This window comes from Gasterosteus aculeatus, chromosome 14 (genome assembly GCF_964276395.1).
Source record: "Gasterosteus aculeatus chromosome 14, fGasAcu3.hap1.1, whole genome shotgun sequence".
In the NCBI taxonomy this organism is placed as follows: Eukaryota; Metazoa; Chordata; class Actinopteri; order Perciformes; family Gasterosteidae; genus Gasterosteus; species Gasterosteus aculeatus.
The window spans coordinates 15690475-15751422 of NC_135702.1; the positions used below are offsets into that span (position 1 = coordinate 15690475).

General features: G+C 43.8%; 5 protein-coding genes and 1 long non-coding RNA gene across 13 annotated transcripts; 2 read left to right on the plus strand and 4 right to left on the minus strand.

The window, feature by feature from the left end:
* Positions 1 to 3710: 3710 nt before the first annotated feature.
* On the minus strand, positions 3711 to 10219 carry LOC120832035 (uncharacterized). Of its 4 annotated transcripts, none has more exons than XR_013452566.1 (5): positions 9428 to 10219; positions 9266 to 9323; positions 7407 to 9153; positions 5378 to 5451; positions 3711 to 4957 (listed from the first exon to the last, which is right to left on the minus strand). It is a non-coding gene; the product is annotated as an uncharacterized LOC120832035 (long non-coding RNA). The 4 variants fall into 4 exon arrangements; XR_013452567.1 differs by having other exon boundaries at positions 9262 to 9323; XR_013452564.1 differs by having other exon boundaries at positions 9266 to 10219.
* On the plus strand, positions 7440 to 11009 carry ntmt1 (N-terminal Xaa-Pro-Lys N-methyltransferase 1). The gene is made up of 4 exons (XM_040198048.2): positions 7440 to 7601; positions 8266 to 8430; positions 8883 to 9135; positions 10219 to 11009. Exons 2-4 carry the CDS (start codon positions 8272 to 8274, stop codon positions 10473 to 10475), a joined length of 669 nt encoding a protein of 222 aa, XP_040053982.1. The 5' UTR covers positions 7440 to 7601; positions 8266 to 8271; the 3' UTR covers positions 10476 to 11009.
* A 3530-nt stretch (positions 11010 to 14539) lies between these two features.
* ndor1 (NADPH dependent diflavin oxidoreductase 1) lies at positions 14540 to 21395 on the minus strand. Of its 2 annotated transcripts, none has more exons than XM_040198110.2 (15): positions 20987 to 21395; positions 20595 to 20734; positions 20377 to 20454; positions 20097 to 20194; positions 19925 to 20023; positions 19187 to 19288; positions 18890 to 19093; positions 18355 to 18482; positions 17664 to 17875; positions 17451 to 17558; positions 17238 to 17352; positions 16575 to 16721; positions 16362 to 16480; positions 15213 to 15307; positions 14540 to 14864 (listed from the first exon to the last, which is right to left on the minus strand). In XM_040198110.2, the coding sequence occupies exons 2-15, from the start codon at positions 20727 to 20729 to the stop codon at positions 14720 to 14722; spliced, it is 1785 nt and encodes a 594-aa protein (XP_040054044.2). In that variant the 5' UTR covers positions 20730 to 20734; positions 20987 to 21395; the 3' UTR covers positions 14540 to 14719. The 2 variants fall into 2 exon arrangements, with proteins under 2 accessions (XP_040054044.2, XP_040054045.2); XM_040198111.2 differs by having other exon boundaries at positions 20377 to 20405; positions 20987 to 21097.
* Positions 21396 to 22204: 809 nt separating this feature from the next.
* Positions 22205 to 47190, minus strand: lrsam1 (leucine rich repeat and sterile alpha motif containing 1). 3 transcript variants are annotated; one of them, XM_040197638.2, is made up of 25 exons: positions 46980 to 47190; positions 45228 to 45410; positions 43727 to 43783; positions 43483 to 43527; positions 43279 to 43356; positions 43055 to 43123; positions 42886 to 42970; positions 42665 to 42786; positions 42496 to 42586; positions 41664 to 41773; positions 41504 to 41533; positions 40237 to 40359; positions 39095 to 39234; positions 38934 to 38978; positions 36808 to 36878; positions 36462 to 36561; positions 36268 to 36355; positions 36108 to 36182; positions 26556 to 26636; positions 26193 to 26288; positions 25943 to 26041; positions 25739 to 25870; positions 24507 to 24573; positions 23926 to 24131; positions 22205 to 23681 (listed from the first exon to the last, which is right to left on the minus strand). In XM_040197638.2, exons 2-25 carry the CDS (start codon positions 45297 to 45299, stop codon positions 23559 to 23561), a joined length of 2205 nt encoding a protein of 734 aa, XP_040053572.2. In that variant the 5' UTR covers positions 45300 to 45410; positions 46980 to 47190; the 3' UTR covers positions 22205 to 23558. The 3 variants fall into 3 exon arrangements, with proteins under 3 accessions (XP_040053572.2, XP_040053571.2, XP_077944435.1); XM_040197637.2 differs by having other exon boundaries at positions 46908 to 47187; XM_078088309.1 differs by having other exon boundaries at positions 47024 to 47163.
* LOC144388250 (uncharacterized) lies at positions 28660 to 35816 on the minus strand. Its single transcript, XM_078088308.1, has 2 exons — positions 35732 to 35816; positions 28660 to 35329 (listed from the first exon to the last, which is right to left on the minus strand). Exon 2 carries the CDS (start codon positions 35075 to 35077, stop codon positions 28943 to 28945), a length of 6135 nt encoding a protein of 2044 aa, XP_077944434.1. The 5' UTR covers positions 35078 to 35329; positions 35732 to 35816; the 3' UTR covers positions 28660 to 28942.
* A 3336-nt stretch (positions 47191 to 50526) lies between the features above and the next one.
* On the plus strand, positions 50527 to 58455 carry lmo4a (LIM domain only 4a). Of its 2 annotated transcripts, none has more exons than XM_040197641.2 (5): positions 50527 to 50809; positions 54668 to 54915; positions 55692 to 55788; positions 55909 to 56067; positions 57204 to 58455. In XM_040197641.2, exons 2-5 carry the CDS (start codon positions 54674 to 54676, stop codon positions 57210 to 57212), a joined length of 507 nt encoding a protein of 168 aa, XP_040053575.1. In that variant the 5' UTR covers positions 50527 to 50809; positions 54668 to 54673; the 3' UTR covers positions 57213 to 58455. The 2 variants fall into 2 exon arrangements, with proteins under 2 accessions (XP_040053575.1, XP_040053576.1); XM_040197642.2 differs by having other exon boundaries at positions 50668 to 50809; positions 54662 to 54915.
* Positions 58456 to 60948: the final 2493 nt, after the last annotated feature.

Consider the following 60948-nt stretch of genomic DNA (forward strand, 5'->3'; position numbering starts at 1 on the left):
ACAAAGGTCCATGGTAGGCTGATGGTGATAGCGTTGGAACAGCCCATGTCAAGGATGTTAAGGAAGTTAAGTTGTGGAATCACAGAATGTCCAGATATGATGTGGCTATCTTACAGTTTTTGGAGTCGATCTGGATGTTAAAATAGCCAACGAGGGTAGATGGTGGACCAGAGCTGGGTCAGAAACTCATGTAGGTCACCACTAAGGAAGGTAGGGTTGGGTTTGGAGGGTGGTAGGTACAGGAAATGACCAGAGAGTTTGAATGTCAGGTGTTTTACTGCAATGCTGGTATGGATGAATTAGAGCGTGGAAGCCACGAGACGGCAGGCGAGCTGGTAGCTAGAGGAGGGCAGTCATGGGGGGCAAGGATGTTGTATTCATTCTCCAGCTGGAAGTTGAGGTGATGAAGGGAGACGGGCGGCTTCCCTCTCCAACTCTTGTGAGCATGAACCAAGGACCAGGGTTTATGGTGAGATGGAGTACAGCTGACCCGGGTTAGGGTTAGCCTTGAATCACAGCAGTGAGTCCTCGGGGCCTGTGGCCGGGGGAGAGGCATCAGCAGCAAATGGCACCAGTTGTATTGGTTTTTGCCAGATGGAAGGTAAGAGTGTCAGAGTTGTTTTCCTTTCAGCAATGTGATTTTATGCTGTTCAGCTGACAGTTGGATGGAAAAGTCAATGGAGCCATTGTAGATGTGGCTGCTGGGGAAGAGACATACAAAGAGGAGTAAGAGGGCGAAGAGTGCATACAAGTATACCAGTTTAACAGTTTAGTGGCAGGTAGACGGTGGTCACAGGAACTTGGACCTGGTGCAGATGTAAGCTTCAGCTTTTTACCTTTTTCTGGATGGAGACAAATGGCATTTGCATCCCACATAGTAAGCTTCACAGCTAAAAACAAGGCAGTTGGAGGCGGCTGTGCGATCTGACGTACATTAAACTTGTGAGCACACACGCTGCCTCACGTCTCGTCTTCTCAGAGTGAGTACTCTTGTAGGAGTACATAGGAAAAATGTCATTACTGCAGTCCAGCCTGGAGGAGACCAACAGTTTGTCTGTGTCTGATACAATAGATTTTACTACATGTCTTTATGGGGTAAATTGTTGTTCTAGTTGTACTTGTAATGCGAAGTTGAGTTTCTAATCCAAGAAAACTGCAGGGTTTCCAATCTTGTCACTTACTGTCTGGAACGGCAAGATCCATTTGAAGTGGATCTCCTATCGCTGACTTTTCGATTCTACCCCAAGGATCTAAGCTGAGTGCTTATGTAAATGCAGACACTTTCAATGTCAGTGTGTCACCGATACACAGATTTATTTATAGGGTTGATTGTTGTCACAAGAAAGAGAAATATATCTTGGGTAATTATTCGTATATACAGTGCTGTGAAATAGTTTTGCCCCTTCATAGTTTCATATTTTTTGTCACACTTAAACTATCATCATTTTTCTAAGAGACAAATATAACCTAATCACATAAAAGCTGCATAATTTAACTATATTTAACTAATTTAACTATAACCAAGAGTGCTGAGAGGAGAAATCAGGTATGTTGTGTCTTTCTGCAAGCTCTTCCTGTGTTTGGGATTTCTCAGAATGATGCTCTTCCTCTCTGTTGCCTGGCAACACTGAAGGACAAATAGATGAGGTGATGAGTGAAGGTAAGGCTGAGGGATATAGGCGGATAAAATGGAGAAAGGGAGTGTGTGTATTTGTCATGCATTTATGTTGATAATTGTATACTGTGAAGTTTTGAACTTCGGATCAAGGAATCCTCCTTTTACCAAAAAGAATCAACTGGTTAAAATGATCAAGAAGGATTTGAAAAGAATTTCATAACAGAAGCAATACAATTACAAAATAAAATACCATCTGGCAGGGTTGTCCTGCATGCTTTGCTCATGAACAACCTGACAGGAGACAAAACTACCAAAAAAGCCTCTTTTGGAAGAAAACTGTGAGAAATCCATCAAATAAGGAATAAGACTTCCTTCCCCTTGGCTCTAACGCTACATTGTGGCAGGATGTTATGTGTACAGTACTTAAAGGACTTCAATGTCTAAAAATTGTGTTTAATTCATATTGGAGTTATTTAATTTAACATACTAATGTAATGACTAATAACACAAAAACTATAATTCTAACACTAATCATTATCACACATGTTATAATTGCCACCATGTGCTCTTCTGCTTAAATCCCTAACAGTACAGGTGGACATATAGCTGCTCAAGATCATCATTTGTTGTGTTCTTTTGAGGGGTTCACGCTTTTACGTTCACTTCAAATGTTATTTTTCATTACAGCCAACAGATTCCACTGATTTATTTCATTTAGACCACAAAGGCAGAGAAACCTTAACATGGATGGACCAATAAGAAGTTATCATGACTCCCCCCCAAAGATCGCACAGTAAAGCGCAACAAACTGCTTAATTGCAACGTTACATTCAAGCATCATCACAGATCTCCTCCACCAGCATTATTCTCTCTAACATTTCATTAATGGTCCATTAAGTAATTTACGTTCTGGAAAAATATCTGCGGAATCAGCAAACTACTAGTTTATCGAAATTGACGTTGTGATTGATAACGATAATGTACATTAATTGATGGTTTATAACATTAAGAACCACAGATTTGATAGTTTTCTACCACTGCAGTGCTTTGTCAGGTCTGCAGCTTTAAGTACAATCTTTATCTTGACTTTGATAGTCACTAATAGAAAGGTGTTTCCATTGTACATGTTCTTTAGATTAGTTAATTTTGCATTGGGGCCCTTTGGTCCTCCATGTCCTGTTCTGGGGTCAGAAATAAAGAGACCACTGCTCAGAGAATATGTCATGCAATTAAAATCTCAAATTGCAGAATTTTCTTCCATTCTCACATCTGGTCCATTGAAGGCTCCGCGTCTCTTAAGTGTGAGGATGCAAGAAATGTCAGAAATGACAAAACAAATCCCAAGAGCAAGAGAGGAGGCTACAGGAAAGAGAAGGAACCACCAGAGGAGACTATGTGCACTCCCGAAACTAGACAGGGAGAGAGCAGGAGGTTGGAGAGGAGATAGAAGGATCAATATCTAATTTCAGTGCTAAGTTCACCGTGGACAGTTTCCCAATGAGACTGGGAAAGAACATGTCTCTCCCCCTCTCTGCGTCTGACGTTCACTATGTACTGCCTTGGACTGTTTTCCACCAGCTAATGGCGTCTCTGCCGAGACAAAGAATGAGCAGCACCTCCTGTATTTCCACGCACTGCTAATCACAGTGAATCAAAAGGGCTGCAGTGCTGTGGGAAACCTAAGCCGAGCTCACCGTGTCGATTGGGTTAGGAGTCTATATCATGAAAGCAAATCGTATGGACATGAATAAGGACATTCAATTGCATTTAGACAGAGTAAACGGGGAGAAGGTTGGATGTGGCACATACCATATGACGGCGATGTCACAGGTTGGGTTTCAAAACTTTAAACCTTGATTACTACTTTTCTGAAAATAAACCAAAATGTTGACTAAGTTACCACACAGCCAATGTGTGGTCAGCTATATAGTTTCATTCATTCTATGGTTACTTTTCCTGGTGTGTGATAACTACAGTGTCAAACGATCTCTCTATCTGAAACTATATGATCGTGAGGCATGAACATTTACATCTTCAGCAGGAACCGAGGGGCTGGAAGGGGGGGGGTCATAAAGTATAAGGTCATTGGTTATTTTTTTTCCATTGTCACGTTTTATTGTCAATTGGAAAAAATAATACTAAAAAAAACAGTACAGTTGGTGATATGTATTACTATTTAATAATAAAAACAAACATTTTTCACTGAAGCTGTTTTTGTTTGGGTCAGGCAGGCGCTGAGTCAATTTATTTCTACTGTGTGCCTCTTTGCAGCCTGAACCCAGCAGTGAGAGCGGGACGGGGTTTAACTGAAATATTTATGAGAGAACGCACCAGAGCAGCGGCGCAGCAACCACATCCGAAGCCTCACTTTCTCTCCCTCCATCTCTGTCCTCTCCTCGTCCCTCCACGAGTCTCCTATCCACAATCTCTCTTAATGTGTTAGTAAAATGTGTTTTTGTCTCAATTATTTACCCAGATCCACTCTGTTTCCATTTATCTCTTTCCACTCAGACTTCTCCTCACGAGAGGAGCGTATTCCAGCGGCGGCGAGTGTTGTTCTGCTGGTTGTTTACTGTGTGGGCCCGGCCCACGTGGGCCTGTAATGAAAGTACCCTGTTCAGATTGGGACTTCTCACACATGACACAACCTTGCAGACAGAGTCTGCTTGCACTGATCATAGTGATTTTATAAGCTGTTTAGATAAATCTAATAACTGTACGAAATACAATATTCACTTCACTCAAATGTTCCAATCCAGTACACATCTTCATTTGGGAGGGTTTAATATATTACAACCTGCTCTGGATGTGCAGGGCGTAAAACGGCCTAAGAAACACTGAAGACTTGTGCTACAGTCCCTGTTTTTATATTAACGCTGTTTCAGATGGCAGAGAGTGAAGAGGGCTGCTCATAGCGATGAAGTTCCCCCACAGAGCTTTATAGCGTCTTTCAGCTCGCGCTTTTGCTTCACGTTCTCCTCTGTGGTCCTGCATGTCTTTGTCGGGCTCCGCAGGCTCACGTGTTCAGTGGAAAGCTTTGACGAAGCCTCCGTACACTTTGTGCTGAGCAGCCAACAGCATGCAGAGTCTAAGGGGCATGCAGCGGCTGAACGGACGGATCTTCACCCAGGAGTACAGTACAGAACATTACATTCATGAAGGACAGGACACTTATTAAAGAAATACTCCCACGATGTGATGTCAGATAACATTCCCTCGCATCAGGACTTGCAAACTAGGTGGAAGCCTTTACCTCCTGCAGGGTTTCCTCCGCGTGATGAGCCAGTGAGTCGGAGAGGAGAGAGGTGGATGAGGAAGACCTCGTAGGACTCCTTATACCTACAATGAGAATCTATTTATGTCCCCTATATCTTACAGTCTAAACATCTGCTGCTGATTAATGTATCACACATATATTTGAACTGGGTGAATGTGGTGATATTCACAGTTTCCCGCATTCATTACACACAAAATAAGGGAGTGAACATGTGAATGTGGAAAATGAGATGCAGCCCGAGACTCCAGGCTGTTTCCACTCAAATAGAAATTCTAAATTTACTGAAATCTTAACATCTCAACATTTTATATTCCAACTGGAGGTCTTGCCTCCTTGATGAAGCCTGATGACAGCCCACTGATCACCACCACCACCACACACACGGTTATTAGCTACGCTGAGATACCTGCTAATAAACTGGGAAACAGCCTTGTTGCCATGGCTACCCTAGCGCACGTGTTCACACAGGAGAAGTTCCTTACCCAGTGTTCACATAAGCTCCTTTCAGTGTGCCGTCGATGTTCCACACACGGAGCCGGCAGGATGTTCGTCTCATCTGTGAGGAAATCAAAATCAACAGCGGAGCGAATTAAGCTACTATTACACCACTGTAATTAGTATACATATTGCATGTTATTAGTATTATTATAGCAGAGACACAGTAATATTGACTCTTATGTACGTACATTATGATTCCTTTTGAATGAGGATCGGTCTCACTTTCGATGCATCCTCACACAACATAGACCATATTCTTATACAGCCTACGCGGTACATACTTGCGCTCTCCCTTTCCTGCAAGCAGCATATACTGCGCGGCCCATACGGGCATGAACACATCTCCATCGTCAAATCCTCAAGCTGAGCTCAATGGATGAATCAGTAGCGTGACTGATAAAAAAAGATGTTCCAACCTACAAAGCGCTGGGCACACTGGGGAAGTTCAGACAACATCAAGAGAGTTCTGTGTGTTCTGGTTCCACTGCACGAAAGAACAAAAGGAACTCGGGACACACGTCTGCCTGTTACTCTGAACCTTTAATATTGGTTTACAGAACTAAATGATAGAGACTGAACAGAACACAGTTGGAAGCAGCGTCTCGGGGAACAAGGAGGGACTGCAGAGTTTGTAACTCTGACACAGACATTCTTTATGTGAAAAGGTGGAGAGTTCGGACTTGTTTCCACCTCCCAGTGGTCCCAGTGGTTCCAGCGGAGGAGACGCCGTGGCAGTAAGAAATTTGACACACAGTTGCTTTAAAAAAGCTCAACGTCAGACCGAGTAATTGTAACCCAGGCTTCTTCAGGAGCTTCCAGTCATATCGAATGGCTTTCGTTGGCAGATGGAATGTCCTCAGAGGACAAAATGAACTGTAGTCAGAAATATGTCTTAATAGACGTACGTTTCTTTGGTATTCCCCTAATGTGTAACAATCTTCTCACTTGCGCGACAATTGTTTAGACTAATGCAACCAATGTGAATGATGAATGAGAGTGGATCAGTGTTTGTAGAAAGCACACACACACACACACACACACACACACACACACACACACACACACACACACACACACGGTGACATGTCACATATCCGTATAGTTTCACAGCCACTGAGAGGAACAGCATAACTTCATCTGAGGGGAAGCTGTGTCTCTGTACTGTACTGCCCCCCAGCGCTCTGCGTGCTGCACTGAAGTGTGTCCTGTGCACAAGGCAAGCGCGTCAGTCTGAGAAGGGAATTTACTTCTATGCTTTTCCTCTTTCTGTGCACATTTTCTCCCGAATCAACAAACAGATTCATTTATAGATCAGTGGGGAACTAGGCTCAGTTTCTTAAACCCTGTGTGTGTTTTAATTATAATCTTGATCCAGCAAAAGTGAAGAGACACGGAATCAGCCCTCTGCGTGTAAACGTCTGAATGATGCACTCTATTGACACAGAGATGGAAAAGTGGCAGGTTCCTTTTTCAAAACGGCATAAACTGATCAGAACAGCGTGGAGCCGCCTGCTCATCCACATGCAAATGAAAATAACTTAGCAGAACACGGCGACTTGAAAGTAGCACAGCGTCTTAAATAAAATGATGCGTCTTTTTATCTCTGCAATTGTGCAATTGACGATAAGGGGATTCTGTATTTGCTCATTTAGTTTTGATAACGTGCCGCGGCCGGTCTGACTAACCAACGGGAACAACGTGTGAGCTACTCGGCTCATTCCAAGCCCTCACCGGAAACTGGGTTCTCGGTTTGTTTATGTCCGCGTGCACGGTGACACGTCCGTCCGTCTCTGTTGTTTCAGCGTTGCCATGGCACCCTGCATCACGTCATGCGAACAACACGTCAGTCAGTGATCGCGTGTAGCACTCGTGAACAGCGGTCTGATTCAACGTTCCACCAACATGATTCATTCACGTGCATGTGTTTTGGAGACAAAAACAAACACAACTACATTTCCCAACACGGCTCGAGTCCTAAACGATCCTCACGATTGGCACGACAGCAACACGCACCTGCGCGCGGCCGCCAGCGGGGGCGCTGCGGTCACGGCTCCTCGCGACCAAATAAGGAGATGACGTCACGCGTGCTCTCGTCGCCTGGTGCCGAGTCTCTCAGGGAAGCTAGAGAAGTGAAGCGGGCCGGGCTGCGGGGAGGAAGAGGAGGAAGAGGAGGGCGAGCGACCTGCTGCTGCTCACGCAAGGCGAGAAGTAAGAGCGGTCATCAAAAACGCGTTCAGGAAGTTTAGTGCGTCACCTTCGAAAAAGAGCTTTCACCGGCTAGTTAGCTGCTTGGCTAGAACTAAGTTAGCACGTGCACGTGGAGTTACGTCCCCAAGTGGCCGTCGAATCCAGGCTGTTACTGACGAACTGTATTTCAGTAGAATAGAAGAGTAATGTTCACTTGCAATGGTGGGACACATGTGTTAATGGACCCAAAGGTTGTCGAGAGATACCGTAACACGTTGAGCTTTAACGCCTATAAATAGAGCTAACGTCGCGTGACAGGCGGTCCGGCGTGAACGTCCATGACGTATTAATATGCCTCTGTCCTGGTCACGTGAGGGGTGTGTCTCTGTGTGTGTGTGTGTGTGTGTGTGTGTGTGTGTGTGTGTAAATATACACCCTCACCGGCCACTTTAATGGGTGCACCTTGCTAGTAAAAGGTTGAACCCCCTTTTTCCTCCAGAAGTTCCTTATTCTTTCTTGGTGCGAACTTTCAACAAGGTTTTGGAAACATTCCTCACAGATGCTGATCCCTATTGACATGATATGGTCACACAGTTGCTGCAGATTTATGAATCTTCCACCACGTCCCAAAGCTGTGATGCTTTGGTACTTTTCATCACATTGCACCGTGTTATCTGTGTACCAGGACGGGATGGGGGACATAGCAGATGGTGAGGGAAGCTTCTACTCCAATGCGGAGGACTACTGGAGGGAGGTCCCGCCCACAGTGGATGGCATGCTGGGAGGCTACGGGAGCATCTCCAGCATCGATATCAACGGATCCAAGGCCTTCCTGCAGAAGTTCCTTGGGGTGAGAAACCTTCTGAGGTTTCAGACAGACTCCCTGTACAACAAATGCTTCATTTAACTGATATCAGATGTACTTCAAGTTGTTCAGCGTTGCAGACCAGCGGAGAAACAACAGATGAAAGATACCACATATTCAAATATCAAGACAACGATTTGCCCGACAGGTTTTCATCAGTGTACATTTGACTGCTGATGCTACATTGTTATCTACCACACTTCAGAGGGAAATGTTGTTTACATATATGAAATACAATGCATTGTTACACATTTGACCACTAAACCCATCTATACTATTCAAAATCTACCATTATTCAGTGTTTTTTCCCTGCATGTTCTCCTACATGAATACAGGGCTGTTACAAGAAAATGAGCCGTTTTCCTGTTTCAGAACCGCTCGTGTCGCTGCTTCTATTCACTAGCGACCTGTTGTGTTTTTTATTTTTTGTGCGTAAGGACGGGGACGGGAAGACGGGCACGGACTGCGCTCTGGATTGTGGCGCAGGCATCGGTAGGATCAGCAAACGTCTTCTGTTGCCTCTGTTCAAGACTGTGGACCTGGTGGACGTGACTCAGGAGTTTCTAGACAAAGCCAAGACGTACCTGGGAGAAGAGGGAAAGCGAGTGGGGAAGTACCTCTGCAGCGGCCTGCAGGACCTCGTGCCGGAGAGTGGACGCTATGATGTCATCTGGATCCAATGGGTCATCGGTGAGTCGGCCACAATGTCTGTCATCAGGAGAGGGGGGGGACACAGAGTATGTAACATGCACGTTTGTCTTTGTTTTCAGCAAGTATGTTTGACTTAAATCAAGATGATCTTGCAGGTTTTCCCACCTACAAAGAATGTAGGGGTCTGTCATGTTGATCATCGGTACTCTTCAACTGAGTGACGGAATCTAAAACAAATCCAGAAAATCATATTGTATGATTTATAAGAAATTATTTCACATGACTCAAGTATTTGATCTACCAACCAGTAAGAAAACTGGCTCTCACAGACCTGTTAGTTTGTCTTTAGGAAGCCCTCCTGTTCCAAACTCGTTACCTGTATAAAAGACACCTGTCCACACACTCAATCAGACAGACTCCAACATCTCCATAATGGCGGAGGCCAGAGAGCTGTGTAAGGACATCAGGGATACAATTGTAGACCTGCACAAGGCCTGGATGGGCTACAGGACAACAGACAAGCAGCTTGCTGAGAAGCAACAGAAACAACTGTTGGCGCAAGTATTAGAAAATGGAAGAAGTTCAAGATGGCGGTCGATCTCCCTCTGTCTGGGGCTCCATGAAGGATCAGCCCAGAACTACACGGCAGGACCTGGTCAATGACCTGAAGAGAGCTGGAACCACAGTCTCAACTAAAACCCATTAGTACCACTACGCCGTCATGGATTAACACCCTGCAGCGCACACAAGGTCCCCCTGCTCCAGCCAGCGCGTGTCCAGGCCCGTCTGCCAATGACCAATGACCAGTTTGACCCCCTGGATCAGCGGCCGCGCATGCGTGAGGACGTTCTGTAATTCTCACAATAGCGAAGTCATCTGGCGGGCCGTCCAGACTCCGGCGATGGGCCATTCCTTATAAGAGGAAGGGGTATCAAATCCTCTGATTAGTTAGAACTGCAAAGTAACAATTTCAATATCTTTTTGAGAAAAAGTGTACGGTTAGTGTGACCATGTTGAGTACATTTATTAAGCTATATCACCTACGTATCATTATGCTGAACTGTGATATTAGGTTCTGAAGACAATGAATCTAAAAGCTTTCCTCCTGATTTTGTCCTTCAGGCCACCTAACCGATGCCCATCTGGTGGACTTCCTGCAGCGATGCCAGAAAGCCCTGCGGCCCAACGGCCTCATTATCATCAAGGACAATGTGTCTTATGAGGGCGTGGTCCCCGATGAGGTGGACAGCAGCGTCTGCCGCGACCTGCAAATAGTTCATCGTCTGGTGGGCAGAGCAGGCCTCCGCATTGTGCATGCAGAGCAACAAACTAACTTCCCAAAGGAGATTTACCAGGTCCACACTCTGGCTCTCAGATAGGACCTTCCCTCCTCCCTGGGGTGCTGAGGGGGTATGCGGTATTTCTAACGCGTTTCCTAGTTTGATCTGCCGTCGCTGTTTGTTTGACGCTAACTCTGTCCGTCGGCCTTTTACTCTCCTCCAAGTGCTGAGTCATCTCTTCTGACACACGAATCGTCCCTCGAATTGATTTCAGTTCAAGATGGCTGAATGGAAGCATGCATTTCTTAGGTCAGTGTGATGTTCGGTGGAAAGGTCCAAGTTCACATCGCACAGCCAGCCAATAGAAACTGGTAACGGAGTAAAGCTGGTAAAAGTCCTTGTCCTCTTGCTGTGTGATCATCAGACCTCAACCCAACTGCACAACCTTTCCAGAGCGCTCAGTTGGTCATCAGGGCAGCGTATGTAAACTGAAGGCTGCTGCATCATTTCCTGCTTCTAAATGTCACTGGTTTCACAAGCGGAGCACTCTATTCTCACAAAGACACACCTCCAGTGTTATGGACATTTTTGATGGACATTTTACAGTTTATTAAAGACCCATTTGCAGATTCATGTGTCTACAGAAACAAGTATTCCTTCATTTTTAATTTTCGATGTCTCGATCAACTTTCTGGGCCCTGAAACATGTTGATTAAATAATTAAAAAGCTGACTGAACAGAAGGCGGTGAGAGACGACGGAGATGGAGAGATTTTGAGGTGTACTTTTACCTGTAAACCCGTCTTTTTGCAACCTCTGCTGTTGGGTGACAATGTCCGCTGACTGAGCAGCGTTCCAGCCACACGGTTGGAGACGATGGCTGCTGACTAGCTGTCAGAGGGGATCCGTGGTGAACAGTGGGACCCCCTACTGATGCGTGCAACCTGCTTAAATGACAAACCATCCTGACTATTGATCTAGGAGAGTTGCTGACCCCCTTACATCATCTTGTGGGTAAACCAATAATTTTAAAGATAGTTTGATAAATGACTTTTATGCTAAATACTTAATGAATGGGATCGAATGAAGGCATCAGGCAGAGCTAAGAGACATTATTTTATTATTTATAAATTGATTAATATATAAATTCACCTTTCATATTCGACTCAATGTACTATCTCAACAGGAACATGCAGGCTTCATGTGCCTCAAATGTGTACAGTAGATCAAAATGGTTGCTTTTGCAGTTTTCCAATTTGATTATCTCCTGAGATGTAGATGGATTTGCAAAATTATTTGGCAACCTAAAAAAATCCTGCAACCCATGTGAGTTACTGCAGTACACTGCTGAGGTGTTAAAACTGATAGTTAGCCGGTGCAGCGTTTCTACCCTTTACAACACTTGTTCGGCTGTGCAGGAAACACGCGGTAAATCCTCTTAACTGAATCCAATGTGTATTCCAGAAATACATCGTGGGTCCAGTTAAATTTAGATCTAGAGATATATATAGATCTAGATTCCTGGATATCTATATCTTGATATATCTAGATATCCAGGTATCTAGATCTATATAGATCTATATACCTATATCTAGATCAATCTTGATAGAGCAATCTAGATACCTATCTAAATTGATCTCGATAGATCAATCTAGATTCCTATCTACCTAGATAGGAATCTAGATCTAGATACCTGGATACCTATAGATCGATCTAGATATCCAGGTATCTAGATCGATCTATAGGTATCTAGATCTATATATACCTATATCTATCTAGATAGGTATCTAGATACCTATCTAGATCGATGTAGATATCAAGGTATCTAGATACCTATCTAGATATATGTATACCTATATCTATCTAGATCGATCAACCTAGATACCTATTTAGATCAATCTAGGTCTAGATACCGATCTAGATCAAGCTAGATCTAGATACCGATCTAGATCAAGCTAGATCTAGATACCTATCTAGATATATATATATATATAGATATATATATATATATATCTATCTAGATCGATATATAGATATATATATATCTAGATATATATATAGATATATATATCTATATCGATATATAGATATATATATCTATCTAGATCTAGATATCAAGGTATCTAGATCGATCTAGATATCCAGGTATCTAGATCTATATATATACACCTATATCCATCTAGATAATTAAATCTAGATACCTATCTATATATATCCAGATAGGTATCTAAAATTGATCTATCTAGATCGATCTAGATATCCAGGCATCTAGATCTATATATACCTATATCTAGATAGGTATCTAGATCGATCTAGATAGATCTAGATCGGTATCTAGATAGATCTAAATACCTATCTAGATCTATATGTATACCTATATCTATCTAGATCGATCAATCTAGATACCTATCTAGATAGGTATCTAGATCTATAGATCCATCTATAGATATCTACCAGGTATCTAGATAGATCTAGATCTATCTAGATAGATCTAAATACCTATCTAGATATCCATGTATCTAGATCTATATAGATATATATACCTAGATCTATCTAGATACCTATCTAGATAGATCTAGATAGGTATCTATATCTTGATATATCTAGATATCCAGGTATCTAGATCTATATAGATCTATATACCTATATCTAGATCAATCTTGATAGAGCAATCTAGATACCTATCTAAATTGATCTCGATAGATCAATCTAGATTCCTATCTACCTAGATAGATATATATATATATCTATATATATATATATATATCTAGATAGGTATCTAGATCTAGCTTGATCTAGATCGGTATCTAGATCTAGCTTGATCTAGATCTAGATACCGATCAAGCTAGATCTAGATACCGATCTAGATCAAGCTAGATCTAGATACCTATCTAGATATATATATATATATATATATATAGATATATATATATATCTATCTAGATCGATATATAGATATATATATCTAGATATATATATAGATATATATATCTATATAGATATATATATATATCTATATATCGATCTAGATAGATATATATATATATCTAGATCGATATATAGATATATATATCTAGATATATATATAGATATATATATCTATATCGATATATAGATATATATATCTATCTAGATCTAGATATCAAGGTATCTAGATCGATCTAGATATCCAGGTATCTAGATCTATATATATACACCTATATCCATCTAGATAATTAAATCTAGATACCTATCTATATATATCCAGATAGGTATCTAAAATTGATCTATCTAGATCGATCTAGATATCCAGGCATCTAGATCTATATATACCTATATCTAGATAGGTATCTAGATCTAGATAGATCTAGATCGGTATCTAGATAGATCTAAATACCTATCTAGATCTATATGTATACCTATATCTATCTAGATCGATCAATCTAGATACCTATCTAGATAGGTATCTAGATCTATAGATCCATCTATAGATATCTACCAGGTATCTAGATAGATCTAGATCTATCTAGATAGATCTAAATACCTATCTAGATATCCATGTATCTAGATCTATATAGATATATATACCTAGATCTATCTAGATACCTATCTAGATAGATCTAGATACCTATCTAGATAGATCTAGATACCTATCTAGATAGGTATCTAGATATGTATACCTATATCTATCTAGATCGATCAATCTAGATACCTATCTAGATAGGTATCTAGATCGATCAATCTAGATACCTATCTAGATAGGTAGGTAGGTATCTAGATCTATAAATCCATCTATAGATATCTACCAGGTATCTAGATAGATCTAGATATATCTAAATACCTATCTAGATATCCAGGTATCCAGGTATATAGATCTATATAGATATATATAGATATAGGTATATCTAGATATCCAGGTATCTAGATCTATCTAGATATCCAGGTATCTAGATATCCAGGTATCTAGATCTATCTAGATATCCAGGTATCTAGATCTATCTAGATATAGGTATATATATCCAGCTAGATATAGGTATATATATCCAGCTAGATATAGATATATATATATACCTATATCTAGATATATATATCTAGATAGATCTATATCTATATATCCAGGTATCTAGATATAGATATATCTGATATATAGATAGATACAGAATTCAATTTCAATAACATATACAATTTGTTTAATTCATTATTACTATTTATTTATTTGTGGCTCAGGGATGAGGCCTGGTTACAAAGTATACGTTTGTATGATGGAAGAATCCACTTTTTATTCAAAATCAGGGGTCGTGTCATGCAGTCAGCCTGGTAGCAGCAGCTCAACGTGAGGTGGATTATTGGGTTTAGGTCGTGTGATCAGGACCAGGTCTCACGCTGGATCTGGCCTGTCCTCTCCATGGTTTCCAGCATCTGCGAGGCTTCCTCTGAGGACACGCCCCCCTGCTGCTGGAACACCTCCTTCAGAGCGTCACACACACCGGTTGGCATTTCTTTAGCATTCCTGCATAGAAAAACAAGACACGGTGTATTCAGTCACCTGGCGTTTGGACCGTTGAGTAGAAACAGGACATTCCTTGGACATTTCTGTGTGAGGATTGTTATAGCAAGTACCATGGAGCTCTATGATAGTTATGCTTTAGTAAATTATTTTGGCGACTGATATTAAACACACTGAAATTAGTCCCTGACAAAAACAATAAACCTGGGCCAAGCTATTTTAGAAAAAGATTTCTAACAACAAATTATTGAATGAGTCAAAAGAGAAAATCGACACTCGTGTCCCTCCTCTGAAAGCTGGCGGAAGTCCTCTGTGGACATAAGAGTGATCATTTATGAGCCTTGGACTCACCCAGCAATGTAAAAGCAGGCATGTTTATTGGCAATCAAGTCCCACAGGACGGCAGCGTTCTCCCTGACACGGTCCTGTACGTACACCTTCTCCTCCTGAAATACACACACAAGTCTTCAGACAAGAAAAACAATATATCCACGGAAAATACTGTATGTAGTTTGAGAAAACGTCTGGTTGAGTGTTTCCTTGAACCGCTATTCCAGTTTCCTCTGGTTTTTACCACATAAAGAGTTAAGGTGCAGTAAGAGAAGCTTTATTATCAATCCGATTTAATGTATTTCGTACAATCTGTACACAGAAGACCCTCATCATTACGGGGGGAAAACCTTAGTGAGAACAGGGGGATGCTCACATACGTGCACAGCGTTAAGAACAGAGCTACAGCGCGTTCAATGCATGATGATGTAACGGCATGGAACCTCCAGATGTCACAGCAACAGCTGTTAGCGCTGTAGCTGCCCCCCTGCTGAGTTGAGGGTTCACCAAAAAGAGGACCAATCTCCTGGTTGCATATTTTACTGAATATTGGAAGATGACGATAATAAAACTTCATAAACTGTGTGTAAGAGCCAGTTTGTTGTTTGGGGCGTCGGGCCGCTCTCGATCAGGCCAAACGGTCAATGTGATCAGGAGGATCACATTGACCGTTGCTGGCTGGAACTAACGTGCGAAGATGTGTCATAACGTTTCATAACCAGGAGCAACGAATGTTATGATTTCTATTATTCTACTTCAGGGGAAACATGGAGTAAGACAGAATGCGGCGGTCTTCTGTTCATTGGAAACGGGACTTTTTGTTGTTTACTGCACGCGTCAAAACAGAGCAGGAAGCGACCAGCGACCCTACGGTCTGTTACTCCACTAGTATCCGCTGTAGCCCGTCCTCTCCTCGCCATGTTCACCAAAATACCCCCACAGCACACAGCTATGAGCACAAATAAAGTCAATAAATTACCTTAAATTCTGCTCCTACATTGCATCATAACTCAGCTATTTGCAAACTTTTGTTATACGCCAGGCTCCAAGAGTGACCTTTGACCCACAAAACCTATTCAGTTCAGGTGGACCTTTGTACCACGTTGGAAGCGTCCCTCCGGGTCTCACTGAGACATCACGTTCACATGGATGAGCAGACGGTTGGCTGACCTGTTCTCTTGAGAAGGCAGTGAAGAGGGTCAAATGTCCCGTCTTCATCATGTCTTCCCAGTCGGATCTGAAGTAGAAGTCTTTGGACTCAGAGCGACAGCCAAAGAACAGGACGTTGGCTAAACAGCAGGAAGACGACAAGGACGCCGAAGCTGTCAAACCATGAGGAGTGATTGATGTATTTCTCTTTAGTCACGGAGGTAAAGCTCTCACCGTGTTTGCCCTCAGACATCCTTTCTTGTAAAGCTGACCTGAAGGGGGCCACTCCTGTTCCAGGTCCAACCATTACCACAGGGGTGTCTTTCGGTTTGGGGAACTTCAGAGAGCCCTTCTTTACCCACAGGGGCACAAAGACGTCCCCTGCAACACGTTCAATGGGACACACAAAAGGTCTTCTGTAAGGGGCTTAATGTCTCCATACTGCCACGGTGTTTAACGTCAAAGGGATACAGTGGTATTGGTACTTTTGGCGGTGTGGGAGGGGGCCGCAGTCCGGCCCTCCTGGAGGCTTTGCTTTGCTTTACAGGCCTCACAAGGCTGTTATCCCTGTTGCCTGTCCACTTAATATACCTGCTGCGGCTTCCCTTGTGGAGGGGCCATTTAATTACTGCAATAAATGCACTCTTCGATAATATTCTAATTCATTAAAATGCTCTTGTATCTGATGATTTCATAAAATGCCTGTTTGACTTTTCCAGCCTCAGTATTTGGTGAAAGGATTGTAGAATGATGTCTTCTGACCACTCTAATGTCTCTAACACTACATGTCCTCATTGGCTCGTTCATGAGACAATCAAAATATATGCTCGGACATATACATGCAGCCAATCGGGGTGAAGCCCTCTGTGTAAACACGTGTTGGATGTGGTGAGAGACCTTGTGCAGGGTCCAGGGACGCTAACCAGGTGGAGCAGAGGCCTCTTCTGAGTTTATACATCTTGGTTTTGTAACGAACCACCGCTACCAGGATCTGCAGCCTGTGTGGGTGAACCTGTTGGGAGAGAAGGATTCATCATTCCACTCCACTCGATGAATTTACAGCTTTGCCTGAGGCCCTCAGGTATCTTTGCACAGGAGGAGACCAGCTACCTGGAGAGAGGAGGCGATGGAGAACGAGCGAGGCTGGATCGTAGGGAAGAGATCTAGGAGATAGTGGACTTTGATTTCTGCTGTGGTGTGAGGGAAATCTGCCAGGACCTGCAGCAGACGAGAGCACATGTTCACGGCTTTAAAACCTTGATGTGATTTTAGAACACAGAATCTTCGGTGTTTCCCTCCCAGACACTGATCCCCATCCGTCACCTCCAGCGCGGTGCGTCGGGGCCGGTTGCAGTAGCTGTGCAGCTCGTCTTGGCCTCCGGCGGAGCTGAACTCCAGCAGCTTCTGCTTCTCCGTCTCGTTGGAGGCGAAAGTAGACAGCAGCTCAAAGAAGGACCGGCGAGGCACGGCGGCGATGTCCAGGTGGCGCTCCACCAGATGGCGGATTGTACACGGCTGAGGGAGCGTGGCAGGAACTGAGGAGACAGGTTCGGGGTCATTATGTCCCGTCAGAAGTGTAATTATGCTTTAAAACCAACAAACAAATCTAGAATGAAATGACAGTGTGTAAAGTGAAAGGGGTCAAAACTGCCACGAATGATTCATTCACATTGCAGCCTGTTTTTAGCCTCTTTTAGTTTCTTGCTTTGGAAGAACTTCCCTTTAGCAACATGCAAATGTCACACAGGGGAGGAGGAGCGAAGGAAAAGAATCCTGTGCGATTAGTAAAAACAGAATCAGAGCATTTAAAATAACACAATAAATGTCTACAGTGGGAAACTGAAGTTGAGTTTTAATGATTTTTCAGTTATACGTTTCTATCAATGTGTGGATATAATATCCACACATTGCTTCCTATTGGACACTAGAACAAAGACTACAGAGGGGAGGTTCTCTCTCATCTTCTACCCCTTATCCAGGGTGGGGTTGCGCGCACGCACGCATGCACACCTACCTACAGAGCAGTCTGTGGCCTTGAGAGTGAACATGGCCGCTGGATCTAATCTCAGTAGTTGACAGAGCTGCTGTACGTCCTCTGGCGAGTTACATGGAGGCATCACCACCACGTCACCAGCAGCAAACCTACATAGAAAACCAGGAGACCTTCTGATGAAACTACCTGCACCCTTTATTGAAAAGCTCTAGATAAGGAACACATCTTTTGACAAATTCAATACTCTAATCGCAGATTTAACACGAGCACACACACCACTTCTCAAAGGGAATCTACAGACACAATTTCATCATCTGATGTTTTTAATCATGCAGCAGTTTTTTTTTATCATTTCAGTGCACAAACATTGAATAACGGAACATTTAAGAGAAATTAGTATTGGCGCTGAATTCTTTTCTGGATATTCACCTATGCATTTGGCATGAATGTCAATGACAAAGTGTTTTACAGAAAAGTGACCGTGGCGCTAATTTAGTCAAGCTGACGTCAGATTATGAGGACGCGACGGATATTTAAAAGGAACTCTGTTACTCACTCAATGTTGGACGCTGTGATATCAAACTCCATGAGCCTCACATCCTGGAAGTGTGACGCGTCCGTTACTCTCCGGTTGGACACTAGTCTGGCAGGGAAGGGACGGGCCTGGGAGGGGAGGGTCGACTCTGTGGGAATCCGCAGCCTGTCATCGGTCTTCTCTTCCACATCATCCAGGAAGTGGAACGTGTATGTTGGGGGGAGCCTTTCGCCGGAGTTAAGCAAAAAAATTTAAAATTCACCCAAAACTAAACCCAAAAAGGAATTCAAAAATAACCAACTTCAAAATAATACTCACAGTTCATCTTCCCTCATTGGAATCACACCAGCCAAAGATGGGTACAGAGCAGACACTTTCTGCCAAAATGATGCGAGCCACGGGTCAATCACAGCATCGGACCTGTCCAAAGATGAGCAGATGAAACGTCCACCCTTCCTCCTGTTCCTGACTAATTTGTTAGCTAGACAGTTACAGAACACACCAAGTTGGTGAATAAAGCTGGCGCCGTCTGTGTCACCTGACTCCAGGTCAGCCATCCGCTAATTAAACTGCAACAGCTGTGTTTAAACCAGCTGTGTTTAAATCATATACTGTGTATATGAAATACTCTGCACTAAGTCACGGTTAGGGTCTGTCTCCATCAGCAACACTTCACACACATCGACTTCAAGTTTCTCTTTAAATACCAATGTAGTTATTAGCAATCACTGTTGAGCTATTGGCCAATTTAGAGGAATAAATGAACTGTTTTGTAAACAAGAAGCTGCAGAGGGGATTTGAGAAGAGGATCTGTACAAAGAAGAAAGTAGAAAGTGTGCTACATAAACGCCCCCATGGGGGCGCTATTGCCTCGATCTGCATTTAAAACTGTTGCCAAGTAATATAGTAATAGTTATAATAAATACAACTATTGCTCAAAATAAATCATTTAAAGTAAACATATCCGTTAAGTAGAAATGTATACAAATGTAAAGAGAACGTAAACAAACTAAATAAAAAGGATTGGAAGTATGATTGTGCGCCCATGGTTCTTACCCCAGGTCATGCTGGTCGTCTGACAGCCCAACAGGAAGCAGCATGCGGGCGCCCAGCTGCACGAGGCGCTTATGAAGCTTCTTGGCCACAAAATTAAACCTAATGGGGAATGTGGTCGACCATGAGTCCCCTTGGATGTGTACTGTGAGATGTGTGAAACTGGAATACTGACTTGGGGTAGGAGGAATCCCCCAGGCCCAGTACGGCACAGTCCAGGCGACTCAGGGAGGACGCGGGCAAAGACTTCCTAAAGACAAACCTCCAGAAGATCTGAGAAAAGTATGCACGCAGGTCAGCTGGTTCATCTCAATGTATAGTATATAATGTATAGTAGGCGTAATACAAAATAAGAAGAATAGATCTTTGAAAACAGCACGTTCGTTTTCAGCTGCATCTTGTTTATGTAAACAAATGAAACTTCATGATCCACCTCCATGTTGTCTTTGCATTACCTTCATGTTGTCTGGAGGGTCTCCTTGGCCTGCAGTGGAGCACACAAACACCACCAGAGACTCTGAGATCAAGCTGGCCTGTTAGATCAGAGGAAGCACCCATGGGTGCAGTGTTTGGTTTTTTGTACGTGATCCTGTATTCTGTAACAAATACCACAGACCATCACGGAGGTCTGGTTACGTGACTAGAAGAGCTGCCTCGATACGGACTCACTCACCACGTTATAGTCATCCAGAGGAAACACGCGAACCGGCAGCCGCCTCTTGCGCGCCTGTCGCCCGATCCTGTGGGCCGTGTCCTGGGCCGAACCCGTCTGACTCCCGTACAGGACCAGCACACCGGGCTCGGACATGACGACTGGGAAGCACAACGTGGGTCAAACTCCTGCTGGGGACGACGAGCTCAACACAAATGACACAGCGGAGGAACCGGGGCGGAGGAATGTAACGTTAGAGGAAAGTTAATAAGCGGCTACTCGCGCGCTGCTGACCTCGCGGTTATGACTTTGTGGCTAATCGTTGCTAGCGGGAATATTATATTGTTTCTGTTTGTGTTGTTTTTTTCCTCTACAAATGACATCACCACAGACAAACGGAGCTCGGTACTTACCGCTGTTGTCTCCAACGATATCCGTAAACACTAATTAAAAATGAGCATACACTTCCTCCAAGTGAGGCACGTAGCTCCTCATTCTAAACACCACCGCTACACTTTACGGCAACGCCGTTTCAAGCATAGATGTGTACACAAAGGCTACATGTCTCGTCCGCGTTGCCGGCCAATGGAGTCGAACGTCCGCACATGGCGGCCATCTTGCCACAGAGAGCTCGCTCACCCACAACATTGTGTTGGTAGTGATACATGTACTTTTTAAATAACCATAACTTGCTAAAATTTCAACCGAGTTTTAAACGATTTGGTTTGTTATAAAGGTCGGGCATGTATTTATGACACTGGTTATTTAAAAAGTACATGTACTGCTACCAGTGAGCGAGTTCACTGTACCAACATGGCCGCCATGTCCGGACGTTCTAGATTCCTTTATATATCTATGGTTTCAAGTTGACGAGTTGATTGGCTCGCGCGATCATGCTGCATTTAAAGCCCCACAGAGAAAATCTAACATTTGAGATAGCGGACGTCCCTGTCAACAAAGCCACTAGTGCTTTCTAACAGAAATTGTATTTTTGAGGTCAAATCATGATTTATTTCTCACTCACTGATTTCTGAAAATGTTGATTTATCAAAATTAAGATAAAAAAATAACAACTTTGTTTTGTTTTCTTAAGCGTGAATTGTGTGTTTAGATCTAAATACCCAGGGAGCGCCGCTTGGGATCTTCAGGAATCTGTCAATGCGTCTTTTAACGGTGGGCCGCTAAATCACCGTCCTGTCACTCCGTTCTGTCGTGGCATAAAGGGAAATCTAATTTATGTATGGTAAAACTTTATTTTAGTTCTTTCTATTTTCTGATGAATAATCAGTGCGGCTGGCACTAAGATGCACTTCCTAAAGCAAAGTTATATTATCATTACAGGAAGTGCTCAGTTGTAACTCAGCTGGTAGTGCAAGTCTTTGTTAAAACGGGTTTGATGAGCCACTTTGTCTTCAGTTTGTTAGTCAGATATATTGATTATATGCTATAAATTAGCATAGCCCAATAGCTCACTTCTGTTTAGATTACCTTTTTTTTTACAGGGAAAGGACTTTAAAGGTAACATGGTCAATATGTTGGTTTCACATTTGGTTCAATAAACCCATACTTTTTGAAAACCCACGTGTCTTCATGCATACCAGCTCAGACCGTCACTCAACAGCAACTCCAGCTCCAGCAACACAAACTTTAATACAGTATATATATATTTATATATATATCATTTTCAACAGTCATATACAGTAAGTAAAGATAAAATTCCTGATACATGCTGGGATGTGAAAGTTAAGAGCACTTGATAGAGTATAATAGCATTAGTGATGGCTACAAACAGGTGGGTTGATGTTAGTTCATACATATGCATCACATACAGGGTTTCAAATAATAAATGGATCAGTAGATCAGAGACATGCAAGACAGGCTGGCTGACCCCTAACTGACCCCTAAGAGTCCAGACCTTATTTGGAGATATAGGAGTATGTGCTCAGCTTAAGCCCAATTAGGACACATGGTTGGACCTATTTTATTATCCGCTCTTGTGTCCAAATTGATTTGAGAAGGTGAGTCCACCAGTCCAGCCCCGTTCAGTCACATTTACTTTCATAAAGCGATGGGAATAACGCGAAAGACATTTAAGAAAAGAACGTTCGATATTAACGCATCAGAGGCTGAGACACCCTGATTTATAGCAAGCACCAAAATCACTAGATCCTGCGTTTCACACTAAACTGCTCCATAGTGCCTTAAATGAGTTGTTTTATAAACTTCATGCTCCTCTCTGTGATGACGCATGTAAAACATTACACAACTGAATCTGAGTAGGACTAATAATTGTAACCATACTATTTTTACTGTGATTGCTCTTACATAGTGCTCATGTACACATTTCTGTGTGTTTCAGAATACAACAACACATTACAGCGAGGAGGAGGAGGAGGAACTGGGGTGTTTACAGCGGCTCATATTCCAAGTTCCAACCTCAAATTGTCTTGGATTCCAGTCAGCAGGGTGGAGGCTTGATTAGAGGGACCGATGTGCTCGAATGGAGGAGCAACCAGATGACGTTGCGTCAGTAACTTAGAATCAGTACCGTAAGTACCTGCTTTGTTAACATGAGTGTTGGACCAATATTACTTTGGCTGACTATACAGACAAATGTTGTATAAAAAAAAGAGGTTCCCAGGAAAAGGCACACATCAATTTAGGACCCACTATAAGGCAAAGAGCACAAAGATCCAAAGAGCGAGTGGCGTAGTCCGCTTTGCTCTTAATAAGTAATGCCAACATTGACATATACTGAGTTTAAAACAAGAAAATAAAAACAGGCTTGGAAACCACTGACAAACAAAAAACACAACACAAGTGAAAGCAAATCTATTCAGATCTGTGTAGGCATATAAATCACAACGTACTGTTTGGTTAATACAGGAAAGTGACTCAGCTCTTTTGAAACCTGCCAAAAGCCTCCTCACAGCCACCTTGTGATCATGCATAAATAACGGGCCATGCAGCACAGTGCACTGGTCCCTAGCCGCGGTAGAGGCGTATTTGCTGGCCTATGCTGCTACGACACAGAGGGCAGTTCTGCAGAGCGTCGCTGCAGATCTGACAACAGCATACATGACCGCAGGGCAGGAAGATGACCTGAGACTGGACACAGGGAGAGAAGAGACACCATCAGCCTTCCACGTGCAGCCTTTACTACAAACATCTTCTACCGTCACTCCTCTGCGTTATAAGAGGTTGGGAAACGTTTTAACCACGCAAGGGCCAAACACACAGAATCCGACTCGAAGGACTGTAGCATCGCTACGCTGAACAGTGGATTCATTCACACGCTCCATGCAAGAAGACAGTGGAGAGCGCTTAGCGTGCTAGCTGCAGCTCGTCTTACCCCGGTCTCCATGCAGACCACGCACTCCGAGCACCCCGGTCCCTCCACAGGGCTGGGGGCTGAGGGGGTGATGGGGGTCCCTGGGGTGAGGGGTGGGCTGGGCATCTGGAAGGTGGAGGTGCTGGGAAGCGACTGAGGGGAGCAAGGGGACAGAGCAGTGGAAGTGACCTCTGCCTCCTCATCCCGCTGGGCGGCCTTACAGGCTCCTGGTGGAAGAGACAGCGAGTGATCCACACATCCTCCACCCAACGCTTAGCCATCGAAAACAAGTTATATTTCGCAATATATTCTTTTTTGCTCAATATATTACTCTGTAAAACATAATGGCTACAATGTCGAGTTGTTGTTGACAAAAGGGTTCATTCGGTTTTTAGGATTCCGCATTGAGGTCACGGTCCAAACACCTGCACTGAACTCCGTTAGATGGAGTCCAAGTATGTGTGTTCAATACGTTTGACGTGCTGCATGTAGCTATGAGTCGAGATTTCACAAATCAGCTTTTTAGTGCTTGTGATTTTTATGCCTCACCACATCGCTTTACCAATAGTTGTCTTATACAGTGTAGGATGTGTGTGATGTACCTTCAGGGTAGCGTTCAAGAGCCCAGTTCAGAAGAGCATTTTGGATTCCAATTTCATTAATGCCAATCTGAGAACAGAGAAAGGAATAATGTTAGTTAATCTTCAAATAAATAAAATAGCTAAACCTGCATTCATTTGTTTGCAGCACAACCCGCTGTAAACACTGATACATTATCAGCTGTTACGGTGATATCAAGGTTTTTATTTGTGATTATACATCAGCGCTGTTTTTCTACTTGGGGAAAAACTATATTTGCTGAGGACGGAAGCTGTCCTGTGTAGCTCCATCAGTTGATCCTTTTCTATCACTCTCTCCACACAGCAGCAGGGGGAACATTTCGTGTCCGGGTGGCTTTTGTCTTTAAATGTTTGAGTTTTTCTGCTGGTGAGACTCCTCTTCTCACCAGAAGCATTGAGCTCGGTACCAAGGATAGTAGTCCAGACATCTCTCTCCCCATCAACATCGTCCAGCTCCCCCTGGCCAGGCCTATTATCTATCCAGCACTATCGCTCCTACCAGCCAACATGCCTGGGAACAATAGAACGAGACCCAGGAGGGTCTGGGATCCAATCCCCGAGCCCTCAGCTGGCACCTTTAGCCTGAAGGAGCCGCAGGTTCTGTGGGTCTCTCGGGCTCAGCATCCCTACGCAGGAAGTTCATTTCGGCCACTTGTATCTGCGATCTCATTCGTTCAGCCACAACCCAAAGCTCATAGGTGAAGGTTGTGACTGTTATATTTGGTGCATCCTGCACGGTTTGCATATCCTCATCCCTGAGACGACGACTCACTCCCAACCGGAGGGTTTTGTGGAAGAGAGCCATGAACGTGAAGCACTTCACACGCATATGTTCTGTGCTATTTCTGATCATAGTGGAGGAACTATGACCTGATGGGAGTCTGCACTGCTGCAGTAGACCGGTGACACCACGCCGACTACTGAGTGTAAACACTGTATCTCTAGAGCGCCTTTCTAGTTTCCTGATCACTGAAAGCCACAATACATGTCATCATTCACCCAGTCACCCCCGATCATGCACCGGCAACATTCAGGGTTTGATGTCTATTCCAAGGACACAGTGGCGTGGACTGGGAGAGCTGGGGATCAAACCGCCGATCCTATGCTTCAAGGACAACGGAGTCACAAGCACAGAGAAATGCTAAAGCAAGAGGTGAAGGATCTCAATCATCGAAGGGCCACCTGACGCGTTAGAGGTGGGTTTGCACACAGACCTTCTTGAGGTCAGAGGAGGTCATGTGACGAAGAGCCTCAGTCGTCACTCGGTGATGAGCCAGGATTGGCAGGTAGTGCTGAGCTGACAATTTGCATATCAGGTTGATCAACTCTTTCTCCACGCCTGCTTCCTGCAATGAGATTAACGTTTAACAGTTTGGTCCTCAGATGTTTCTGCGTGTCCTGCTTGCAGAACACTGTACCTGCATGCGCAGCGAGAGAGGCTTTGCGTCTAACAGTCTCTGGTACTGGATCATCCAGTAGTTCTGCTGGTTGGACTCAGATTTCCGCTCCATCTCCACCTGGAAAACACAAAGTGATTGCTGGTTTCTTCCAATTGACGAGAAAGAAATCACGTGTGTAAAAAGTCTTTGTAAAGCCGTGACAGAAATCATGACTGCTCCAGTGTAAAGGAGAAGAGAAAGAGTCCACTGAGGTCAGCCGGTTCCTCACCAGAACCTGCCGCAGCTCCTGCTCCCTCTGGTCTCTCTGCTTCAGCAGCTGCTGCAACAAATCACTGAGAGACGTTCGCTGCTCCACCAGAACCTCCTGCACGCACACACATGCACACATGCACACTCTGTTGAAAGACTACAAATAAAGCACCCTGGCTCTGATATGACTAACACAACTAATATTAGCGCTCAATACAATTCTGCTATTTAAAACATTTTTTACATCTGTTGGTTTGTTAACCTCCTTGGGTGGAATGATATATTGTTGACACCGAGAAACAACATGAAAACAGCCAAAATGAATGATGTAGCAATCAGCGGGAGGAATAAGAAAGCAATGACAGAAGGCAGTGACACCCACCTGCAGGTTCTCAGCATCCAGATTGCGTCTTTTAATCTCCAATCTAGTCAGCTGCATTAATTCACCCTCTATGAGTTTGATCTGGGGATGGAGGAGCAAAGATGAAGCTAGCAGGAGAAGGGACATGCTGCTGAACGCAAAGTCAAAACTTGGTGAAGGGATTTTCTGTCTGTAGGCAACGTAACACATTTTCATGCTTTTCTGACTGGTGAAAGAGGCAGATGCTTTTAGCACCCTGCTGTGATCCTGCATGTGTACATGTAGCCTCCTGTACGCTGCGTATATCGTCTTAAACCAAACCGCAGGACCAATGAAAGCATGAAAGCGTAATTTACTCACTGGACTGACACTTGAGTCCTAAGTTTGACACATTATTTAACAAGCATATTCCACTAGGTGTGAAAAGACAAATCTGATCTGTGGAACTATTCTCACCCGGGTGTTGCCGCTTATGAGTATATAGAAGTTGGGTGGGCTGCAGGGGACATAAGCGAAATAAAAGAACAAAACAAGAAGAAGACATGACAATGTCAACCTCTTTCTTTTCCTCTTTAATAGTGTCGTGTTGTCTCTTAACTGCCTGCCAGAGAAGCAAAAAGAATTCCCTTTCCTTTCAGCTCTGCTTTTGGCCTCCACTAATTTGTGATGGGATATATAATCCAAAACTATAATCCGGTACAGTGCATCCAACATAGTATTTTTTTAATCTAATTAATTAATTCAACAAACAATAAAAAGGGCAACTAAGGCTAAAGTCAAGATGTGGGCCGATAATCCGTACAGCTGAAATACGGAGTCCCTTAGCAAGAAAGATCCCCGTTGGTACATCACACCGTTCACATTACAAGTCATCCTTTACTACACCACTAATACCAGAATAGTGACCACTAGTAGAAGACGACATGTGTACCGCTGTTCTCCAATTAACCTCGGTGCATAAACTGGAACACCAGACGAGCTCGTACCAGCAAAGGGCATCGGCGCAGGCAACGCAAACCAGGAGCAAGCAATGACCAAAGACATAATTCCTTTCTTTAGGAAAAAATAAGAGATGAGTATGGTTCTGTGATGCTGTATGGTATTTAAATGACCTCCTATATTTAGTATCAGGGGACCGCAATTAATTATCCCGCAGAATGCAGAGAAATTGCTTCAGGAACTTCCCTCATTTTAAAAAAAGATAAACCAAAGAGTCTTGTAAACCATGTGACCTGATTGAATTTGCCCTCAGACTGTTCCGTTTTCTCCCCACGGAAAGGGCAACCCGGCACACATAGGACTTTACTCAAGATTCCTCATTTGTTTGTTTATTTCTTAAAAGGGGAACCAGGTAAAAAACCTGGAATAATAAGAAACGCAATACTTCAATTTCCATGTGCACACCACAACCAACACAGCTCCCCAGTTCTTCATCTTAATAACATTATTCAAAATACAAATAAACATTATTAACATACTATAATCCACCATCATCAGTTTCGTTATTTGCATGTACACATTCAATCATTATGCACCACATTCACAATGCATGCAGTCTTTTCTTAGCAGGAAACTACAACTCCCAAAATGCCCCACGGCAAACCAGGAAGTACCTTCGTCACATACCAGGCTGGCTTATATGTTTAAAGTATGAACCACAAAGAAAGTAAACACAGCAGCAACACATTTAAGGTGACATCAGACAACATGAAGCGTACATTATAAAGGAGACAAGACAACATTGAAAATCAAGAGCGCTTACCAAGTGGCTGCACACCGGGTTGGAAGTCGTTACCAACTAAGTGAATCGCGCTTCCTTTTCACTCAGTAAACACTGGTCACGTGACCTCACAGCACACTCCTCTCTTAAAGGGACACTACACTATTGCCCTGCTACCTCAAAGTTTCTCCATATAATACTGGCATTTACATATATAGCTCTGGCAGGTAAACATTTGATCACACATGCAAATCCGAAATAACAAAACGTCATGAATTAAAAACTCCACAGAAAACACAACACCTCCCACTTAAGTTCCTGATGTTATCCAGGGAACTTACTAACTCACTTAAAAAGACCCTTTTTATTTATTTATTTTTATTTATTTATTTATTTTTTAGAACCCTTAAATGTGCACAATGTCTATGTGTAAGCGTCCGATGAAGGCACCACTGACGGGGGAACAGTTTAGTCCACTGTCCAAGTCAATTACATCCCTTTGGCAGGTATGCAGTGTACTGCCAGGGTATGCGAGGTATGGAATGTGAGTGCTCTTCTTCATGTGTGTGCAACGTAATTGGCCTGGTGGCAGCGCTAGGCTTGCACCACGCAGCCAACAGGGCTAAGATGGTAACAGGGTGACAGGGGCTTGGCCGGTGAATGAGAGGGGTTTGGGACGATGCCGATGTCATGGCGGTTTGGGTGGATGAGTTTTGTCCTCCACTGGGAGAAGGACCACCAGTCTTCTCACGTCTCTCCTGATAACCGTCATGGGCAGCGAAAAACTCCTCTTCTTTTGGCCACCCGCCAGGGATACAGGAATTCCAGCGCACGTTGCAATGTCAGCGTCCCTAACAATCCCTTTACTGTCAGGATAAACTGTCAGAATCCGGCCCAGGCGAAACTGCCCTCTCAAAGCATTTGGGTCAGCAATCCAGACGAGGTCGCCGACTTTGACGTTCCTCTCCGTCCGGTGCCACTTGTGTCGAATGAACAGATTTGGGCCAGCTAGTTCCCTCCACTTTGCCCAAAACCGGTCCACTCCGATTTGAATAGCCCTCAGACGACGCCAGGGATGAGTGTCTAGGTCCAGCCCGCTGGTGTCTCCTCCAAGCGATGCTCGACCCAGTATGAGGGAGTTGGGCGTTAAGTACTCAACAGAGTCCTCCTGTTCTTGAGCTCTGGCATCAATTGGGCGTTCGTTTGTCAGGTTGGCTGCCTGATAGAACAGAGTTTGGAGCTCCCCCCATGTGAGGGACCCTGTAGTTCCTCCTAGGCTTATCAGCGCCTTCTTTAAAAGCTTCACAGCTGCCTCCGCAGCTCCATTCCTGTGGGGTGCATCTGCAGGGTGAAAATCCCACTTCCATTCAGTCCCGTTCTTAGCAGCTACATCTTCTATAGACGCAGCCTGCAAGCAAGCCAGATGTTTATGCAGCTCATGCAGAGCCGACTTGGCCCCAATAAAGTTGGTGCCTCTGTCGGACCATAGTTTTCCTGGATGCCCCCTCAGAGCAACAAAGCGGGAGTATGCTTGGAGGAAACTTTCTGCCGACTGGTCATCGGTGAGGTCCGCATGGACGGCTCTCGAGGCCATACAACAGAAAACAATGCCCCAGACCTTCTTGCTGGTCCTTCTTTTAACCGCGTCTTTCACCTCGAAGGGGCCAAAAAGGTCGAGGGTCGCATTTTCGAACGGGCTTGCCCTACTGGTACGCTCTTGAGGGAGATCACTCATTACTTGCTGACACGTCTTTGCTCGTTTCTTTCTGCAGGTGACACAGTTGTTCAGCACCTTCTTAACTGTTCTCCGTCCCTGCATGATCCAGGCTTTCCTCCTTGTCCGTAGAAGGGTAGAGGCAACACCTTCATGGTTTTCTTCATGTGCCTCCCTGGCCAGTAGGGTTGCAAGCCACGACTGGCATGGGATCAGCGGTATAGCCACTCGATCTTCATCCCAGCATTGGATTCTCCCTCCGCAGAGCAAGAGTCCGGTTTTTTCCTCTTCCTGGACAACCAGGCGATCCAGGGTTGCGTCGCGGAACTCAACCCCACACTGAGCTTCGAGAGCTAGATCTTTGAAAGCTGTTACTCGTTCTTCCACAGACAGGCATGGTCTTGCCTCCCACTTTGACCGAACTGGAGCCTGGCTGTTACCCAGCCAGATTCCTACTGCTTGTCTCACCCAGGCGATGGTCCCACACAACCGTGCAAGTGAGCTGAACCGCTGGGGGTCCACAAGGCGGACAACTGCAACACTGGTTGGGCCTGACCCTTTCCTGGGCAGGGCTCCTACTGTGACCAGTCCTGTGAATGCCTTCCTCCGAAGTCCCCCGATCTCAGCAACCAAGGGATTGATCTCTCTAGCAGTTTTCACCGGCCATTCTGACTCAGGCAACTTCAAAAATTCTGGGCCTTCCTGCCAGACAGATCCTTCAGCAAGCTCCTCCGGGGATGCCCCCCTTGTGATGAGGTCGGCGATGTTCAGTCTACCTTCGACCCACCTCCAGCTATCTACTGATCCAGCCTTTTGGATTTCTCCAATCCGGTTTGCAAAAAATGTCTGATAGCCATAGCTATCCTTCTGGATAGCTCCCAAAATTGTCTGACTGTCAACAAAATGAATCCACTGATCGACCTTAATGTAGCAGTGCTTCTCGAAGTATGTCTTCAGGCGGGATGCAAAGACAGCCCCGCAGAGTTCTGCTTTAATGACATCACCTTTCTGGTCTAGAGGAGTGAGCTTGCCCTTTGATTCAACCAGCTTAACTGCGACTGCATCTTCTGTCTCCCACCGTAGATAAAGAACGGCGCCGTAGGAAGCTTCACTACCATCGGAAAATGTGATTCCCATTGGCCGGCCTATGGCTCCATGAGGTGTGAGACTCCTGTTGAATCGGAGTTGGCCAAGCCTCACATTCTGCTCAAAAAGTTTTATTGCAGCTTCTCGAAGACGTGGCGAAAGAGGGTCGTCCCAGGTGTCCTTGGACTGACGGTCAATTCCTGCTTCCTGAAAGGATTCTCTTACGAGCATCACTCCTCGTTGCTTGGCGGGTGAAGCCAGGCCGATGGGGTCATAGAGCCCCGCGATCTGACTCAGCAGCATGCGTCGAGTGAGAGGGTCGGGGGTGCCGCCTCTGACCTCATCCTCTCGTAGATCCAGACCGGTCCTCATCTTTCCTCGTCTCCTTGAGAAGTTCACAGACGTCAGCACACAGAGTTTGTCAGATTCAGGTTCATATCCCAATCCCAATGCCTTATTCTCCTCATCCCGCATCTGGTTGGGTAGTATCAGGGTCTTGGGCTCTGTTGACCTGACATTGCTGGGGTCAGTGGGTTTCTCACTCCTCCCACTTTGGCCTGTCAGGACCCAGGGCTTGAGGGAGAAACCACCTGCTCTTAGGATTTCTTCCACTCCTTCGGTCATCCTAACCAGAGTTTGGAGATCATTATGCGATGTTAGAACATCGTCCACATAGCAGTCCTCTGTCAAGATTCGGCGCTCTTCAACCATGGATGAAAACTGGGGCAGGTTTGTCGTTTCTCTCATGGCAACCTGAGCGATGCACCCAGCAGGCTTGTCGCCGATGTTGACCCGGACAATGGCAAACACACCAATTTCATCTTCGGGGTTATCCCTCCAGAGGAATCGATGGACGTGGACCTCTTCGTCCTTCAGCCACACAGAATTATACATTTTCTTCACATCGCCAAGAGCAGCATACAGTCTGCTCCTAAATCTTAGCAGGACACCTCGAATTGGGTTGAGGACATCAGGGCCTTTGTGCAGGAGGTTATTCAGGCTCAACCCTTTAAACTCCTGGCTACTGTTCCAGACTATCCTCACTGGCGTAGAGCTAGAATGAGGATTTGGGGCAACCAAATGGCTGATGTACCAGATTGGGCCATCCCACCGTTTGATCTCTTCCTCTGTGAGCTTGATGGCTGCCCCTCTTGATACCATCTCGCGGATCTGCACTCCATATGCCACTTTCCACACAGGTTCTCTTGCTAGCCGAGCCTCGGTGTTCCGGAAGGTGGCCTCCACTGCTCGGCGGTTATCTGGCAGAATTGCAGGGTTCACTTTCCACGGGTAGACCGCATCCCAGTGTGGGGCGTCACTGTGTTTGTCCGCTAGCACATAAGAGAGGCAGTCCTTTATCTTTTCTAAGTCCCTTTCTTCTCCAAGGGTCATCTCTCTGCCTCCCGGAGGGCACTTGCTGCACTTGCAGCTCCCGCATTTTGGGTCACACGCTGCCCCGATACTATCCCACTTAAACCACTCAAACACCTCCTTGTTCGTAGCGGTGGTTTTGCTGAGGGTAACTTCTCCCATCCTCATTGGGTCCTCACTCAGGTCTTTGGTGTTCACAAGAACCTCCTTGTACACCATTGAGGATGTTCTCATAGATCTTGCGAAGTGAGTTTCCGACTGATGCAGCGTTAGGTCTACTACCTCGAAGAGATCAGGGTGAGTACCACCAACAGCTTTGCCCAAAGGGCCGTCCCAGAGGACTAGATCTCCCTCCAACTTAAACGGCTGTGGAACTAAACGACCTTCCCTGTGGCTGATTAGAAGTTCGATGTGCTCAGGGCGGACCAGCTCTTCTGCAGCGATGTCAGGAAAGATCCTTTGCAGCTGTTGTGGAGTGACCGGCTGACTTATCTCTGCAATACTTTCTAGGCCGTAGCAGAGTAGTTTGTGCTCCATTACCGTCCCCTTCATGGTCTTCACTCTTAGTCGCAGGGAGTACCTCTTGGTTGTGACTGTCGTTGTCATTCCTCCTATTCCGTGGACAATTAATTTGATGCTCTCACCAATTAGTCCAAGGCGCTGGGCAGCGTTGTTTGTTATGTAGTTGGTGTCAGAGGCAAGGTCGATAAGAGTGCCTATTAGCTGGCCTGAGTTCGTCGTCACTTCCAGTAACATCATTATAACTGGGTACTCTTTCAGTCCACCTCCAGCAGTGCAGATTATGGTTGAGGCTTTGTTGGAAAATGCCTTCCTGAATTCTGCTCTTAGTTCCGGAGTGACTTTCGCCAGGAGCTCCTCTTGCTTGCTGGTCAGCCCGAGGCTTTTCCTCTCCATCCTTCTGGTACCTTGCTCCTCGTGGCCAGCGTCTTTTTCTTGAGCGATGCACTTGGGGCAGAGCAGATAGTGGTGAGGCTCCTCTTTACGGCAGTCCATTTTACTGCAGAGGAACTTTGGGTTGCAACGGCCATCCTTCCAGTGGAAGCACAGGCACCGATTGCATATTCCATGGGTCTTCAGATGGGCTTTCCTCTTCTGGAGATCCATTTCCCTGAAGACTTTGCAGGCAAACAGCCTGCCAGCGTGTGTCTCATCGGCACAGGCTGTGCACGAGTCCAAGCGTGGTTTTAACTGAGACGACGCTCTTTGGCCTGAGGTAGCTTTGGAGAATGCTTTCTTAACTCCTCTTTCTGGCTTGTCTGCTGGGCCTTTAACTGAGGAGCTTCCTTCTCTTGGGTTTGGCTCCAGCTGATCCAGCTCCTCCAGGATTGCTTCCTGCTTCTTCAGGAAGCGCAGTAAGCAGTCAAAGTGGTTATGTGGAGCGAAACTGCTCACAGGCTTGGTCTTGTGCTTAATCCATTTCTCCTTCAGACAGCTTGGTAGCTTGCTTTCAAGTGACTGTGCCACCCAACGGTTCCTTAGAACCTCCTCTTCTCCCAGGATCACAAGGTTACTAAGAGCCCGCTCCACTGCTTGGATCAGCTCGATCGCTTTTCTAGGATTATCTCCCTTCACAGGGGTTAGGCCCTGAACCTCTTCTGAGATCTTCAGAACGATTTTCGCCTTGTTCCCAAAGCGGTTGTCGAGGCGCCTGAACATTTCATCTGCCGACGCACAGCTGGACAGAACCAAGTCTCTCTTCACCCTGTCGCTGAGACTTGCTAGGAGGTGGAACCTTGTAACACCAGCAGTCCTCTGTGGGTTCCCCAGCTGTTCGAGCTCTTCCCACTCAGCCTTCCACCGATAATAGTCAGTCATGTCTCCCGAGAACGTGGGCAGGCGCGTTCTTTCAAGACTGATCTGTGGTCTGAAGCCATAAGCCCCGGGATGCACGCCAAGGGTGCTTTGTGGAGGAGCATTTGAAACCACAGGAGCTCTGGTGGGCACATGCGTTACAGTGGGGTCTTCGGGGGCTTTTGGGGTCTTTTGGGGGTGCGTGCCGGACTTGCTACGTTCCTCATCAGAACTTCCTTCTTCAACCTCTTCCTTCCGCTTCATCTTTTCCCAGCTCCGCGCCCAGTCATGTAGTCTGTTGACCAGCTTGTATAGCTGCTGCTTGTAGAGTGTTATCTTGGCTCCAGAGACAAGACTTTCCCATTCAAGCACTTTTAGCTCAAGCATTTTGATCCTCTCCAGCAGACCCTCCCTCAGGACTTGAAAGTCTTCCTCCGGCAACTCTTTCACCTCAATGTTCTCCATTTCAGCACATTTCTCCTCTGCACCATCAGCATACAATTTAAGGTCAACATAAGCAAATTTGTTCCATAATGTCTCCTTCGCGAGCTGGAGCGTTTCTGTATAGGTGGCAAGGCACGTCGCCATCTTCTCCTCTACGTGAGCCACTTCTCTGCTTGATTTTTCTTCGTCGCCTTCCACTTCTCCTAGGGCATCAACATATTCGAGACCAGTGTCGTGGAACTTTCCAAAGTCCACACCAAGTGCTCTGATCTCGTCGATCAGCACCCTTTTTTCTAGGAGGTCTTCAGTGAGGGACAGCTTTTTGGCTCTCTTGGTGAAACACGCCTGTGCTGTTGAGCGCTTTCCTTTTAGAGCCACTAATTCCGCTGAATCCATCTTCCTTTCCCGACACTGACCGAGGCGCTGCTCCACAGAGGGGTCTATTCGGCCTTTTCCTCTTCCTTTGGAGTTTCTTCGCTGGTCAATGCTGCTAGGGCGGTTGCGGACTTAGCTTGACGTGCTCAGAACCGTTGGTTTTTTACTGTTCCGTTTTCTCCCCACGGAAAGGGCAACCCGGCACACATAGGACTTTACTCAAGATTCCTCATTTGTTTGTTTATTTCTTAAAAGGGGAACCAGGTAAAAAACCTGGAATAATAAGAAACGCAATACTTCAATTTCCATGTGCACACCACAACCAACACAGCTCCCCAGTTCTTCATCTTAATAACATTATTCAAAATACAAATAAACATTATTAACATACTATAATCCACCATCATCAGTTTCGTTATTTGCATGTACACATTCAATCATTATGCACCACATTCACAATGCATGCAGTCTTTTCTTAGCAGGAAACTACAACTCCCAAAATGCCCCACGGCAAACCAGGAAGTACCTTCGTCACATACCAGGCTGGCTTATATGTTTAAAGTATGAACCACAAAGAAAGTAAACACAGCAGCAACACATTTAAGGTGACATCAGACAACATGAAGCGTACATTATAAAGGAGACAAGACAACATTGAAAATCAAGAGCGCTTACCAAGTGGCTGCACACCGGGTTGGAAGTCGTTACCAACTAAGTGAATCGCGCTTCCTTTTCACTCAGTAAACACTGGTCACGTGACCTCACAGCACACTCCTCTCTTAAAGGGACACTACACTATTGCCCTGCTACCTCAAAGTTTCTCCATATAATACTGGCATTTACATATATAGCTCTGGCAGGTAAACATTTGATCACACATGCAAATCCGAAATAACAAAACGTCATGAATTAAAAACTCCACAGAAAACACAACACAGACTGTCCGGAAACATGAGGATATCCCTGCTGTATCAGTACCATGAATAAGAAACTGAGACTAGAGAAAGGTTTGCGCCCCCACCCCACCCATCTCCAGCCGTCCCACACAGACCTGGTTGCGGATGTAGCCGTGCACAGCGTCTTTCTGCAGCTGCAGGGCCTGGAACGCTGCTTTCTGGATCTCCTCCTGCAGAGAACAATCAGAGCGAATGACAGGGAATGGGGGCTCGTGTGCTCCGGCAGGCTCTCAACGGAAGAGGACAAACCCATACCTCCTGTAGGATGTGTGCAACGGCTTTAGATTTGTCCAACACTTGGAGGGACAGCATCTTATCAAACTTCCTGTCCATGTTCTCCATACTGTGAGAAGACATGGGAGAGAGGCCACACCTAAGTTAACGCCATGTTTCTTGCAGCATCCAACTACTCTGCGATGTGTGTGTGTGTGTGTGTGTGCATGTTTAACCTTCTATGGGCCTCAGTGGCCATGCTCCGTCTGCGGAAGTCATTGGCCTCCTGGAGGAGGTTCATAGCACAGCCGTCCGACAGCATCTTCTGCATGGCCACTAGAAGCAGAGAATGGACAAAGTCACTGCAGTCACGTCCTTGCTTTTACCCTAAAGACATTTAACCCGTATGGTACACAGCTGTTTCCTTAAGTCAGCCTCATTAACTGGTCCATGCGACTGATATACATCCACGGAAATACTGGAGAACTATTTACACACTGTTTTTGTGCTTTCTTAGTGTAGACAGTAGCACTAAAGACTATATTGAGAACATGAAATGGTAGAAAAACATCAGCTGCTTACTGGCCACCTCCTTCTTCCTCAGTGAATTGGCTTCTTCTTGTGTGATGGCAGTCAGATGCTCCAAACGAATCCTGAAGGAAATACAAACACGATGCTGACTATTAAGAATATACATACAGAATTAACACCATTCAACTTTCTACATCCATCATTCAGAGCTTCATGTTCTCATCAACTACTATCTGTGTAAAGACTCCCTGAGCAGAGAATGACGGCTGTCTTCATCTGTGAGTGCTTTCAGAGCTTCTCCCCTCTGTACACAACGCTGGCTGTGTTCACCCCCCTCGGACTTTTCGTCATAGTATGACCACATATTCTAATGTATTTCATTGGGATTTTATGTAATGGTCCAAAAAAACATAGTCCATAGTTCTGCTGTATATTGTGGGGGGGCAGATTGGTATTTTCTCAATATTGCGATGTGTCGTTACGCCCTTGGGTGTCAGACTCACCGGCCCGCGAGGGGTCCAGAGCGGCCCGCTGGATGACTTTGCTAATGTGAGAATTACAGAACAAATATAAATTGCATTTCTAGAAAAGTAGCTGCTATTCCTAATCAGTCCACCGGGGGTCTCACTCTGTGAGTGAGGGAATGCGTTAGACCAGCATGCGTGTGTTGCAGAGCGATTCACCTCCAGAACAACAGGTAGAGAGTCACGTCTTTGTGTGTGGAAGTCGTTGGTTGCTTTATTTATTTATCATAGACTTTATTGCCCCGTGCATCCACACTGCTGCTGTTGTTGGGACACATTTGTCCCGTATTTTCCTCCACGACTTTGTTCCCCTCGTTTGTGGAGATCTCCCTCCGTGAATCAGAGGCCATCCGGCGTCCTCATAGTCCGCCAATGACGGCTTGTACAAGTCAAGTCTGGAAAAATGGGTCGACGGACACAAGGAGGGGCGAAAAGGCACCCAAGGGACACGCAAGGGGCATAAACTAGGCTTTACGTACGGTTTCATAGTATGTCCCTTCAGTGTTGCCGTAGAGGCAGAAGGGGTTCCCACCCTGGGGTTGAGGGGTGTCATGGGTGCATCGTCCACAAACCAAGAACGCCCGGTTACATTGGCGGCCGCCGCAGTTCTTGTGCACCGTCTATGGACCGTGACGACTATATATCTATATCTATTTGGGACTAGCAACTTCACAATGGAAACAACTAAGGACCATTTCCGTTGGCCACGTCAAAAGCGTTGTGACTAAACGGACAAAGACAACAAAGCGTTTTGGTCCCTGGTCCTCACGAAGGCGGCAGAGCTTTACACCCCCTGTACCAGTTATATGGAGTCAGCTACTCTTTCTGTCTTAATCAGTCACAAAATAAGTTTTACACAACAACAAAATTGTCCGTCCATCCATCACACAGAGTGGGCTGGAGTCTGTCCCAGCCAACTTCGAGCGGGTACACCACAGGGCTACACAGAGACAAACAACCATTCACACCCACATATTCACACACCTACGGGCAATTTAGAGTCCCCAATCAACCTGATCCCCAGAGCACGTCTTTGGACTGTGGGAGGAAGCCGGAGAACCCGGAGAGAACCCACGCAGACACGGGGAGAACATGCAGACTCCACACAGAAAGGCCACTGGGCGGAGTGGCCAAAATTGTGGCTAATGAAATTGCTGAGTGGCTAGTAACCAGAAGCCACAGTGGCTGGTGGGCAAACATGTTAATGTCGAGCCCTGGTTCCGACCCTCAGAATCAGAAACTTTTTATTGCAAAGTACGTTCCACAAACGGGGAATTTTGCTCGATGATTTGGGGAATAACAGTAAAAACCCGGTGCAGTAGTAAGGCATCGTTTAACAAACAAACAAAAAGAAAAGATGTGCACAGTGTGAAGCAGAAAGAAATGCTCCTGGGAAGGACGGGTCTAAAAAACCAGTGTTCACCTAGAAAAAGAAATTTAATTTAGTGTTAGTACTGAGATTGTAGTCGGTTTAAAGTGACATTTTGGTCTTTTTCTGATGATTTGGTGAGAGTCTAATTTGAGTCGGCATTTTAGCCATAATTCTTCTCACAGTTTGATGATACCTTAATGGATTTCAGGGGCAGACCTCTGGCTCCATTGAAAAATATCTGCATACCCTGACTATTACGGATTCGTAGTCTGTTCACTCACCGATCCTCCTCCATGGATTGAAGAAACTCTGCACTTTTTTTCTGCCTGGAGAGATGAACATAAATACTCTGCAGTTAGCAAAACTCATCTGTGTACATCCGTCCCAGGACACAGATCAATCAAACTGTACAGCGCACACACCCCCTTCCTTCAGGGCCTACCTGTTCTTGTCCATCAGCATGTTGCTGATGCGACTACTAATGCCGCCTTCAGCCTGTCTGACTTTCTCCAGCACCAGCAGCCTCTCTGCCTCCTGAGCTCTCTGTTGTTGGCAGACGCCCAGCTCCAGACGCTCCTGCTCCTACACACCAGATGGATTATGGAAATCAACGGATACAACATAGAAGCAGCTTACAAAACAGACACAGACAAAATAAACTCAAAAGCACTTCAGAGAGTAGGTGGGAACTGAAGCGCAGGGACGTGACGCCCAGAGTGATTGTTGCTAGGCAACCGCATCCTCATCCTGCACTCAAACGCATTGCTTTTAGGATGCATGGAGAGGACACAGTGACAGCGGAGTCTTGAACAAATGTTTGTTAGTCGACCGCGGGAGCTAACAGAAAACTTAGGTAGTGCTAATTAGCGACCCTTGCTTACCCACGGACACATTTAGTTTCAAAAGTATCCCTGACTGACTCCAATCAGTGCAAAATGAGTTATACATATCTTCCCATTTCTGTATTTTCATTATTCTTTTGAAATTCATTTCAGCTTTTCCTATTTGTGCATCTTTTGCAAATTTGATGTGTTTGGCCTTGATGTTTGTTGGACACAGAGCTCATAGTGCGGCATTATATGTGCAGAAACAACTTTGGTGGGGAGAAACAAAATTAAAGCAGGTCAGATATAAGAAAAGCTCACTGGTCGTATCTTGAAATAAATCAAAGTTGCTGATTGAGTTTCAGAACAACAGTGAGTTTGGAGGATTATTTAGTATATCAAAACAGCGACGTGGTGACATGCCAAGTCAAAGCTCCATCAAAGAACTGATGAGATGCATTATCTAAACCAGTGATTCTCAACTGGTGGGTTGTGGGCCTTCGCCTGGGAAAATAAAAATTAGAATTAACAGCTGGCTGTTTTGTTTTTTCATTAAACTTGTTTTTGTGTTTGCATACGTATTCTGTCTCCACACTATCTCAGGTTCAAACTGCACCATATTTTCATTAAATAAATTTGAGAAGTTGAGAATGTTCCTCGATTTGGGTTAAGGGGTGATGGTGGGTCCCCGGAGCCAGACCAGCTGAGAACCACTGCTCTAAACTAACACTGGTCACTAAGACATATATATCCTCAGTACCTGTCGGACTGAGTGGAGGATGTTCTCCTTGCGGGACGTGTTCATGAGTATGAGCTGGGTGTGCTCTTTCTTCTTCTCCTCAAGGTGCCACTCAAAGGCCAGCTTTTCCTGCTGCTTCTGCTCCTGATGGACAGAGTGATGAGGCAGAGGGGATGGTCTGAGGTGCATGGTGCAAGTGCACTGAAAGCTCTGCTTTTGCATAGTCTGGGTACAAAGTGAGGCCCAATAGGGAAAATAGTGTGAGTATTGTGCGGGTATTCACAGTGTCATCTCCCATTTCCCTTACTTGTTAAACTGCACAGTATCTGTGCTAGTTTCCTTATGATATATGGTGCATGGAGCCAAATCCACGTCAAAAGTTTTGTTGTTGAACATTGAAAAATACAACAATGTATTCAAAATAAAACCATATTAAAATATTTTTGGGTTGAATATAGTTTTGACTCAGCTCCATATCTTTTTTTCACTTGCGTTTGGATTCTTTTTTTTTCCACATTCAGACTTTTGACTCTGATGTGACGTTGGAGGCGGGGCATCAACTGGGAGGGGCGGGTAATCATGAGTGACAGCTTAACAAATAAAGCTGACAGATTCAGATCCATCGCACGGATGCTGCGCTGAATTCACAGTTCTTTGTGGAAGTGGGAAACTTCAGAGATGTGTGGTTGATGAATGGTACATTCTGAGATACTTAATTGGTCTTATTCTGCGATTCATGGCGAGAATGATCCAAAACAGCTCGCTAAACAGAACTTTGTTTCTGGCGTCAATGGTTTTACATCCAATCTTAAATACAGTGAAAAGAAAGGGTTGATTCTTAAGTCTTGCGTGCCTACGTCTCCTAAAGACAATGCGGTTGAGGAAGCTGTCACAATGTTCAAGACCAAAACCTACACTTTCAGGTTCACATTTGTTTTTCAAATGAAAAAAACGTTTGACCTGGATTAGGTTTCATAACGGTGTGGCTAACAACGTCAATGCAAGGAAAGCTGTAAAGGCATTTACTGGCTCAACAAGATTGTGCTGTAACAAAGTGACGTACAGTTTTAGTGATCTGACATGATCTATCTATCTATCACTGCGTGTCATTTAGCTGTTTAAGGCAAAATACCCACTAAAATGCAGCATCATTGCAGCGACCACTGAAGTAATAGTTGAATGTTTTCTATATTCCGGTATGCTGTCGAGCACAAACTGCTGCTGCTCTAAATCAAAAACAATCAGTCCCCCTGAATCGAACAGAAAGTGTGTCACGTGGGTTCCTGACCTTTCTCTTCTCATAGTCACTGAATTTATTCTGCAACAGAAAGAGAGGAAAGATTGAATGAGGAAGCAATTAACAGGTTCCAGGTGAGCAGCATTTCAGCCATAGAAGTGACGTTCTACTCTTGCACAGTGACGTGTGTGTTTGTGTGTCACTGCTGTACCTGCCAAGCCTCCTCCAAGCCATCAAAACAGTCAGAGCTCTGTTTGCCACACTCGTTCTCCAGCACCGGCAGGAGGTACTGGGATGGCGGGAAGTACTCCTCTCCCAGCTCTGAAAACCACATCCACCAATAGTCTCTCACACAGGCTGATATATCCATCCTTTGCATTTTGGTCACCTTACTGTTACTAAATGGTTACATGCCCCTCTGCAGTTTTACGCTTTAGTAAAGTCTTAAATCCGGTTGAATGTAGCCTTAGTTTTTCTGCTAACTTTCCGGTCAATAAAACCCTATTGAAACCAGAAGACATAGATAAAACACACAACTTTGCACGGGGGCGGCTGTTGCTCAGTGAATCCCCGCCTCTGCTAGTCCACGTGTCCTTGTTACTTAAGTAAGTAACTTAAGTCAGTTATTTAACCCCAAAATGTTCCCGTAGGCTGTTTCTATGGTGTGTGAATGGTTTGATAGTCTTGATAGGCAGGTGGCACCTTGCATGGTAACTCCTTTCATCAGTGTGTGAATGGCTATAAATGGGTGAATAGTGACATGTTGTGTAAAAGCATGTTTAGTGGTTGGAACACTAGAAAAGAACCGTCAAGTTTACCATTATTATAAATATCTTTGTATTGTGACCAATTGGTTCTAGCCAGCCTCAGTGATAAGACCCTGTTGGATAAACTCATCAGAAAATGTTGGTTGTTGTTCTGCCGATCGTGTGGAAATACTTCTTGTCACTAATCTGTCAAATGTCTACACGTCTATACATCTGTAGAGTGTGTGTGCCTGTGTGTGTGTGTGTGTTTGTGAATGTCATGAAGTACAGCCTCACCAGAGCATAGGAAGCGCTGGATGCTCTCGGTGCCCTTAGTGCACACGGCCGCAGGCGGATAGGACATCGTAGCAGCATCAAGGGTAAAGCTCTGTCCCAGTACACACAAAGGGTTTTTAAAAAACGTATTTAGGTTTGGATCCCTGACAGTTTGAATCCTGAGACCAACCTCTAGGGTGCGGATGTGGACCAGAGCTTTGGGAAGCTGGACGATGTGGTTGTCGCTCAGGTCCAGAGTGCGAAGGCTGCTCAGAGAACCAAAGGAGGACGGCAGCGCACTCAGACTGTTACCTGGACAGATAAACAGAGACGTAGGAGAAGGTGAACAATGCTGTTTGACCTGTAACACCGTCTCAAATACCTGGAGGCAGGAAGCAGAAGGCCTCCTACCCTTCAAATTGAGTGTCTGCAGAAGCCGCAAATCCCCGATGGAGTCCGGCAGGGCCTTCAGGTGGTTCTTCTCCACAGTCAGAATCTGACGGGACACAAAATGGACACATGTGGATGATGGACAGCATTCATGGAAAGTTATTTCCATTTTGGGTTAGAATGTCTTTACCTGCAGTGATGCCAGCTTCCCAATGTCTTCTGGGAGTGAAGTGAGCTTGTTCTCATGCAGATCCAAAACCTTTAGAAGTGCACAGATTCCATAATTCTGAGCTTTAGAAACATCTGTTCTTTTGGGAAAGCGTCATTATCAAATGTGATGCCATGTGTCTCTATATTCTGCGCTCACGCAGGGACAGTAAATGTCCCATCATGCTCATATGTCGTTTATTTTACCTTTAAAGCGGCAAGGGTGCTGATGTCACATCCTTTGGGCAGCAACGACCTCAGCTCATTGGTATGGAGGATGAGGACCTGGAAAAGAGCATGTTGACTGCTCAGACGGTTACACGCCCACTGTGGTATTCTATACGTATTAGTAATAAAGACTCAGGTACATCAAGAGAATAGGAAATAAATATACTAGGTCTCTATTGTTACCTTCTTCTGCAGAACCTTGCAAATGGAAAAGGCACTTGAGGGAACCTGTGAGAGAACAGACTATTGATGTCGCCATCTGCACACAATGATAACACAGACGTAATACTACTCAATGCAGAATTTTACAAACTAATATTAAGAGAGAGGGAGAGGACTGGGGGCCATAACTGTGCATCTTATTCCACTATCGATGTGTCACAGTAGGACAATCCCAGATGTCAGATGCTGACAGTAACATACTCACCTCTGAGAGCTCACAGGCTGAGATGTCCAGGACGTCATCAGCACCGGCCTCTTTCGACTGTGCAACGTGGAATAACGGTTATTGTTTTTTTAAGAATAGACATTTGTTCGTTCAGACACAAGAGGTACATGCTGCAATACTTCCACAATGGTTTGAAGGATAACTCATTACCACACAAAGATTGCTGAATGTTGTCCCAGTAACATTATGTGTGTCACCCGAGACCAACAATACGCCTCCAACAAGTCACTCGTTGGTGTGAGGAGGAGACAACGTTAGGCCTGATCCTCTCCAGCCTTGATGTCCGTCAGCAACTTCACCACGAGTTGTTTGTTTTTGCTAGATCACCGCGGGTGGGATCCTTAACTGGAGAAAAGACCACAGCCAACTGCCCAAATTGAGGGCAGCGGTGGTGTTTCTGTGTGGTAGAGCAACTTTATTCTCAGAAATGTATTTACTGAGGAAAACGTGTTCAATCCCTATTTTACGCACAGTATCTTTGAATGTGTGCTGTTTATACCCCCCTCGTGCCAGGTGTAAAAATACATTGTTCATTATGAAACTACGTTTATTTAACAAGGTTGAAAAATCATCAGGATTGCTGCTCCTTGTTGGAAGCGAGTTGTCACCCCACATAAATGTGATGAAGACTGAGCTGAGCCAGATAATGACGATCTATGTTTAAACCACCACCTGTTATCATGAGCTTTGAGGTAGTGATCGACCAAATAGAGAGTGACGCCGAGATGGAAAAGGAGCAGGCGGCAGGTTCCTTTATCAGAGCGGCATAAACTGATCCTAGAACGGCATGGGCCCGCCTCCTCATCCAGATGCCAATTAAAATCCTGTAAATTATTTTATTTTCTAACTTTATTGAGACATTAGCAGAACACAGCAACTTGAAAGTAGCAGCGTCTTAAGCATCTTTTGTATGTCTGCAATTTCCTTCTTTTCCTAATGCAAGACGATATAAATAAAGATAACGGGATTCCGTGTTTGCTCGTATAGCCTGAAACTGCTCATTTGACCAATGTTTTGATGACGTACCGCAGCCAGTCTGACTAATCAATGGGAAAAACGTTTGAGTGCTACTCCGACTCATTTCACCAAGTCGTCACTGGAAAATGCGTTCTTTGCATGTCAGCATGCATTGTTATATATGCTCTATTGTTTCAGCGTTGCCATGGCACTCTGCATCACAACATGAGCCGTATCACATGAACAACATGTCAGTCTCAGTGATCGCATGTAGCACTCATGAACAGTATGGCAGTCGGATTCAATGTTTCACCATTTTCCACTAACATAAACATGATTCATGGCAATCTTCTCTCTTGAAAACAAGCGTGTTGAATGAATTGACTAACTACATTTTCCAACGTGGCTCGCGCCTTCGGTGGCCCAAAAAATAATACTCTTTTCAGAGCACATACAACTAGTAGGTAGATAAGCGGCAGTAACAAAATGGATGGACATTTTAATACAAACACATTCGCCTTACCCTGCACAGCTGATATTCCAGTCTTTTCTGGGAGTCCTCGCTGGGTTTTCTCTTTCTGAAGAACAGAGGCATTCTAAGTCCGGCCTTTCCTACCGTCTCTCTGCCTGCTGGGTTTCCCTCCTGTCCCTCCACTGCAAGCGATAATCCAGACGACTGATGGCCAGGTTGCAAGGCACTGAGAGCCTGCACATTGAGAAGTAAGAAAATGTAAGTAAGAAATTGTTATGGTGAACGTGTTAGAGCTTCACTGTCTTTTTAAACATTCAACAATATCTAACCTTTTTATGGTCACCAACTCCTGAAAGAAACTGTGGTCAAGCCAGCCTCCACGTTATTGTTCAGTATGTGTATATGAATAAGAGCAGTTCCAGTGAACGTGACAAGTCAAATGAATTCAATAAGTCTGTAAATCACATACTGATGTGGTAATACATTATACGGTCTATAAATGTTGTCAGGACATTTATGTAGCGGCAAGGCCCTTCAAAATCTCATTCTGTTGAATTTCAGATTGGATTTGAAAGGAAATGGTCTAAAGTTACATAATAATTTCACATTGATAGAAGACCAGCACAGGATGCCACGGAGGGATGTTGATGATTCTGATGTGCCATTTCAAAATTAAAGCCTCTCGACACCTTTGAAACGCTACATAAATGTGCTGATATTCTCTGGTCTGTGTAAATGTATTCTTTATTAATATATTTGAATAACTAATTAATTACACAATTGAATTTACATTTTTCCTCCAATGGTTTGCATTCACTATATAATATTGTGTTTAAAGTTAACATGTATAGACTGTATATCCTACATATTGTATCTATTTCACAAGATTAACAGACTAATTTAATTTGACATGTTCTACGTTCACTGGAAGTGGTTTTATTTTGAATTCAGTTCCTACTACCGTAATGCCGGGTGTACACGCGCACCTCAAAATAACGTGCGGGCTGGCTTGACGGTGTTTTTCGAAGTGGAGGCTTGACAGCAGTTAAAGGAAATACCTGGCTTTTTAGTACCTACATGATCCAATGTGGTCACCATCTTACGTTCATTTAGTTGCTAACCTTTCCAGCTGTTCAGAAAGCGTAGAGCTCAAAAAGGCCACAAATCTCAGTACAAGAGTGTGTGAAGGTTTAGGTGGGTTTGTCACTGCGAGTGACGCCTTTACACACAGCCAGTTAAACCGTTATTCAGTGTGCTATTATGATACAGTGCGTGCGTTACATTAGCTAACATTACGTATCTAAAGGGCAAAACTAACACAACTTACGTTTAGTTATTGCGTAAACCGTCTCACCGTAGAAACCCTTATGGTTGCCGGTTATGACAGCCGCTGTCATTCTACCAATGTAACGTACGTGTAGTTAACGTTAACGTTGGTTAGCTTTTAGTAGCAACGACATAAATATAAGTGGGTTAGCTAGCTAGCTCCACACCAGTAAAGCCTCGATGTTATACCGCTTAAGGTTAGCTTAGCCAGAGCTAGAGAACAGAGCTTCTCTATGACAACTTGGCCCTCTGGCTAACGTTATAGCGAATATAAGCTAACAAAGCTAACATTTAGCATAACAACAACCCACATTCTATGACAACACAGGTGAACCAAAGCCAAGAGTCTAACTTTTCTCACGTGTGTTGATACTTAAACAATCTTCTGGGTGCCGTAAACGTTACCTGAGAACCAGAGGGTCCAGATGCAGACCGTAAGAGGCGTTGAACATTAATGGTTAATGTCAATGACGTTACGTGATTAAAAGTCAGCGGAGATGAATGATGTCAGTCCACGTTACTTTAGGTCATAACGATGATGATCACTCTTCCTCTACGCAGTATTCTTCTATCTTGTTGTTGTCGTTAGGAGTGGATTTAGTATTAGCTAGAAGAGACATGTCCTCCTCTTCAGAGGACTGTGATCAACTCAGCAGACACTTTAGTGCACTTGTACGCTGATGTTTACGGTAAAAGCATTTATACGGCCCTACAAAGCGATTCAATTAATAAATTCAGACAATAACTCATGTATGTGTGTTCAGGAAATCTCTGACTCTACCCATACTGAACATCTGATATTTGTAAAAAATAATTGTCCTACACAAGTCGTTTCTCAATATTTGAGTTGCAATAAAAAGGGTTTTCGCAATAATAGTATTAATAATTATATTAATGAATTCCTACTATTAATTAGATTCTGCCTTTTTAACATATATATAGGACTTTTATCATGGGATATTATAGAGAAACCCCTTATAATTGCAACTCAAAAAACAAAAAATAAGCTTTTTTGGCTACTTGTGTGGGACACTTTTTTATCTCATAAATGGTACAGTAAAAAGTCAGGTTTTCTTAAACACACATACACGAGTCATTGTCGGTCATTGTATTGATAAAATATTCTTTTAAGGGGTTGTTTGAATGCGATTACCGTAAATATCCGCATGCAAGTGCACTGAAATACGGGAGAGCGGAAGACGGTCATTTCCGCAATTCTGTTTCAATTGCTAAAAATGACTGGCGTGATGACGTCACCGCATCAGCTGGTCTTGTATACATTTTAATACTGTTTACTATAAAAGTAATGCTTATTTTGTTTTCATTTAAAATAAAAAATGGGATATATATATTGGAGCACCAAAGTAAATATATAGAGTATATAAAATAATTAGGCAAAATATCTCAGTGGATCAGATCAGAGTTGTCATGCAGCTTTCTAAAGAAGACGAAGAGGAGCAGCTGTAGTTTGTGGTGCTGCTAAACTTTACTGGATTACACTGACAGGTGTGTATTTAATATTTTTTCATATTGGATGGAACACATAAAACGTTACTGAGGTGAACATTTAATCCAGGGCTGTTGTATTACATCACACTGCATTAGCTTTATAAAGGTTTCATAAAGTAAGAGGATGTTGGATACATTAACAACAGTTAATCAGTTAATATTTCTTCTTGTTACTTAAACATCAAGAGGCCGATAATCAGTGTGGTCGTCCTTGTACAGTTAAATGTATAGACATCACTATAAATTCAATTGAAAATGTACCAGAACCTCATCTTTTATCTCTACATTAATAGTGATTAACCTCATAGTATTTTATGTATATGATATAGAGATCAATGAGGCTATATACCGTAAGTAGGTGACATCATTAGTGATTAACATCATAGTATTTAACATCTATGATACAGTGATCAATCAACCTTTCCCACAGATCTTAGAAAATGACTGACCAGCTTCTGATCTGCATATGATACCTCATGTGTTGAGCCATTGTATTGCTTTAAAAGGCTACTGTTTAAGCACTGTATTGGTTGCATTTTTTTGTTTGATGTGTGGTGGGAGGCTTTGATTAATGAAAAATATTTCTCCCCAACTAATCTTGTGCCATTTTTTGCTCAACATAAGTCATTAAGTGCTCTTAAGAATACAATTATTAACAATATAGGGCAATCTGCAAAACATACCTTTGTCAAATCTTAAACACAGGTCTATTAATTAGGCTATATTGTGGTACATAGACCTGGTCTTCTTGTTCAATGTTCAGCTACACTCTAGAAGGCCCTACAAGTCATGATCAGATGAACATGAACCAGAATAAGTTCAGGAAATAACATCTACTTAAACCAAAATGTCTTGGGGGGGGACCTGCAGTTCTGTCTTTGCTTCTCAGAATGTAACCAATGTTGTCCATCTCCAGTAGGCCGCCCGCTTTGGGTCCCACAAACCAGCAGATTGCAGGGCACAATAAGGGTACAACCCCAAATTAATTCCAATTCCATGATATTTTGGTCATCCCCAACAAAATCTCACTCCAATGTTCTTTTAAAAGTTGGCAGCTCTGCTCCTACTGCAGTTTATCCAGCAGAGGTCCCTCTCTACAAATGTGTGTTGGAGTGCAAGTTGGGAAATATACAATACAGTCGTATTGTATATTTCCCAACTTGCACTCCAACACAACAGTGGTAATCATTATAACCTCGGTCGTTTTTGTGATTTGCAGACTCAGCGGCAGCACGTCAATGAAATATAATAAGTAGCCTCCCCAAACTTTCACAGATAGGCAAACTCATACAGGCACATGTGTTTGGGTGTGGTTTTAAACTACACCACAACGTAATGCTTCCTAGTCACATCAGCTGTTTCCTTAGTCAGTCCTTCCAGTTAACTCAACAGATAAGTCACACTGTGTCTTCATATAAGCCTTTTCTTTTTAGCAAGACTATTAATAGTCTTAACACTATTAACATTCATTAACACTATTAATACAGAACCTCTGAGACTCTGGATCCTTGAGCAGCACTCAGTAAAACTCCTCTGTGCTTCGTACAGCCCTCTGCAGCTGTGTGTGATGTACGATTGTGGTTCGTAGACCACAAGAGGTTCTCAGCGCCGACTATTTATAATCACATCTCTGACTATTTATAATCACATCATTAAAGGTGATGACGAGGGACTGATTGAAATGTTTCACCGCGAGCACTCCTTTGGAGTCTCCCCGCAATAACTCTAGATACTATAATATATTCTTAAATGTATGTATGTGTGGTAAAATACTATTTGAAGGAAACTTTTATCTTTAATCTGATATCATCGTATCAGAATACTAAGCCTGGCGTGGCTTTGGTATACAAAACAATCTTAATTCAAATATAATGCAATAAACCATAAACATAAGAACATTTTTGTTCACGGGTTTGCAGAGAAACTGTTATGTTCAATCATGGCAAAACATTCTTTCTGCACTACTCTACGAGCATTACATACCAATTAAGGTAATAGTTAATCAATGAGACTTACAATTTTTAGTTTGAGGTCTTGTTCAGAGCTGGGATCTCCAAACATGGTTACCGGAGGACCTCCAACCACTGCTCTTAAACTTAAGTGCTGCTTAGCGCTGGCCAGGTGGTCTGCAGTGGTTTCGTTAGAGAATTCTCACAGTTGTTGGGGGGCTTCCATTAACTTTCTTTTGGTCGTGCACAGACTTCTGATTAATACTTTTTTAACTGTCGTCTGTGGATGCTGTATGGGGCTGGATCGGGTCTTCAAGGAGGTCGGCAGCACCATACTATACTTCCAGAATACTCAGTATCAGTAGTCTTAGTAGAATTATGGTGTTGTTACTTTTACTGTACTTATACATCTTGTTCCACCCCACACATTAAGCTCTAAAGCTGGAGAAAGACACGTCCGCTATTGTCACAATTGCAAACGATATGTTTAGTTTTAACCTTCTATTAGACAAACTCCTCAGTGTCTCCTTCACCTTAAAAGGAGGCGGAGGCCCCGCCCCCTCACTACGTCACAGGAGTAGTAGCTACACATCCGTTTAAATAAGTGGAGCTGAACGTCGTTGCCCTCCGTTCTCTGCTCGCGGGAGACCAGCGCTGCTCGGCGGGACAAGCGGCGACCACAGACGTCCTGTCAGCCCTCGGTAAATGGAAAAGACGGGACCGGTTGGCTTTTTTCTCCACACAGACAAACCAGAGGAGGACGTAGCAGGGGAGAAGTTCAAGACTGCTGTCTCCACCACCTGAGGGAGAGAACCGCCGCGACGTCATCAGCGCGTGGAGAGCCGCGAGGTGAGCGGAATGTCACTCTGCAGGTTACTAGAGCAAAAGGTGGCAAGAAGACACAAGACATGTAGGTGGGGGAACACGGGACCGCCACATTAGGCCAGTTTGAGTATCTAAATACGTTTGCATTGCCATCGTTACTGCAGCTGTTTCTGGTGTTACTGGTATCAGCCAGTATAGTAGGTATGCTGGTTGGTGGAGGGGGGGTCAAATGGAAATACAGTGATTAAAGTAGTTCCCCTCTTTTCGTGCCATACCTTACTTCCCCCCTCATCCGATCAAACACAAGACTGTACACAACAACGTGCTGCTCTTTTCTGAGCATGCAGCTTGCTTTACTTTGTGTGAGTCTACAGCACTAAAAGGGCATATTTATGAAATTGACTGCAACTATGTAGTACCGCAGGAACCTCTCCACCCAAGGAGCTCCTGCCGCTGGTCTTAATTAAAAAGAGAACGGTTTCTGAAGCCACATGTCCAGAGAAACGGCCCGGCATGGGCCTCTGTGCAGTGCCGGTCTGACCATCGGTGATGTGCACTTTGTAGCTTTGCACCATACTCTATGACCTGCGTTTGTGTGTAAATTAGACTCTGTATAGTGTGTGTGTGTATGTGTGTTGTCTCGTTGGGGATCCATAATTTAGTTTTGTGTTTGTCTATGAAAGAAGGATCATTGCTGGAAAAGACAGCTGGTGCAACAATGTGGTTTCATCTCTGCATCTATTGAGCAGCAAATTGTGCCTGCATTGCATGAAAACAAATGGGACCAGTGATGGCACACAGTACTGATTAGTCAAGCACAGATCCATCTAAAGACAACAACCAGTTCTAGATCAAACCTTTGGAAATGAATGCAATTTACTACGTTTTGTTATTATTCCACTATATCCACTACAGCTAATATAATTAGTAGTAGTTATTCTAAATAACTGGTTTACTTCTACCAATAAATGAATCATTTCTGTCATTTGCATCGAACTCAACAGCCAGTAAATTCTGAATACATTGACCCGAGTTGAATTTCCCAGAGCTCAAGAGAAAGTCATCATACTTGTCCTAATAATATAATATGTATATGGAATTAATATGTGCCCACAATAACTACTTTGTCTATCTTGACATTTTCTTTCTGTGGAGATGAACGGGGACACTTGTGAGTTTATATGTTGCTAATGAAGAAATAAATCACTAACCCAAAAAAATCTTGTTAATTGCCTGAAATAAAATCGCTAACAGCTCACTAGCACTTATTTTTCTCACCCGTCCCTTTCTCTCACTTTCTCCTTCTCACTCAGTCTTTTTCTCGTTTGCAGTTTTGTTTTTTTCTGGGCTTTTTACTCTGAATTCGCCGCTATCACTCTTCTTTCTGCACCGTTGAGACGATATCCTCCCGCCTGGAATGCACAGGCTTGATTTGGTCAAGTGGCATCGCATACGTTGGCTCAACTCGGGCGCGATTGCTCTGTACTTTTAAGCCACTACTTGTAAAAACCACCACAGCCGCGCCGGTCAAAAGGTGCCCCGGCAGGTTTTTCAGTCACAACCGTCTGCTTCTAGCTTTTGGTTCCGGTTGATGGGGACGGCTTCTGTGTCCGGATCCGGACGGGATAATCGTTCACACACCGTTGACGGGAGCTACCACACACACACGGTGCCACCTGCCCATCAGTCCCCAACATTCACACACGGCAGTCACCGCTACAGGAGCGATGTTGGGGTTAAGTGTCTGGCCCAGAGACCCATCGACACACGGGTTAGCAGGCCCTGGGATTAAGGCGCCAGTCCTCTGATTGGAGGACGAGCGCACGTGGTGGTTTGGTCTATTGCCCTCCGGTGTGTACTCGGTTGTTGTGATCTATTTGCAAAAGTCGAAATAATCGAAACACCTGAAAGTGATTTTGGCTTCTCAATTCTGGGATCATCATCTAGGTTAATTTGAAAGGGGCATTTTTCAAAAGGTGGTTGGATTCACTTTTCTTTCTAAATTCCTTCATGAATAAGCCCCCCACTAATGGGAAGGTTTGCTCCCTGTGCATGCGGCTGTTTGTGGTTTGAATGCAGCCTTGGGCTGCTTTACATGGTGTTCCTGTGGCTGATTAGAGCCAGGTGTCTACTCGAGGAAATGAGGGTATTGAGGGCAGCCTGCTTCACTGCAGAGGACCAGCTGCTGCAATCTCAAATAATCTTGTGGGAAGGCGAGTCGTAAAGCGAAACATGCCCTTGCTGAAATTGGGCGCTCTAGAGGACAAATTGTGCTGCTGTTGCTCATTTGGAGAATGAATCTAGACCTGCAATTATTTTATGTTGGTGCTAATTATAAATCATGGAAGCAGCTGAAGAGCCGGTGTTGCTGACTCATTGCTGAGTAGCACACATTGGTTGTACAGCTGTACACGAAATCAGATCGCTTTTGTAATGGAAAAAAATTGAGAAATACGTAAAATGTTGCCTGATGGCGTATTCCTAACACCTACAGCTCTAACGTATTGAACTGAGCTATTTCATTGTGAAACTGTTGCAATATGTTTTGCTTGTGTTTCCATGGGGTTTGAAAGCGATGATGAACAAATGAGCAGCAGAATGACTTTAATAGTGGACAGTAGGTCACAGTGGAATCATGCTGGACACTCTTCTTGGGACAAATTATTAGGTTAAAGTCAGTTATTTTTAGGCCTAACAACTGTGAACTCTGTGTTAAGCCACAACTCTGATGGTTTGTGTGTGTGTGTGTGTGTGTGTGTTTCCCGGTTGGGTTTTCAGTTGTTGTTGTTTTTTTTTTACCCGGATGTGCCAAAGCCAATGGACTGGATCTGCTGCCCAGAGGCAGCCATGTTCTAGTCTGTTGCAATTCTCTCTGCGTCCTCCATTCATCTTTATGCCTGATCATTTGGCATTTCTGGATAATTGAGTAGGCTCGCAAATCCTTGGCACTAAAGGTTGTGATCTCTTTGATCAGCTCATCCCTTTCCAAGTGCACTGGACGACGTAGCTTGCTCTCTTTTGTGCGGGTTGTGTCCGTCGGATGGAGAGCGATTCAGAGGGCGTTCTGTGTCGAGCCATAAAGTACTGGACACCTGTTTACATTGACCTGAGCGTCCCATATCAGTGCGCACTCAAAACAACAGGTAGTTGTCATTTCAACCTTGACGGTTCCCAAACAGGTTTGGGGAGAATTACCCTTTGATGAGTGGATCCTGAATTATGCGCCACCCGAGCGTACCTGGACACACGCAGACACGAGGACAACATGCCGCTCGGTGTCTCTGTGCCAAAAGGCAGCTTGCTATCTATAATGTCAACTGGCCACCGTATTATGAAAGCCTAGCAGCATTACATTATTGACAAATAATTTTAAGTGTCAACTTTACATTGACACTTTCTCGCTCTTTGCTCTTCGCTCTTTGAAGATTTTTCCATACGTTTCTTTCACTTTCTATTTAGGAACAATTTGCATTGCACTTATCTTAGTTTGCATCCGCCGCTCGACTAATCATCAGAGGGAAGCCCTACTATGAATACCTTTTTTTTTTTTTTTTTTGGTTTGGTTAAAAGAAAGTAATGGGAGTTAAAGCCCTAAATCATCAACCGCCTTCGACTAACTTATTATACCAACCTTGTATACATAACAACGTATTCCCCATTTTATTTGTACAAAAAAAAATATCGAACATAAACTACATTGAAGAACGTTTCTGAGGCTGATAACTTTAATAGACATTTTTCAAAGAAAATACTTATTTATTTCAGAAAGTAAGCAGTTCATAGCTTTTCGTGGCCACTTATTTAACAGTTTTAATTGTACATTTCCATCCTGCCTGCCTCACTTTCCTAACCTCATTTCTTCGCGGCTGCCCCGAGCTTCAGGTTGCTATGGTGAACAGCAGGGTGGAGGCATCCACGGTGGCAGTGATGGGCGTTGGCGGGGGCACGGCGTGCAGGCTGTGTGCAGGATGCGGAGGACGGATCGCAGACCGCTTCCTGCTCTTCTCCATGGAGCGGTACTGGCACACGCAATGCCTCAAGTGCTCCTGCTGCCACACTCAGCTGGGCGAGTACAGCAGCACCTGCTACAGCAAAGGAGGCATGATCCTCTGCAAGGACGACTACATCAGGTGAGCCCTCGTCATCTGTGTGGGCAGTGGTCAACGTTTCACAGTAGTGGAAGCCGGAAATTTGTTATTTTACGGTACACTACTGTAATTCTTTAAACAAAAGTGTAATACAACCCAATACCTTTGCATCTAATTCCCCACAAATAAAAGAAAGACAATAAAACCCAGCCTTAGCTGGCTCAGCATTAAGACCACAAACTGGTCGCTTTGAGCAGATCTGTTTTAGACACGCTGAAAAGCCGTTATAAAAAAGCAGATTATATAATAAATAGTCCATCTATCAACAATCCATTTTTCTATCAATCGTCAGTAGCAGGTGTTCCCATTAGAGTGAAGTGGTCCAGCACTAAGGACACAGCTGGGATTTACTATGAGGAACTTTTTAATCTGTGAAGTTGTTTTCTTACTGGATTTCCTTTTGGAGATTCTTTGTCAACAACCCCCCCCCCCACACTTTCAATACAACAAATTTTATTTTGTACAGCCTGAATTTGCTGTCCTGAAACCCTCCCAAGCCAATTCTGATCAACCCCCCCCCCCGCTCCTGTGACCCATGGTCTATGTGTATTCAGAGCCAGTGAGCCAATTACTTATTAAGAAACCGCAACGAACGTCAACGACCCAAAATCATTTTCGCTAGTGAGCTATTGCAATATTTACAAGCTGAGTCAATTTTTGATTTTATGTGGAATTAAATAATAATGCAGACGTAGCTGTTCATGCAATTGGGTTAAAGTAGCTGAATTGACAGACTTGTGCCGTGGCTTCGTGTGCAGGCTGTTTGGACACAGTGGTACCTGCAGTGCTTGTGGACAGTCCATACCTGCTAGTGAGATGGTTATGCGAGCTCAAGGCAATGTTTACCACCTTAAAGTAAGTATGATTAAGCAATCGTATCCGTCCTACCTTTACGTCACACAGTTGTCATGCTGTTGTCAATGAGCTAATCTTGATTATACATAGACTGACACTATCGCTCTCTGGTTTTCCTAGTGTTTCACCTGTGGTACCTGTAGGAACCGCTTAGTTCCTGGCGATCGCTTTCACTATGTCAATGGGACGATCTTCTGTGAGCATGACCGGCCTGGAGGAGGTCTGCTCGGTGGACATCCAACTCCACTGCAGGCCAACAGCATGATGTCCGACCAGAAGGTGAAAGGCCATTTGTTGATAGCAGGCATTTATCCACTTTTTAGAATGAAAAGTAAAAAGTACACTTGGGCAACAGGGTAAGGTGTTGCAACTCTGCAAGGTAGGCTATTTCTTTTTTATTGTATTATATAGAGCGTCAATGATGTCGGTGCAACTAGCACGGGGATCCATAACAGTCAATCAGGATTGTAAAAACAGATGCACAAAATAGAAAATATTCAACTTTCTGTGTGTAGTAATAATAATAATAATAATAATAATAATAAGGCATCATTTCATCCATTCCTCATTGACAAACCAGAATTGTGTCATTACCAAAAGACTAAATTAGTAAGATAAATCCAGCCTTAATCACATGGATCAATTAATTCATCAATATCTTGCAAGATAAGGAGGCATAGGATCTAGTATGATTTCATATACTGTTAGAAATCCAGAATGTACTTGTTTTCTGTGAGGATGAAGGGGAATCCCTGTGAGTGTAAAATCAGTTTATATGTTACTGGTGAGGAAATAAATATAACACACAAAACAAACCTTTGGCATTTTGAAAATGTATGAATATGTATATAACGTGCCTGTTGTCATCCACCTCCTCGTTGTTTCCTCACTGCGTGTCCGTCGTCCAGCTAGGTGCCGATGTGAACTGGCCCAAAGGCGGCCAGCTTAATAGAGTTATACATGCGTTCCCCGGAGTTCTCGTGTATTCTTATTTTTCCAAATAAGTGCTTTGTGTCGTTAAACGGGCGCCACGCAACACTAGACGAGCGCGCAGACTTGGGCCAAAAGACGATGGCCCAAAGCTGAATCTATTTTAAGACCCTGATTGGCCAGGACGCCCCGTGGCCCAACTTCAATATAGCTGTCAGCCATTGAGAATTCCTTAAACTGTGGCTGCATGCACAATTCTTACTCGATCATGCAATTTGAAATGAAACGAATAGCACACAACCAAAAATGAAGCACAGCATGTAACACAATTTTGGGCAATCAGATACTCATGACTGTGAATATTGTGACGGTGGTGAGCATAAAGATGTGCAACTGATGGCGTAACCAAGGGTTTTTAAATCACAAATAGATGGAAACACTCAGTGCTTGTGACATTTACAACCCCCTCTCTCCAATGTTTACAGGTCTGCTGAGGAAGACGATGGAAAACCAAATGTGTGCCTTCTCCACCCACCTGTCTCCTTCACCCGCCTCCTCCACCTGTAAATCCTGCCATTGGTTGAGCACCCGCCAGTCACTCCAGTGTGGGTGTAGGAACCAATACTGCTACTCGGTTCCATTTCAATAGAGACGGCTTTTGCTGAGTAGACAGTGAGGAGTGAAAGTGAAGAATTCTGTTGGAGGCATGAGAATACTGACGGTGATGGAATGTATTTCTACAGCACATTGATGTTTATTGTGAACTGGGGCAATATTACTGATAATATTGCTGTATTGCATGGCTAACATGGTGAAATGGAAGATTGCTATTGGATTACTTCCCCTTGAATCATTCGCTTTTACCCAGCTAGCCAGTTGCAGTGGGCATGGAGTGTCAGAAATAACATTTCTACAGGGGCGTATGTAAGTATACTTTCAAAAATGTTAAACAAGTTTGGTGTTTCTTTTTTTTTACTGGTTATGGAAATTGAAGTTGCTGGATGTTCAGTGAACAAGACAACATCTATATTGATACTTTAACAAAATCTGTTATTTTCTTTGAAATATTCAATTACATTTATTTTGTCTATTTGATCCATTTCTAACATGTCATTCTGCAGCTATAACCAGAGTGGTTTGGGGGAAGGTGTAGTTGCCCTCGGTTGGTAGTGTTCCTGCCCCCGAAAGTATTTGCTTGAATTCTATGTACACAATTGTTTTGCAAATCTGGTCTTAAGCTGCATTACAGTAATGAAGGACCACACCAGAATCCTTTCCTTCTTCTAGCCCATTATCAATAAATCTCATAAATCATTCATTCTGTATTTATCTCAATGAGAGTTGACCAGCACCATAAGCCGTCATGTTTACCTTTCTGACCATTTCCACATCACATGTTGAATAAGCACAGCAATACGATTCACTGGAACTATTTTACAATGAATGGAATGCAACACATGCCAGTAGCTTTCCCTTTAATAATCAGACTTTTAATGAGTATGCAAAGAATGTAGGGCGAAGCGCTGATGACATGCGTCTGTTATACTGATGAGTTAGTGCTTTGGAAATGATGCTGAATTTACTGTGTGAATTATTGTAATGGGAGTCATGGTAGTGCTATCGTTCCCTGTTTTTTTATTTTATGGACTGGACTTGTTTTTGCTTGACACTTATTAAAGAATCAGACATTATTACCCCGAAACATGCGTATCTTAATAAATTGTATTCTAAATGTTATATTTTGTTCTGTCTATTTCATTCAAAAGTTCAGTCACAGTTTTTGTAAAGTGCAGCAGAATACTTCACTATCATGGGATCTTGGTCATAATTTTATTGCACTTAGATTATAAGGTATATTAATAGAAATGGGTTTACTTTTAATGGATTCACATTCCTTAGCTTCATATGTTTCCACGGAGATCAGCTATACAGTGCTTCACATTTTCCACATTTTGTTATGTTGCAGCCTTATTCCTGTTGTTTTGGTTCTTTATTTTTAACAGATTTGCAAAAATTTGCAAAAAACAGTTCACTTTGACATGAGTTGTTGTGTGTAGAATGTTGAAAATAATGAATTTAATCCATTTTGGAATAAGGCTGTGAATAAGGCTGTAACTTAACAATGTGGAAAAAGTGAAGTGCAGTATTTATAGGTCTTATTTGTTGTAGGTATGCAATTTAAAGTTAAGTTTATTAATGTCATAATTTAGTTCCTTTTGTATAATGAACCTTAAAGCCTTAAGGAGCTGCCAGCATAACTCTGTTTTGTTACTGGGCAAGTAGAACCATCAGTATAGTCCTTTTAGGGCATCATTGCCACTTAGCCTTTATTTTCTCTAAATCTCTATTTGAATCAAGGTCTCTTCTCTAACTGGGCTTTCTTCTCTCATTTATTGTTTCATATTTATCCAAAGACCTGTGATTCCAATAATTAAGCTTTTCTGGGTTTATAATAATTACTTTAGTAGCAATGGTACTAAAAGACATACAAGATCAATGCTCTTACTATGAATTTATTCATACTTTGTATTGATGTTGGGCTCCCACGTAAACCAAGACTGACTGGAATGCATTGCTGCAGCAGGACCTCCGCATGGAGTTTGTCTTCACACCTAATTGTGAATTCTCTCTTGGTGAGAGCCCTTAGATGTGATTGGTCAAGCCACAGACACCACAAGGGTCCCTTTGCTGCCGACTGAGAGCTGATATTCTTCTCTGAAAACGTTCTTTCCGAATCTTCGTCTTTCCGAACTGGCGCTGGTCGGTGTAAGGTTGAGACGGAGTCTCCTCAAATCAACTTTTCAAATTGCCACACGTCGAGGACGGGAGTTTGGATTCGGGCTCTCTAGCTTTCGGTGGGTCGGCCTCTCCAACCCAACGCTTCCCGGACCAAAGCTCGTTAGTGAAAGCCTTGTTTTAGCTCCTCCGGAGAGGTCCTCACTCCCGGCCCAAGCAGCTCAACGCGAGAATATCGCTTCTTCTACCCCCTTGCATACTCGTGTGTTAGAGAGCCGATGTCAGATTAACGTGTGTCTTTATTTTTGTTTTGATGTTTACTGCATTGTGAGTGATGACGTATGTTTTTGAACTGTGTGATGAAGTTAACCACTTTTGTGTTTCACTGTCATCTGTTTTGCTTTGAGTCTTTCTTATGATTAATCATTTGTTAACCAACACACCTGTCCCTGCACACATATAGATTGACCTACAGACAGAGGTACAACGATATGAGGAACGCACGTGGTGTACAAACACGGCCTCAGCAACACCTCTGCCGGCTCGTAGCCACACAAAGCCTGTCGTGGGTCGGTAGCTTTGCTCCAAGCTTCCTTTCTCGCTTACATCTTCCCTTTCTCACACACTCACTCACACACACAGACTTCCTCCACATGAATGAATGAATGTTTTTATTTGTTGTTTAGATATTAGGATATTGTATAATAGCTTTTGTTGATTTCAAATGGTATTGATCTGATTAGTATTGTTGGAAGTTAATAAACCCTGTCATACTTTAAGCAGCAGTTTCCTGTGATTTCTCTGTTCATATCTACTGTGATGCTGGTTGAAAACAGCCAGTGTAGAAACTGAAACCTTCAATTCATGCTCTTAATGAGTGAATATCAATTATGAGACTTAATTTATAGTTTGATTATTCGTCCAGTTTCAGGGTTATACCCCGTTATATATTTATTTTGTGAATTATCTTAGAAGATTATTATTTTTTCTAGATATTAACAGTGTACTCATCCTTTTTTTGTGTTGCAAATTAAATTGGTGCAGAATGGGTGCTGTCTGAAGAACCGATTGTAAATTAATGGTTGAAGATGATGTGTGTTGCACAAGTTGCAGGTAGTCACTGCAGACTGACAGTGACAGTGAGATGCAAAAGTGGCAGGCTGCAGGTTCTTTTCTTAGAACGGCAGGTTTCTTTTTTCAGAACGGCATAAACCAATAACAGACCAGCATGTGGCTGCATAGACCCGCCTCCTCATCCATATGCAAATCCTGTAAAATGCTTTTTTTCATTGACAAATTAGCACATCACAGCAACTTAAAAGAAGCACAGCGTCTTGAATAAAGTGTCTTTTTATCTCTGCAATTTCCATCGTTATTTCTTTTGAAATAACGATGGAAATTGCAGAGATAAAAAGACACTTTATTGTATTTCCTCATATAGCCCGAAACTTGTCATTTTGCCAATGTTTTGATTACCGTATACTTCAGCTGCGT

What these genes read in the sequence shown, in the direction of transcription:
- ntmt1 (XM_040198048.2), top strand. Translation starts at nt 8,272, where the DNA reads ATGGGGGACATAGCAGATGGTGAGGGAAGCTTCTACTCCAATGCGGAG. An exon ending in TCCTGCAGAAGTTCCTTGGG is followed by an intron (nt 8,431 to 8,882) that starts GTGAGAAACCTT and finishes TTTGTGCGTAAG; the next exon opens with GACGGGGACGGGAAGACGGG. An exon ending in CTGGATCCAATGGGTCATCG is followed by an intron (nt 9,136 to 10,218) that starts GTGAGTCGGCCA and finishes TTTGTCCTTCAG; the next exon opens with GCCACCTAACCGATGCCCAT.
- LOC144388250 (XM_078088308.1), bottom strand. Translation starts at nt 35,077, where the DNA reads ATGGATTCAGCGGAATTAGTGGCTCTAAAAGGAAAGCGCTCAACAGCA.
- lrsam1 (XM_040197638.2), bottom strand. Translation starts at nt 45,299, where the DNA reads ATGCCTCTGTTCTTCAGAAAGAGAAAACCCAGCGAGGACTCCCAGAAA. An exon ending in GTGACTATGAGAAGAGAAAG is followed by an intron (nt 40,360 to 41,503) that starts GTCAGGAACCCA and finishes TCTGTCCATCAG; the next exon opens with GAGCAGAAGCAGCAGGAAAA. An exon ending in TGGTCTGCATGGAGACCGGG is followed by an intron (nt 23,682 to 23,925) that starts GTAAGACGAGCT and finishes CCCTGTGTCCAG; the next exon opens with TCTCAGGTCATCTTCCTGCC.
- ndor1 (XM_040198110.2), bottom strand. Translation starts at nt 20,729, where the DNA reads ATGTCCGAGCCCGGTGTGCTGGTCCTGTACGGGAGTCAGACGGGTTCG. An exon ending in ATCACAGCGTCCAACATTGA is followed by an intron (nt 18,483 to 18,889) that starts GTGAGTAACAGA and finishes TTTTCTATGTAG; the next exon opens with GTTTGCTGCTGGTGACGTGG. An exon ending in CCATCGCCTCCTCTCTCCAG is followed by an intron (nt 17,353 to 17,450) that starts GTAGCTGGTCTC and finishes CTCTCCCAACAG; the next exon opens with GTTCACCCACACAGGCTGCA.
- lmo4a (XM_040197641.2), top strand. Translation starts at nt 54,674, where the DNA reads ATGGTGAACAGCAGGGTGGAGGCATCCACGGTGGCAGTGATGGGCGTT. An exon ending in TGCAAGGACGACTACATCAG is followed by an intron (nt 54,916 to 55,691) that starts GTGAGCCCTCGT and finishes CTTCGTGTGCAG; the next exon opens with GCTGTTTGGACACAGTGGTA. An exon ending in GCAATGTTTACCACCTTAAA is followed by an intron (nt 55,789 to 55,908) that starts GTAAGTATGATT and finishes TGGTTTTCCTAG; the next exon opens with TGTTTCACCTGTGGTACCTG.